General features: G+C 32.7%; 4 protein-coding genes and 2 pseudogenes across 5 annotated transcripts; 4 read left to right on the top strand and 2 right to left on the bottom strand.

Moving 5' to 3' along the window:
• The first annotated feature begins 5273 nt into the window (after nt 1–5273).
• On the top strand, nt 5274–6900 carry LOC144547699 (UDP-glycosyltransferase 72B3 pseudogene; annotated as a pseudogene).
• Nucleotides 6901–17455: 10555 nt separating this feature from the next.
• On the bottom strand, nt 17456–22324 carry LOC144548169 (uncharacterized). The gene is made up of 9 exons (XM_078296877.1): nt 22139–22324; nt 20619–20700; nt 19958–20516; nt 19476–19627; nt 19200–19274; nt 18656–18775; nt 18011–18086; nt 17834–17902; nt 17456–17732 (listed from the first exon to the last, which is right to left on the bottom strand). The coding sequence occupies exons 1-9, from the start codon at nt 22243–22245 to the stop codon at nt 17665–17667; spliced, it is 1308 nt and encodes a 435-aa protein (XP_078153003.1). The 5' UTR covers nt 22246–22324; the 3' UTR covers nt 17456–17664.
• Nucleotides 22325–22972: 648 nt separating this feature from the next.
• CRS1 (maize chloroplast splicing factor-like protein) lies at nt 22973–28204 on the bottom strand. 2 transcript variants are annotated; one of them, XM_078296651.1, is made up of 9 exons: nt 27589–28204; nt 26801–26942; nt 26008–26365; nt 25278–25405; nt 24636–24986; nt 24108–24264; nt 23526–23818; nt 23355–23414; nt 22973–23245 (listed from the first exon to the last, which is right to left on the bottom strand). In XM_078296651.1, the coding sequence occupies exons 1-9, from the start codon at nt 28116–28118 to the stop codon at nt 23207–23209; spliced, it is 2058 nt and encodes a 685-aa protein (XP_078152777.1). In that variant the 5' UTR covers nt 28119–28204; the 3' UTR covers nt 22973–23206. The 2 variants fall into 2 exon arrangements, with proteins under 2 accessions (XP_078152777.1, XP_078152778.1); XM_078296652.1 differs by lacking the exon at nt 24636–24986 and having other exon boundaries at nt 27589–28193.
• Nucleotides 28205–35721: 7517 nt separating this feature from the next.
• Nucleotides 35722–37018, top strand: LOC144547965 (uncharacterized protein At4g06744 pseudogene; annotated as a pseudogene).
• An 11682-nt stretch (nt 37019–48700) lies between these two features.
• LOC144547776 (calcium-dependent protein kinase 32-like) lies at nt 48701–50056 on the top strand. Its single transcript, XM_078296470.1, has 6 exons — nt 48701–48886; nt 48976–49099; nt 49284–49427; nt 49552–49704; nt 49798–49861; nt 49984–50056. The coding sequence occupies exons 1-6, from the start codon at nt 48701–48703 to the stop codon at nt 50054–50056; spliced, it is 744 nt and encodes a 247-aa protein (XP_078152596.1).
• A 10131-nt stretch (nt 50057–60187) lies between these two features.
• Nucleotides 60188–64269, top strand: LOC144547777 (inorganic phosphate transporter 1-2-like). The gene is made up of 4 exons (XM_078296471.1): nt 60188–60743; nt 60827–61884; nt 64092–64149; nt 64264–64269. The coding sequence occupies exons 1-4, from the start codon at nt 60228–60230 to the stop codon at nt 64267–64269; spliced, it is 1638 nt and encodes a 545-aa protein (XP_078152597.1). The 5' UTR covers nt 60188–60227.
• The last annotated feature ends 7820 nt before the right edge of the window (nt 64270–72089 follow it).

Below are 72089 nucleotides of genomic sequence, written 5' to 3' on the forward strand. Positions count from 1 at the left end.
GACCTTAAAAAAGAAAAATCAAGGATTCTCATATTGTTTTAAAACTTAATCAATTTATTATGTCATAATTAAATTTCAGATTGCAAATTTTTAATTTTTATCCCCAAATTTAAGCCACAGTGAGTTGCATGAGATTCCTTAAATTATTTTAAAGACTTAGCCCAAAGAGGATTCGGGCCCTATTTAAATTCTTACATTTTTCAGCCCAACCCGAAAAGCCCATCAAGTTGTAAGCCCAATTTCCAGTTTCAACTTTTCTTTCAGCAGCCCGATAAGTTGTAGTTTATTTCACAAACACCCAAGATAGCAACATATAACAATGTTTTGTTTGTAGTTAAACTGATTAATGGTATTAACAACCGAATACGGCTTCCAATCAAGCAAATGTTGAAAACTATTCTAAAAAAGATGTTCAAAACTAAGAGATAATTAAGCAATCAATTAAGAAATCAAGCAATCAATTATCACAACAAATATTAATGCATTTCAACTAATCAATTTCATAAATTAAACTTCAATTTTTCAGCAAATTTCAAAGTGAAGAAAAAAAACGTAAATGAACATGTTTCTATAATAGAAAAAATAAAATATACTAACTAACATACCTAGTATGACCGCTAATAACCCCAAACAATTAATCTTAAATTTGACATACAGATGAAATTTTGAGATAAGACCATGATTTAACGCATTATTCATTATTTGTATTCCATCTGAGGAAGGCCAACAATTACATGCAAGTACGCGACCCTTTGATATATCATGTCTGATTGTGCAACGATACAAATAATTTTTTTCGGTGCTTCGCTTAATAAAAACAATGATATCATTTTTGTTAGATATACTAGAGCAAGTTTGCATTAGGTTTACCAGAAAAACATTTATTTTAATTAATCTAATCATATTTGTAATATATTTATTGATTTTCTCTAATCTCTTTTATAAAGTTATAAAATATATTCAAAATCTATAATATACTGCACATATTTTCTTACTAAATGTTCTAATTAGAAAAGACAAGTAAACTTATTTCATAAAATAATTTTAGTTTTTTATTTCTTATATAACAATTTATAGCTAGCAGCATTCACAAAGTATGATATGCTAAAAGTAATGAACTAATATTCTGCATGATAGCATGCAAAAGTCTTCTTTCTTCTCCCTCTCAATAACTCACGCAAAACCACTCTTTTTAATAAAGATTTATTTAGTATTTATATTATATTTATAACGATTATATGTTAGGTCATGTCATAAAAGAAAAAGAAATCATATGCTTTTGAAGATAATTTTTTTTTTACGATAATTAATAAAGAATTTGAGGATTAATTTTTTTTTAATAAATGATAGTTATAGAACATTAATTTAGTTACTTTATTTTTATATTATTTATCCATTTTTATATACAAATGAAAACGATATATATTCCAATCTCTCCTTATTGCAGCGGTCTACATTTAATTGTCCTTGCTGGAATATCAAATGTTACTAAAATTGCGTGAAATTTTTATAGACAACCAATCTATATATAAGTCCAACACCATATTCATATTTTTTATTTTTAAAATACATAGTTTAAAAGTATATTGTTAAGATTGTCAAAAATATTCATTATCAAGAAATTCCAATATTAAGATCTCTAAAAAAAAGTACTGACCGCCCCGCAGCTGGGCAGTTTGGTAAAAAACAAGAAAAAAAAGAAGCCGACCGTTCAAACACGGAGTAGTTTGGTAAGAAAAGCTGACTGTCCCACATTTCGGCGGTCAGGGCATTTTTAAAATTAATTTCAATGTGAAGGAAAATTTGATAATTATTTTTTAAGGTATTAATAAAAAAAATCGGATCTCCAATTACATAAAGGAGACAATTCCACGAAGCTGATATTTTTTAACAATTTTCTTTTTAATATGAAAAGAGGGGTCAATATTATATGTTTATCTTATTCTTGTGTAGACATTAAATTTCGAATTTACAATTTTTTATCTTATTCTTGTGCAGCGGGGTTCGCTCCTTTATTCAGCATTTTTTTTTTCCTTTTAAATTGAATAGTTTAGAGCTTATAATGCTTATAAAGTCAATCGAATAGTTTAGAGCTTTTAATAGTACGGCTCAAATTATTCTTATAAAGTCAATCGAGAATAGTTTAGAGCTTATAATGCTGAGTTAGGCTAATATGACACTAGTGTTATATCAAACTAAATAACACAACATCTTAAACCCTTAGATCTGCTTTAAGATTCGTACTATCCGTTTTTACTGTTCAAGCACTTCATTTTGTACGAATCTTAAAACAGATTTAAGGATTTAAGATGTGGTGTTATTTAGTTTGATATAACACTAGTGTCATATTAGCCTGACTCTATAATGCTGGTACCGCCGCATATATGCCCCGCATTTCCCTTAGATTGAGGTATATATTATATTATCTGCTTTAAAAATATATTAATTTTGAACAGTTGGGTGTGTTGAAAAAGTGATTTCTTTACGACTTTTGGCACTTCTTTTAATTGAAAAATAAATATGCTTTCATTATAAATTATTAATGGAAGACATGACTCATGAGTCATGAGCATTGACTTAAGCCAAGTCGCACGCAGACGAGAACAACTATATTATATATTATCTGCGCTTCAAAAGCTGGAATAGTAGCTTTTTATATGTAGAAATTAAAATAAACTACGAGAGAGAAACAGAAAGAGAATATTATATTTTTAATTTGTAGAAATATCGGTAAGATTTCTACCGATTCTAAAAATAAACAAGTTTGAATAAGTAGGAATTCTACCGATATAAAATCAGTTTGTATTTTTTTCTTTAAATTTTTTCTAGTAAAATATAAAAAGTTTTTAAAAATAGATAGAGTATCTTAAAATCTATATATAACAGAAATATTTTATCTATTTTTTGAAAAACTTTTTACATTTTACTAATGATATAATATAAGAATTCCCACTATCCATGCATCAGATTAAATAAAAAACAAACTAAATTTAGATCGGTATAATTCGTTCCAGACTTTTTAATTTTTAAGTTTGATAAAAGTCCTACCAATCTGTCTACCAATTAAAATTATAATATACTCTTTCTATTAATCTCTCCTCCTTTTTCTTAATTTTTAGAGATAAAAAATTTCTCCAAACGAAAAATAGTTGAAATAATTAGAGGTGGCAAAAAAGCTCGTAGCTCGATCGTGACTCTCTCGCTAACAACTCGCTCATTACTTAACCGAGCTGTTAACGAGCCAGCTTGCCACTAGTTCGATCCAGAATTAACGAGTTTAAGTTGGGGCCTAGCTTGATCGCAAGCTAGCTCGGCTGGCATTAATTTGTTAATTTGTATGAATTTGTGTATATATTATATTGTCTAGCTCAATTCAGCTCGATCCAAAAAAATTTGTAGAATTTTTTTTTTTCTTAAAACAAGATCCAGCCAGATCCTACTTGCGAGCTAGCTCAAACTAGCTTGTCACGATTTCAAACTAAGATTTTAGTTCAGATGTCATAGTTCCAACTCACTCGGCTGTAATTCAATTTACAATTAACAAGCTGAGTTAGGGCTTTGTTGGTTGACACCTTCAAATAATGGTATCTTTTTTAAATAATTTATAACTAACTAAAATATTCTTTAATCAGACCTTTCGGTGGGACCCACTAGCTTTTGACTTTGTAACTAAAATATTATATATTTTCTGCGCTTTTGATCGTAGATTTTGACAAGTATCCGACAAGCTATTGTAAAATGTAGGGGTTACTTTTAAGATTCGTGCCAGAATACAAGAACGGACCGGATCCACTATCAGTACAATCCGAATTCCAAGTTGAGAATTGGGATTATAGTTTTTCTTTAATTTACTATTATATATTATGTTTGTTAGGACCCACTATTATATAAAAATATTTTGTTACCATCAGATTCCAATTATAAACTACCACCCCATTTCCCATTTTGCAAAAGAAATCAGAAACGTTACGCGTCCATTAATTATTGAGAATTCGCAATATTTATGCGGAGAGCATTAATTATTGGAGTTGCCATGATCGGATGCGCAACTTCAGAAGCTCTAAGCAAGTTATAAAGTGAAAAATAAATTATTCATATTAGGCTCAGTAAGGTTAAAAATTCATGATTCAGAAATAATTTGGATAAAATTTGGGAATGATTTAGAATTATTCGGACCAGAGATCTCAGTCCTGCAAGTGAAAAAAAAATTGTTATGGGAAATTCGGAAAAAATTTGTGAATAATTTGTAAAATTCAGAACAAATTAATAAAATTCACGAATTATTTGGATTCAATTCAGTCAAAATTTGGTCAACCGAATAATTCAACGTTCATTTCGGCATCATCAAAAAAAGAATTATAATTCGTGAATCTTGTGACCATGCTAGGTTATACGTAAATTGGAGCTGTCTAGACCGAAATTTTTATTTCTAACATAATTAAAAAAAAAAACCAAAACATCCATGTTTATGAGAAATTCGAGAATTACCCAAGCTGCTGAACTATTCTGCAGCCCTAAATACTAAAGTCTGCACAGGCATACTGCGGTCCCAGTCTGAGGTCTGAAAAATGCCCCTGCGGCCCCAACTTTTTCCTTTTTTTGTCTAAAGAAAAAAGAAACTAAATATCTCAAAATTTGGTTCAACATTTCATCAACGTTTGGTTGGACTTCACATCCTATGGGATACAACATAATTTCATAAATGTGGGTGGGCTCCCCAATATTTAGTTCAACATTTCATAAACATGGATGGGTCCGCACAATAATTACAATCAAATATTTTTTGTTTGGAATTCACATCCTCTAAGATATATCAAAGTTTGAGAAATCGAAACTGTTAAAATACGTTGTGCATGAATCTCGAGACATATATAGACATTTCGGAATTTGTCTTTAGACAAAAAGAAAAAAAAGTTGGGTCCATACTGGTATTCTGCGGACCACAGAATGGCTCTGCGGTCTGGATAGTTTTTGAAATTTCATGTGACTTAAGTATTTTGATTTTTTTTTATTTTTTATTTTTAGATTATGGTAGAAATAAAAATTTCGGCTGTCTAAATGGTATGATATCAATTTCAAAGGAATCAAATAATCAATGGTAAAGATACAAGGTCATAATTTTGAAATACTAGATGGTAACTAAAAAAATTAATGCTTAGTGCTAATGAATTTAAAGGCTGTCTTTTCGTTGCTAAAATGCAGCTTAATTAAACGACGGATCGCTATATATACAACCAAATAAATCGGATCGTTATAGAAGAAATTCAGCACTGCTTTCTCTGTCTCTCTCAATTCTCTTGCCATGGAGAATGGTACAAAACCAACAACACCACACATTGCCATGCTGGCTACACCTGGCATGGGCCACCTCATCCCCTTGACCGAGCTCGCCAAGCTCCTAGTCACAAAACATGGTTTCACGGCCACGCTCATGACCATCCCAAGCACCGCAATCAAGAACCAACAGCAACAAGCTCATTTTTTTTCTCTTCCTTCCTCCATTTCCTCCCTCTCTCTACCAGCTGTGTCACTCTCTGACATCCCAACTGACTCAGCTCCAGAAACCATCATGTCGGTCAGAGCCGTCCGATTAATCCCGGCCATTACTGCAGCACTTAACGAGTTAAAGACTCGTCATACTGTCGTGGGTTTCGTTGCCGAGTTGTTTAGTTCCGACACTTTTTAAGCGGCACGTGATGCCAGTTTGCGCGCATATTTGTTCTTCCCTTCTAATCTGTTAACTCTCTCTCTATTGTTACACTTGCCTGAAATTGATGTCAATCTCACATGCAACTTTAAAGAGCTAGCAGAACCAGTCCAATTACCTGGCTGTGTCCCGATACCTGGTACGGAAATTCTTGCACCGCTCCAGGACCGATCAAAGGTGGCCTACAAATGGATGGTGCATCATGGTCACAAGTACCGGGAGGCAGAGGCGATCTTGGTGAATTCATTTGATGAGATTGAACCAGATGCAGCTAAGATTTTAAGGCAGCATGAGCCTGGTCGGCCACTTATTTACCCAATTGGGCCATCGATTCAAACTGGCTCGACAGTAGACATGGCAAGCGGGTCGGAGTGTCTTGATTGGCTCGACAAACAACAGGCCAATTCAGTTGTCTTTGTTTCATTTGGAAGTGGTGGTACTCTAAAAAAGGAACAAATGGATGAGCTGGCGTACGGCCTCGAATCGAGCGGCCAGAGGTTTCTCTGGGTGGTACGAAGACCGAGCGATGCCGGTGATGTTAGCAGAAACATGGATCCTTTCGAGTTCCTGCCAGAAGGTTTCCGTGAGAGAACAAAAGAAAGAGGCATGGTGGTGTCAACATGGGCCCCACAGATAAAGGTGCTTGCCCACGAGGCAACCGGTGGCTACGTGTGCCATTGCGGGTGGAACTCGTCCTTGGAAACGGCGGTGCATGGTGTGCCAATCATTGCATGGCCGTTGTACGCTGAACAGAAACAGAATGCGGTGATGCTGTCGGAGGGACTGGGAATTGCGCTACGGCTGGAGAGGAGAGGGGATGGGGTGGTGGAGAGGAAAGAGATAGAGAGAAAGGTGAGAACGCTCATGGAAGGAGAGGAGGGGAAGAGGGTCAGGAGGAAGGTGGCTGAGCTGAAGGAGGCAGCGTCTGGGAGAATGAAAGAAGGTGGGGCCGCATGTCAGGCACTGGCGGAGGTGGTGGCCATGTGGAACAAAGGCGGTGGTTAATTGCTGTTAATTTATCATGTATTGATTTTCTCGTGTTGATTATCTGTATTATTATAGTAGGTTATGATTCAAGCACAGCAGAGAACAATTGATTGATGTCTAATACTCTTTTTAAATTAATTCCCTGCATTTGCAGATAAGAAATGCGGAGAATATTCGTAATCTGTCGGAACGGATATATATAATTAACAATATCTTATTTCCTCTGGTCTTAAAAACTCTCTTTCCACGTTTCGTGCTTGTATGTTTTTTTTTTTCTTATTAATCGTCCAATATCTATGTAAAACAACTGGCGTGTAAACGGAACGGATTCTTAGCGGATAATACTAATACCAATCTCTGTCTTTTAATGAGTGGATACGTTTACGGATATCAAAATTTAAAATTCAATCCGTTTTAAATGGATACGGATATAGAACGAATAATCTATGAATACAAATTCGAATATGAATACGAAACGAATAATTGTCGGATAATTGAGTTATATACTTTAAGATACAAAAGAGTGTCTTGTTGTTATATTAAAACAATGAATAAAATCAATTTAATGGAAACTAAAAACGTACTACATTTACGGACTAAAGTCTTGAATACAAAAGAATAAAGAGTGACGTAAAATGAAAATAAAATAACACTATTGTAGCACTATTACCAGCAAAAAAGATATTAAATTGAAAATCAAATTTTATTATCATTTATTCCACAACTAAGATTGAAATAAATATTGGATAATTATATAACAACTTCTATCCGGATCAGTAAAGTTGGAGTTAGTTGGAAGCAATTTCGGATCCGGATAATTGATGATAAGAATACGGATATTCATTTTCATTAAATTATCTTTATTCGTATTCACCATTATTTTACCATATGCAAAAAATATATGTATCCGTATCCGCAATTATCCGTATCTGTTTAATCCGAATTCGGATAATCTCCGAATACGGAGCGGATTATCCTTATCTATTTACACCCCTAAAAACAACCGTTTTAATCATTAAAATTTTTATTCACAAAAAACAAAGATATTCAGATAATATCTCTCATATTGCATATTATACATATACGTACCTGCAACGGTAAAGTTTCAAAAGAATTAAGGTGAATTACTTAAATAAGAATGCTCCCCTTTGCTCTGCACCAAAATATATATAGCTAGTGAAATCTAAGCTGGAACAGATTTGAAATTTTTACATTATAGTCCTTGAAAACTACATTATTTATCTCAAACCTGATGGACCAAAGAACTGATCGAACTATTACATTTTAATCCAAAATGTAACGTCTTACATTGAGAAATTATATTTTCCTCCGACCTTTGAGTTCAGATCCAGTGAAGTAACTCAAAGATTGGGTTTTAAATCAGAACCATCCGATTCAAAATCGAGATAATCTATCTGAAGTGGAGCGCGTATATCCCGAAAGATGAATTCGAATCGCAAAGCAATATCGAGTAACGGATTCGAATCAGACGGTCCTGATTCAAAACCGAAAGATTGGGTTACTTCAAGGGATCCGGACCCCCGACCTTCAGTTCTTTCATTTGAAAATTCATTCATTCCATCTCTTTCTCATCTTGTTTTGAAGAGGAGGGTTCCAATGCCTCATTTTTTTCATACCTCATCATACCTCATATTTTATATTTTCATTTTCAAAGTTCAAATTGTCGATCCGAACCGTTCAACAAAATATTTATACTAAATATGGATGGAGATGAAATTTTAAATTTTTTGGAATTTTTTTACTATTTTTAAAGATAGGTACAAAATCGCTGTTTTTGAATCGTGAAAAAAGCAGTGATTTTCTACCCATCTTAAAAAATAGTAAAAAATTCCAAAAAATATAAAATTTCATCCCTAATCATATTTTAGTATGGATGTCATATTGAACGGTTCGGATCGACAATTTAGACTTTGAATATGAAAAAAATGAAGATGTAAAATATAAGATATGATAAGGTATAAAAAAAAAAAAATGAGGTATTGAAACCCTCCTCTTTTTTGAAAGACTTGAGAGGGCTGTCAAGTGAGATTACAGATATCCTTTCATTTGAACATTCATTCATTTCATCTGGACCATCTCTTTCTCGTCTTTTTGTTGTTGTTGCGTCTCTTTCTCGTCTCTTCTCTCCCTTTGTACATGTTTCTGTATGATGAATCGTGTTCGTCACCGAAATTTATTTTGTTGCTTTGTTCGATTCAGTAACTTTCCTTTTCCACAATCAAATCTAATTAAAGCATTTGTCACTTCTGTTTCATTTTCCCCACTGCCTAGTGCCTACTATTCAATTTCTTATACTTGCTTTCTCGTCCTTCATATTTAAAAATAGATTAAGATTGAATTTGCTATTTGATTGAATTGATTAATTACTTGTGAAAGAGTTGGTGCGAAGGGCTTAATCTAGAGGTGCAGCAAACGGGTCATATGATATCTGAATATCCGTACTGATACGGATATGAATATCTTTGAAATTTTAATTATCTGTATTTAAATAGTACATATACATCATATAATTTAATATATATTATGAAAATATTATGTAATTCATCATTATAAAAATCATATATCAAAATATCCGTGTTGATACCAAACTGGTCGTATGATATCCAAATATTCGTGTTGATACGGAAACAAATATAGTTTTAAATTTTAATTATCTGTATTCCAATATTGGATATATACCATATAATTTAATATATATTATGAAAATATTATGTAATTCACTATTATAAAAAGCAGATATTCTTATTCGAAAAATAAAAACGAATACGGATATAATTTGAAGTTGAAAATAGTCCACAAATTAGATTTTTTTTTTTTTAACTAATCTATTGATTAAGTCTTTCAGAATTTCTCGTTTCCTTTTTTTTTCTTTAGTGTAATTATTGACATCTGATGTCATGATTAATGAAATATAGAGGCTTAAATAAGAATTGACATTTGATCTAATTGCACTTGCAGAGGTACATGTTTTCTGATGTGGGACGTTATAAATTTGAATTTCGGATGGAGAAAATTTCTTGTTATAATAACAAGTGTTTGAAAAAGATGATGGATAGTCTGACTTCCGGCCATTTTTTTTAATACCCCAAAAAAAAAGAAAAATATGAAAAATAACCTCTGTTTTGAATTTTTTTCATATATGCCCTGACCGCCTGAAAACGGGGCGGGCCAAAATTTTAGCAAACCGCCCATTGTGTGGGCGCTTCATGCCATTACCAAACCGCCCATATAATGGGCGGTCCACTTTTTTTTTTTTTTTTTTTTTTCTTTTTTAAGTTTTGTTTTTTTTAAACAGAAATTTTTTTATTTTTTATTTTTTTTTGTATTGAAATATTAGAAATATTGAATATATTTCTTTAAAAATAGATGAAATACAATATAATTTAATTTATTAGAAATACTACAACAAATAACCCGGATCAATATTTTTCAGGCCGGATTTTTCGCGGCTGTAAGAAAAATTAATATATTTATTTATGTGTTATTGGACAAAAATAAAAATGCTTAGATTCCGAGTAATTGATCCCGGTTCAAAAGTTACTTCTATGTAATCTAGAAAATATTATAATCCTTCTAGGACATTTAATTTATAAAAAGTTGTATCTATTTTTGAAAAAAAATAAAAACTTTAAGTTATTTAATAATTGTTATTCAAAAAGAATTCTCAAAATAGATACAACTTTTTATAAATTAAATCTACTAGAAGGATTATAATATTTTTTAGATTACATAGAAGTGACTTTTGAACCGGGATCAATAACTCGGAATCTAAGCATTTTTATTTTTGTCCAATAACACATAAAGAAATATATTAATTTTTCTTACAGCCGCGAAAAATCCGGCCTGAAAAATATTGATCCGGGTTATTTGTTGCAGTCTTTCTAATAAATCAAATTATATTGTATTTCATCTACTTTTAAAGAAATATATTCATGAATTCTAATATTTCAATACCAAAAATAAAAAAATAAAGAAATTTCTGTATAAAAAAAAAACTTTAAAAAAAAAAAAATTAGAACCCCAAACCGCCCAAGCCTGGGGCGGTTCATTTTTTTATTTTTTTGAAAGTTTTTTTTTAAACAGAAATTTTTTTATTTTTTGTATTGAAATATTAGAAATGTTGAATATATTTTTTTAAAAATAGATGAAATACAATATAATTTGATTTATTAGAAAGACTGCAACAAATAACCCGGATCAATATTTTTCAGGCCGGATTTTTCGCGGCTGTAAGAAAAATTAATATATTTCTTTATGTGTTATTGGACAAAAATAAAAATACTTAGATTCCGAGTTATTGATCCCGGTTCAAAAGTCACTTCTATGTAATCTAAAAAATATTATAATCCTTCTAGTAGATTTAATTTATAAAAAGTTGTATCTATTTTGAGAATTCTTTTTGAATAACAATTATTAAATAACTTAAAGTTTTTATTTTTTTTCAAAAATAGATACAACTTTTTATAAATTAAATGTCCTAGAAGGATTATAATATTTTCTAGATTACATAGAAGTAACTTTTGAACCGGGATCAATTACTCGGAATCTAAGCATTTTTATTTTTGTCCAATAACACATAAATAAATATATTAATTTTTCTTACAGCCGCGAAAAATCCGGCCTGAAAAATATTGATCCGAGTTATTTGTTTTAGTCTTTCTAATAAATTAAATTATATTGTATTTCATCTATTTTTAAAGAAATATATTCAATATTTCAATACAAAAAATAAAAAAAATTTCTGTTTAAAAAAAAACAAAACTTAAAAAAAAAAAAAAAGGTGGACCGCCCATTATATGGGCGGTTTGGTAATGGCATGAAGCGCCCACACAATGGGCGGTTTGCTAAAATTTTGGCCCGCTCCGTTTTCAGGCGGTCAGGGCATATATGAAAAAAATCCAAAACAGAGGTTATTTTTCATATTTTTCTTTTTTTTTGGGGTATTAAAAAAAATGGCCGCAGCCGACTCATTAAAAAGAAATAGAGACTTAAAAATCAACTTCTTTTTTCAAAAATACAAAAATAACACAAAGAAATAGAGACTTAAAAATCAACTTTTTTTTTTCAAAAATACAAAAATAACAAATTAAACTTTCTCATAAATATCGATATGAAAACAAGATGACATCTAGAGCTAAGGGTCGCAAAAAAGCTCGTAGCTTGTGACTCGATCATGACTCGCATCTAATTCGTTCGCTAACAGCTTGCTCATTACTGGACCAGGCTGTTAATGAGCCAGCTCGCTACTAGTTTGGTCTAGAATTAGCGAGTTCAAGCTGGGGCCTAGCTTGCTCGCCAACTCAACTAGGTATCAATTTGTGAATTTGTATGAATTTGTGTTCATTTTATACTGTCTAGCTCAATTCAGCTTGATTCAAAAAGTTTGTAGAATTTATTTCCTTCTTAAAACAAGATCCAGTACATTAGATCCAGCGAGCCAACTCGTCAACTCGCGAGCTAACTCGAGCTGACTTGTCACAAGTTCAAGCTGAGATTTTAGCTCGGATGTCCTAAATTCAGCTCGTTCGGCTGTAGTTCAGTCCAAAATTAACAAGCTGAGTTAGAACCTAACTAGAACCGAACCAACTCGTTAACAACCCAATCTACAGCTATACTTACACTATAAAGATAGATGAAATTTTGGCCTGATTAGGCCTACACATAAAATTGCACTGTGTCGACTTTTCTATTCAAATTTCAAACTCAACTTTTATAGGGTTGCATACCTCCAAAATTTCAAACTCAACTTTTATAGGGTTGAATCAACAACACTGTATCTAGAAAAGATTTGTTTGGACTGGATTTGTTTGAAAGTTGCATTGTAATTAGCCAAATTTAATTTGCCTATTTTATTTAATTTTACTTTTTAATTTAGTTTATTGTAGTGGCCAGCAAATATAAAGATTTGGGTCCAATTAACGAATTTTACTATAGAAAACAAATGAAGGTAAATAATTTTGACAGTTTAAAAATATACCAATTGTACATAAAATGTAAAAAGGATATTCATTCTATTAGATATTTTTCTTTTTGTTTAATTAAATGTTCATCGTTTTTATATTTATCATAATTTTCAGATATATGCCGTATTGCTTATTCATCACCTTTACTCGTGATTACGAATATTATAGTATATTGTATGTAGGGGTGAAAACGGAGCGGATAATGCTGATACCATATTCACATCAGTCGGATAATGAGCGGATACGAATACAGATATAGATAGTAAACGGATATCAAAAATCAAAATCAAATTCGCCTTAAACGGATACGGATAGTCTACGGATACGGATTCGAATACGGATAAAAAATAAATAATGGTTAGATAATTAAGATATATGAACTTCTAAGATACAAATATTAATTAAAAAATTAAATATTAATATTATTGATAACTATAAGTTAAAGGAGATGGAAAAATAATGTATTGATATAATATATAGACAAAATAAAAGAATCATGACAGAAGATTGATGTGGTGTAGTGGTTCAACCATTAATCTTTAAAGCTCTCTACATAGAGGGAGAGGGTTATGTGCAAATTTATTTTAAATAGTTTACATATTTGATCCGTAGACTGGGCTTGGCCCAATATTACTTTAATAGTTAAATATAAATATTGATTCGTAGACTGGGCTTGGCCCCATTGTCCGGTATATCAAGTAGTATCGAATAGTCTCACAAATAGTATTGTTGAAAGCAACATATCATATATAAACAAAGGCATGCACAGCTGTTTCATGGGAGTGCAAAGAGAGAAAAATTAAAATTGGATTTGATTTTGGATAGTGCGGATATCCGATCCATTTAGCCAATACGGATATTATCTGAATCTAGGGAATTTGTCCATCTTAATAAATTATCCAGATCCGTATTTGGAACTATCCGCTCCGTTTAAATTCGGATACGGATTCCGAGCGGATATCCGTCGGATAATCTAGCTCCGTTTTCACCCCTAATTGTATGTCATATGTAATAGAAACTATATAGTCACAAGATTCGCGAATTATTTACAAATTAAATCCGAATAATTCATTTTTTTGGTGATGCCGAATCGAACGCCGAATTATTTGGTTGACCAAACTTTGACCAAATTGAACCAGAATAATTTGCAAATTTTACGAATTTTTTTTCCGAATTTTCCGAATTATTCATGAATTTTTACAATAACATTTTTTTTGTTCTTTTGCAGGACTGAGATATCTAGTCTGAATAATTTCGAATCATTCTCGAATTATATCAGAATTATTTCCAAATCACGAATTTTTGACCTCGCTGAACCAAACCCAAATAATTCATTTGCCACTATGATAGCAACTACAACTTTTATGTGAATTAACCATATTATATTTATCATTATTATTATATTTATCATTATATAGATATGTCGAGACAGCCTAATGTATTGCCTCTGTTGGATATCCAAATAATAAATTAAAAGGAATTATTTTAACATCTTTTAAATTTTATTTTTAAAATTGAACTTGCATCTTTTTGAAGATTAATCAAAAGATATTAAAATAACAGTGACGAATCCTCGTCTCTCTTCAAAAAGACGCAAGTTCAATTTTTAAAAATAACATTTAAAAGATGTCAAAATATACATGACCCTAAACCCTAAATCGGTAAATCCTAAACTCTAAATTCTAAATGTACATGACCATTTTAAATAGAAAACTAACATATATGTGCTGCGTATTTTGCTACGAACAGTCAATTACAACATACTAAACAAAAAAATACCTCTTAGCACGGTCTAATGTAGTGTTGTAAAAGACACTCATTTAGACTGATTAATAGGCTTATTAATCGCCGTCACGGATTTTTTCTAATTAAACGGTCAATTATTTTCAATTATAGCTGATTATTTTCAATTATTTCCAATTAATCGTTTAGCAGTACCCTGTTCATTCGATAATTGCATACTGTTATTTACAACACTGGTCTAATTACTAGAAAAGATAAATAGTTCTACTATTGAAAGAAGGATTTTACCGGTCTCTGTTTAAACTCCATAATTGTGAGCAAAATAATTCAGAGACTGCAACAAACAACATTGAAGATTAATCAAAAGATATTCATAAAAGATCGAGGCTATGGTAGTATGGTACAATGCATAGCACATTAATATCTTTATTTAGTTTAGAATTATTTAGATTGGTACAAAATTACTAGTTTTGAATTGATAGAATTTTTAAATCAACCGATTTTCTACTTCTTTTTTTTAAAAAAAAGTAAGAAAATTATAAAAAATGTAAAATTTGATATATATATATATATATATATAGAGTTAGGCTGGGGTGCTATGGATAACATAGTGGTCTCTATGCTACGGCTCAATATTCGAGTTTTCAAAATCCAAACGGTCGATCCGAACCGTTCATCTTATTCTCCATATTAATATCTGCTTGGAGACCAAATTTTACATTTTTATGAATTTTTTTACTATTTATTAAGTATTTTACAAAATTGTTGATCCAACGGTGGCTGCACAAAACAGTAAAACCGTTGGATTAGCGATTTTCAAAGTGGCTTAATAAATAGTAAAAAAATTCAGAAAATTATAAAATTTGGTCTCCAAACAGATATTAATATGGAGAATAAGATGAACGGTTCGGATCGACCGTTTGAATTTTGAAAACTTGAATATTGAGCCGTAGCATAGAGGCCACTATGCTATCCATAGCACCCCAGCCTAACTCATTATATATATATATATGAGTAAAGCTAGCGTGTGACATGCTCACCAAGAAAGTTTGGTGAGCATAACTCCAAAAGTATATCGGATCGACGTCAAATGCCAAATCCAAACCGTTGAAATCCATGTGCTTCATGAGTGATGCATATATATGCAAAATTTTGAAAGTTTCGAGTTTATTTGCTACACGGTCAAGTGGTCAAAGAAATGAACATTTTATTATAAGTTATTTTATATATTCAATTTTTATTATTTCTTTGACCACTTGACCGTGTAGCAAATAAACTCGAAACTTTCAAAATTTTGCATGTATATGCATCACTCATGAAGTACATGGATTTCAACGGTTTGGATTTGGCATTTGACGTCGATCCGATATACTTTTGGAGTTATGCTCACCAAACTTTCTTGGTGAGCATGTCACACGCTAGCTTTACTCTATATATATATATATAGGCTGTGGCTAATTTGTTGCCGGCAGCATTTCTGCCGGCGGTGCTGCCACTGTTTTTTCTATTTTTTGATATTCAAACGACAAATCTAAACCGTTAGATGTTTAATCTATATTATAATCTACTTGGAGACCAAATTTTACATTTTTTGGAATTTTTTTACTATATATTAAGCTGGTTTGAAAACCGCTGATTTCAATGCTGCAGAAATTTACTGAAATCAGCGGTTTTCAAACCAGCTTAATATATAGTAAAAAAATTCCAAAAAATGTAAAATTTGGTCTCCAAGTAGATTATAATATAGATTAAACATCTAACGGTTTGGATTTGTTGTTTGGACATCACACAGCTAAATATAGCCCCGGCAGCACCTCTGCCGAAATGCTGCCAGCAGCAATTTAGACAGACCATATATATATATATATATATATATATATATATATATGAGATGGGCTACGGTGAGTTGCGAAGTAAAACGCGTTTCTACTTCATGCCGTATTTTTATTTTGAAAGTCCAAATTACCGATCCAAACCGTTAGATATTTAATCCATATTGAAATGTGCTTGGAGACCAAATTTTACATTTTTTGCAATTTTTTTACTATTTATTAAGCATTTTTTAAAATTGCTGTTTTGCTGTGAACAGTAAAAACAGTAAAATTTTCTGAACCATCAGATCAGCGACTTTCAAAATTGCTTAAGAAATAGTAAAAAAATTCCAAAAAATGTAAAATTTGGTCTCCAATCACATTTCAATATGAAGAACAAGATGAACGGTTCGGATCGACGTTTTGAACTTTAAAATCGCAAAATATGAGCGTGAAATAAAATAGTCGCTTTACTTCGCAACTCACCGTAGCCTAGCTCTATATATATATATATATATATATATATATATAAAAGTATATTTTTATATGGAGATCATGTTCAACACTTCAGACCGATTTTGTTTGAACGAAAATATTAATATGTAGTGCGGATCAATCTTAATTTTGCTCGGTTGCTACTTTCTCTGATCCGTGGGCCCTGCTATCAATGTAGTTGGGGATCATTTTAAGCGGTGTGTTGTGTGTTCAAGCAAATGGGTTATGTTAATGCCAGATATGGGACGACCTCTGATCAGTGCAGTAATATTCTGTTTATTCGGTCGAATATTTATATTCGGTTGCAACTCAAATAGAAAATCTATATTCAGTCCGAATATGCAGTTTATAGCATATTATCAGTTTAGAGTATATTAACAGTGATAAAAATACCGCTTTAGAGTATATTAACAGTGGTTTATACCACATATTACCGATTTATAGTATATTATCGGTTTAAAGTATATTAACAGTGATTTATACCACATATTACTGTATACTTGTTTATATATATATATAAATTCTCATTTAAAATCCGCATATATAAGTCCGTATCAAAATCCGCAAATGCAGTCTGCAATATGCAGTGATTTTCCGCATACCGCATATAAATAAAATATTAAAACACTTCCTCTGAATCAAGGTTTTGTTTCCTTCTTTTTTCTCTCTCATTTGTGAAACATTAAAACAAGAAAAAGGTGAAAAAAAAAAAAAACAATTCTTTACACTAAGTTTTACATTAAAATCAAACAATGTATACACAATTTTAAGTACTAACAAGTGTTTTGCTATGAAAAAATAAAATAAAACAATCATTAAAGTGGATGCAGCAACTAATATGTACAAGTTTAGAAAAATTCTTGTCTTAAGAAAGAGAATAAAAACACTCATAAACCTTTCTTTTTTCTTTTCTTTTCCCCATTGGAATCCAAATTTTTTATGAAAAATTCCAAAGTGGTTGATCGTCATTAGGAGGGCTTTCAGCATAGAAATATGGATAATTCCCTAGAGACAAAAAAGAAACAACAATTAGCCTGCGATGCAGAAATTAAGAAGAATACTTCAAATAAAGCCCACAAAAAATTAGAAATTAGAAATTGCATTACATTGATTACTACTTTCTAGCCGGGCGAAATTTGATATCAGTCCTTGATTCAAATTTGAACCAGTCATCCCTGAAAAAGCACAAACACAGAGAACAAATGATAAAGAGAAATAATGAGAATAAATGAATAATATAAAAAAAACCCACAAAACCATACAAATTTGATTGCATTAATTACCTTGACTAGTTGAAGCTTGTTCAGGCATTTCCCCAAAAACCTCACCTTCAAAAAAATCTCTTTGTTGCCCCATGACCTTCAAATGCAAAAATCAAAGTGAGGATTACACCTCAGTGTTTAAGTATAATAAATTTTCATAGCCTGCCCAAAGTATCAGATGTTAAATGGTAATAGAATGAACCATAATATTATTCATATGTTAAATTGTAATAGAATGAACAACCTCTAGGATCTTTTTGTGCTGACTTAGAGCCTCAATTAAGCAATTCAATTCATAAATTAAACAAAACTGAAAGACAATAATGAAATGAAGAGAATTCATTGCCAGTAGCAGATGGATATGATTCCACAACTGAAAACTCTAAAACTAGAAACACTATTATAAACAAATCACAGTAAATAACTCCATGGTTTAAACTTTAAAGTACTACTCTGTTTAATGAATAATACTATTTTTTTTTTCCATTTCCCCCTTCATGTAACCTATATATATGTGTGTGTGTGTGTGATTCTTTTTCTTTGTTTAATGAAATTAACAATAGTATTTTGCCTAATTCCTTTAAAAAAAAGGTACTACATCTATAGCCTGTTTAAATCCTCACACTCAAAATTAGAGTTTATCATGCCAATTGAAATAGGTCTAACCTTATATTGTGCCTGAATTTCTGGTGTATGCGGCAAATCAGTTATGTTTGGTTCCTGTTGAACATTGATATCCTGACCAGGTGCAAATGTTTCTTCATTTGTCTCAGTCATGCTCGGTTCCTGTTTTTTATTAACAAACTATCAATTCTCAATTCGGAATTGCAAAATGAGGCTTTTGTGTTAAACCATCCAACTTAAAAACTAACCGGCTTTGGTCGTTTTGACAAGAAAATTATTTAATAACCGAGACAATCATCTAAACAGTTATTAAAATAGTAGGATTTGTTTTCTATGATTTAGATACGTCATGTATGAACTTTGGTATGCTTTGAAAACTGATTGGTCATTCATCAAGCAATCAAAAACTTAGAAGTTGAGTTTTTATTATTTGATCGGTGGCCAAATGATTTCCAAATTGCATCAAAATTGATTTATAACATACAAATCATAACAAAATATATCGACAATTTTTTGTTTGTTTGTGGATAACCGTTGAGTCAGTTTTAGTTAGTGGCAGATCCAGAGTGTTGAAGGGGGCGTTTACCTGTTCCGGGCTGACTTTACATTGTCTTGCATGGTCTACAGTTGATTCCCATTTCGTATTTTGCATGCCTAATTTCTGATTTTGCATCAAAACATTGAATTTTAGTACAGGAAAAAAAAATATTCCTAAAAAAGGAAATTATTAAGGCTTTGGTAGTTTTCTACTAAACCACCCTGGTATAATATAATCTTCTTTGGTTTGTCAGTACAAAAAATCAGATTGAGAGATGGATTATAATAAGAAAAGGGAAAGCTAAATTATCTTATTAAAACTTACCGCCTTTAATCCCTCAGGGTCAGACTCTAACTTGTTCAGGAAATCATGCACAGTGTTGATTCCCATATCTTGCAATATTTTACAATACTTCTTTCCCACATTATTTAGCTTCGATGTTGGATCTGTAGGAGACGGGACATCAGCCTTCTTACCTGTCAAAAGCGCACGAGGAAACAAAAAAGTAAGGGATTATTCTATCCTTATAAAATAGTTGTTCTTTTGGAAAAAAGAAATTGATTGAATAATAAATTATCACAAAGGGATATTTAATCAGAGGATTAAGAATAGTAAGTTTCACTAAAAAGCACACCAAATAAATTAAGCCTAGTTTAACATCAACTGAGCAATTTGATTCATGAACTTAAATTGTTGAAAGTTCTTTAATTACATACGTATCATCACAATATTTGTACTCCACATAAATGTGAAATTAAGATTAAAACTAAGATTTCTTACAAAAGATTAAGTATCATCTCAAGTACCTTTTAGTTTAGCTTCTTTGACAGCAAAGGCTTCTGACAAAGCTTCCTTGATCCTCCTCCCTTGGTAACTCCCCTTCACGACACGTGCTACCAACTTAAACATCTTACTCCTGACCCAGCTTGAGTTGTCAGTTATTTTGACTTTGACAACAGCTCTTCCATTGCGCAGCTCAGAAACAGATTTGTTTTTGAAGCTGCAACCTCTCCTTGCAGTTTTTGTGCCGGTGACTTGAACCAACAATGGCATTGTTGCTTTGTTCCTTGGACACAACGGTTTACACTTTCTGAGCTTCCGATCTTTTGAGGGGAAACTGCCTGTAGTGATGAATATTTCCACTTTCAAAGGTGAGGCAGGTTCTCCAGTGCTGCATATTAAGCCAGATTCGATGTTTACCAGTTCGATTTTGAGATCAATAGTGTCATTTGTGAATATTTCAGCTGGGATTTCTTTAGTGAATCTAAGCTTCTGTGCTGGTGGTGGCTCAACGAGTTGTTGTCTTGGCACAACGAGTTGTTGTCTTGGCACAACTAATTGCATGTGTGTTGATAAATGCGCAGCCTACAAAAACAAAGATGACTTCATTCAGCACCTGCCGTATATACCTTTTAACTGGTACAGGTATGGATTTTAGTTTTCATTAACAAAATGAAAATATTTTACCAATTCAGTAATTGATTGAACAGTACCACAGGGAGCAAGTATCTTCTCTGCTTGATGATAAACATAGGCAAAATTAATCACGCTGCAAAAGGATAATTTAATTAAGATGCATGTGATACAATAATTTGCAGACTAATTAATTTCAATGCAACCATTCAATAATTAAATCTGTTGAAGTAGAATAGTACAACAAAATTACCAATTGGGGGCGCAAAGCTGGTTTAGTCGGGCCTTAATATGAATAGTCAGTATAAATTTTGGTCTAATTGTACACAATTGGGTGTTCATTGCAGAATTGATTGTTGAAGTAGGGTTTAACATGACTAATTTTATTAAGGCAACCAAAATTTCATAAAAAGAATTAGATGAATGAATACTTGAATGAATTGCAATCCTTAATAGCAGGATGAATGAATACTTGAATGGGACTAATTTCCTCAGTTATTTGTGTTTCCATTCTAAGTAGAGGTGCTACTTTTACCCGATGACCCGGACTCGATCCGGAACCAAACCGGATCCGACCCGGAACCGATCCGGATCCGATTAATTTGGATAGGGTATGGTTTAAAAAATATAACCGGTTAAATTATGGGTATGGTTACAAAATTAATAATTTAATATCCGACCCGGATCCGAACCGGAACCGATACTATAATGGGTAGGATATGGGTTTCATTTAATTATCCGACCCATAACCGAACCCAACCCGATACCCGTATAAATATCCGATAAAACATATATTAATAACTATTAATATATAAAAATACAACTTTGCATATTAATTTTTGCATAAGCCGTGGTGAGTCCAGTACTTTTTTTAATATGAGAAAATAGAATGCAGTGACATATTCATTCACTATGTTTATACACATAGATGGATACCAAATTTATTCCTTCTATAACAGCCGCATTAATTTTTTAAATAAAATTTATTACTATGGATACATCCTTCAATATTTGCCTTGATATCCTCTGCATAATAATGAAAATTTATTGCTCTCATTGATATGTCATTTCTACAAATTATTAGTATTTCATTCATAAATTTTTTGAACCATAGAAAATTAAATCATCATCTCTAATATTTTACTTTTTAAAAATTATATCTCTTCTTCAATATTTTTTTTCAAAAGTTATTTTCTCTCCATCCTCTTGATTTTTTTGTGACATATATCCGCTCCGGATCCGGAACCGTCCCGTATCCGAACCGAACCCTACAATCTACAAACAAGTTATGAGTATATATCTACCTGGAACCAAAAGACTGGACCCGAAATATCTACGGATAGATAGATACCCGGATCCGGACCCGACCCGAATTGAAACAAATAAGTGTATGGATCGAAATTTGGACCCGAACACTTTTAGGGTACGGGTCCAAATATAATAGTATCCGGACCCGACCCAACCCGATAGCACCTATAATTCTAAGTTTAGTACATCTTTTACCCAAAGAAAAAAAAAAAACACTTCAGCAATTATGTAGTGTTTGAAATACTGTTTGTTTGGTAGGAACTTACTAATTTAAAGAGCGTTTGGGCACAACCCTCTGCTGGGCCGCGGCCCCAGTCCCGGGCACGGCAATGTTGGCTTCAGCATCATTTCCTGACTCCTCAATTAGCACCATCTTTCTAAATTCTATATATGCTGGTTGCAGTTGGAAGGCTAAGGGAAGAGAGGAGAGAGAACTATACCAGAGCAGTTGGAAGGCTAAGGGAAGAGGAGAGAGAACTATACCAGAGAGAGATGGAGGTTGACTTGACTTGGCACTTGGGTTCTGTAGTTACATATAGTAGTAACTGGACAAGCAAAACAAGAAACAATTACGCGGTTTATTTTTTTATTAATATTATTTTTGTATTAAAGACGCGGTTTGGGAATTCCAGTAACAATTCCTGGGGAACTCCCTGAATTCAGATTAAATGTGGCATATTCACCATGGTCCATGGTAAATTGTAAAAATGCTACCTGTCTGTGAACTGTGATTGCCTTGGAGCAGTGTTAAATTGGACTCCAGTATGACTTCAAATTTAGATCATTGCAGGATACGCTATAATATTTTGAAACAGATACTGATGATTTTGGTGAATATATTGGAAGCATGGTCATTCTATTAATATCAGATCAAATTCGATTTGAACCGTTCCATATGCGTCGAAATTCATGCGGAAAATTAAAAAAATTAGAAATCGTTCGTGCAAGAAAATTTTAATAGAAATCGGGATGACATTTTGAACTAAGAGATTATAACTGGGCCGGGTAGCAGATGCGTCAAAAATTTATATGAAATAAAGTAATGTCAATAATGAAATAATGAAACAAGAACAGACTACTAAAATAAAATAAAAATCAAGTAAAGAAAAAAACTATAAAGCAAAATTCTGAATTAAGGTTTGGTTTTTTGGAAATGGGTCTTCATACTATTCACAAACCAGCATATACAGATTACAAAATGCCAAGGAATGAAATTACAATTGCTTTTGCAGATCAAATTGAAAAAGGATATCTCCATGTGCATATCCAAGAAATAAATGAATTGCTTTCACTCTATACAGATGATCATGCACTGCTTGATTTGTTCCTCAATTTTATTGAATATATGTTTTCAGTTCTTCTTCCAAATCTCCCTACAAAAATAACATACATGTTTTTTATTTACTAAAAAAAATATCTCTTTTAGCAAGGTCTAATGACTTAAAAAGTTCAATAATTCTACTATTGAGGAAGCATTTTTACCAGTCTCTGTTTCAACTCCTCAACTGATTTTTCTCTCTGACGAGCAAAATATTTCAGGGACTGCAACAAGCAACATTGAAGATAAATATTAATCAAAAGATATTCATAAAAAAAAAAACTATATATATGGGGGCTTAATGCAAAAAACATCACAAGAAAGAAATCACTAACCCCTCGTCTTTGTGCCTCGATCGATCTCCTCAAGGCCTCCTTTTTATTCAACAAATTATCAGGTAGCAGTTTCATTGGCCGACGGTAATTCTTCCCACGGTAAATTATAATAACATGATGACTCCTCACGTTCTCTACTGCCACAAGGGCCCCACCTGTCATTAGTTCTAGAAGCTTCGCAGTGTATGTGATCTGACTTATCCCGGTTTGTTTTGTAATTACTTTCACCACCTCTTTGTGTTTCCAGTGCTGGTGTACACTTCCAATTACTCCATCATAAACTCCTCTCCTCCCTGCCCAAAATTATATAAAAAATATAAGTGAGGCTATGGTAATATGCATATTATGGATTGTTGAACTGTTCAATGTGATTTTCAAGTATATTTTCATATGGAGATCATGTTGAATATGGTTCAGATCGATTATTGAACTTTGGAAATGAAGACATTGATCTATAGTACAGACCAATATACACTATGCATAGTACCATAGTCTCACTCAAACCAACCCAAATTACTTAAAAGAAAGAAATGCTTTGCCAATACAGCAATATTTTGTCATAAATAGTGTGATTTTTCATACCAAGTAATAAATGCTTCTCCATTTTAAGACCAATGGATCTGAGAGTGGATCTTTCTTCTTCGGTAAGAAGTTCTATATCTGAATTTGGCATCAAAGGCCCTGACAAAGCTTTTAATTTTGTCATCTCTCTCTCTGATCTCTCTATCTTTTTCCTAAGCTGTTATTGAAATTAAAGAAAATATTAAATACAGATCATAGATTCATCAATAAATTTGTCTTGAATGAAGTTGATACTTTTGAGAGGTGTTTCCACAATTATTTCAAATTAAGTTGATATCTCACTACTACTACAAAAAAAATAAATAAATAAGGTTAATAAAAATAAGTGAATACACTTAATTAATAAGAACAAGGAAAATAGTACAAAACAATATCAATCTTTGTTAAAAAATTGTATAAAATAAAATCAGAAGGAAACAAACAGACAACTTATTTAGTATTTTTTTTGTAAGATTAAAAAGGTCTACAAGTTTAAGATTAAGTCAGAAAAATTCAAATTCTAAGATTAAAAGGATAGAGAAAACATACAATGAAAAGCTTTCTTTCTTGGTCTTTAAGTTCCTTCTCTAATCTCAACTTTTCAGCTTCCAACTTAATTTTATCCTCGCATTTTTCATTTTCAGCCTCTAAATAGTTCATTTTTATATCCTGGAACTCCTTAAATGACCCAATACAATCCGAATTATCTACTGATCGATCCATCATCTGAAAGTATCTTAACGCCTTTAATCGTGCCTCCTCTTCTATATTTTGCTCATCAAATAATTTGTTTTCTCTGTCAGTAATTTGATTCACAACCTTTTCTGTGACAAAATCTTTCCCTCTGTACAAAATTATGAAATCTTTATTTCTCAATATAACCACCCCACCTGTCAGTCTCTGTAAAAAGGCATGAGAAAAGCTTTATGGAATATGAAATTATGGTCTACTGAAGGGGGATTTTCATGTATACCCATCCAAAACCTCGAAATTATGTATTCCCCCTCTAAAAGTCATAATATCATAATTACCTCTCTAAATTTCAAAAACTCACAAATTTACCCAATGTGTTGCCTTTTCAATTAAAACTTAAAAGTCATTTTAAATTTTTGAGGGGCATACATGAAATTCCTTAATGTAAAACAGCAAATTCATAGAAACAGACAAGACAAAAAAAAAAAATTGAAGTACCTTGAGTTCAGATGCCATTTGTGCATGGTCGGTATACATACCGACTTTTATTGCTATTTTCGCTACTAAACTCTTCTCCCATAATTTTATAATTGCCTCGGCCAAACCTTGAAGCTTTCTATTCCTCCCTTTTGTAAATATAAAAAAATAACATCAAAAATGAAAAAAAGGGCCTACAAAAATAGAAAAAAAGAAACAAGGATTGTATAGGACAAAATCTCGTAAAAATATTTTGTATGTACCAACCTATACCATTAATGTCCCTTGCCGGTACATGCTGTTATAAACTTATAATAATAATAACACATTGTTTTCTTATCGGGTACAAGGGTAAAGTTTTTCCATTAACATAACGGGCAAGGATACGGGTAAAGACTATTTTGGACCCGTTACCCTATACGGTAATCATTGAAAAGAAAATTATAGATATAGATATAATTTATACAGGGATGATGCATCATATGATATAGTTTTTAGTTTTATTCATGGCCCATATATATCTATTCTATGGCACCTATTTATCCATTTACCCAACCCGTACCGTATTCAATAAGACATGTATGGGTAAGGTCTTTTCATTAGCTTAACGGGTACATGTATGAAAATGCTTCCACCCAACCTGTATTGTACCCGTTGACACCCTTAATTGTATAGAACAAATCTGGTAAGACTGCTTTGTATGTACCAACCTGTACCATTAATAATGTCTCTTACTGGTTCATCAACTTACCTAGTGCAAAATGTGTAGGAAGGGGTCGTGAAATGAACCGAAGCCACGTCAGCTCATCATCAGACAGAGTCGGTCTGACATATGGTGGCAACCGCCTAAATGGGGTCTTAAAACCAGGTACTACCTCTGGTAACAGGTCTGCATCCACTGGCTCTGGACCCCGCCACCACCAGTCTATGAACCGAGGGCCCAGGCTGTTTAACAACCTGTCAGCTTCTCTCTCATATAGTGATTTTGTAATGGGTTTCTCTTCCTTTAATTCATCGGTCTTGGATAAAAGATGATAATTCCTTTTATTTACTCGGTATATTATAAGAGAATCTTTCTTTGTTAGAACTACCAGCCCCCCTGTTTTTGCCTACATATGGAAAATAATAAAAATAAAGCAAATTAATTTTGTGAAAAGAAAAATAAAAATTTTGGACAATAACTTCCTTTTCTCCTATAACTACTACAATTCATTACACCCTTTTTGTTTACCTGACTATTTTATGATACCCTAGCGACACTTTCTTTCATTAATTTTTCTCAAGGCCATATGCATATTCTCTCTATAATGACAAAGTATGAGAAAAATACACATGCGGAAGTAAATAAAAGGGTGATAAATTAAAACTTTTCAGTTATGTCAAAGTTATGTTTTGTTTATAAAAAATATACTATTGCCCCCCCCCCCCCCCCCCCCACACACACACACACACACAAAAAATTACATGACACTTATTTATTCAGGCCCCTTATCTCAATTTTCTGGTTTCGCTCCTGGAAAAATATGTAAAAATATATTACCAACCTCAGCAATTTCGCGAGCCCGATCCATGTTTCTCTTTAGAGGGTCTACAATCTTGACCATTGCAAGCTCCTGAAATCTCCAAGTTCGTTTTATTTCCTCTACAACTTCAGCTGTTATCCCGGCTTTCCATGCCTTTATCCACCTATTCAACGTAATTAAATCTAGGTTTACTTGGTAAAAGGAAATGTTTTAATGTAATTTATTATTTGTACAAGGCCTGGATTTCTATATCTGAATTTGGCATTATAGGTGGTATATATACTGTATGTATTAAATCTAGGTTTACATGAAACTTATTTATCCACCTATTCTATGACACTTATTTATTATCTGTACTGTACAGGACCTGAGACTTCAAATAGAATATATACTGAACTTTTTACATATATAAATTATATAAAAATAATATATTACCTTGAGATTGTGATATCATAGAAAGAACCGAAATATTTTTTCACTTCCTTCAAATCAGAAATTCTATTTTGGTGGGTGGTACGCTGAATCTTAAAGGAACCAAACAAAAATGTTTCAGTTCCTTCTATGGATCAAAATTTTCATACAATCCATCCATTGACCTATATTATTTTTATATTATTTCTATAAATAAAAAATTCTGGAATATATCACATATACCCTTGAAAAATGAAAGGCCTTCATATGTTATCGACTCCAGATTTCTATGTAAGTATCAGAATTACTGTAATTTTTGTGTTTTTTAGGGGATTACAATTAATCGAATTGCTACAGCTATTGATAAATTGGTAGAATTTTTGCTAATACAAACCAACCTCTTTATCTGGCTCCCCTCGATTCTCAACCTCCGCAATTCCGCTGGTGCAATTCTCTTATCAGCCTCAGTAATCTCTCTCTTCTTCTTCTCTCTCCTAAAAACTAAAATTTCACCATCTCTCTCACTCTTCCCACCAATCCACGGCAGATTAGGCCTCTCCTCCTCCTCCTCCTCCTCCTCCTCCTCCACCTCCTCATCCCATTCCCCAATTCCTTCAAACTTCTCTTCAATTTGGTCTGATTTTTGCAACGATTTGACTGATTTGATGATTTCAAAAACAACTTTTCTGGTACGGCCATTGCGAATCCTCTTTGAGAGAGAGCGGCGCAAGGAGGGGTCGTCAGAGGAAGTATCAGAGAGATGGTCATCGGAAGGGAGGAGAGGAGGAGGAGGAGTGGTCATCCATGGGGCGTTTGGGATTCTGACACGTGGCGGAGGGTCAGTGGTTGATGGAGATTGAGTTTGGTTGAGGTGGGGTTTGGGTAGGAAAGGGGAAGGAGAGGCGAGAGAAGAGGAGAAGAGAGGCATACGCTATGCGCCTTTGCAGTTGTCGTCTCTAATCTTTTGCCTGAGAAGAGAAGAGGAGAGGAGAAGAGAAGCTCTTAGCTGACTGGAATTCGGATTACCCCAGGTACCTGACGCAAATAAATTACAAACGGACGGTTCCGATTAGTTATTTTAATTTACACGAATCTCAAAGCATAGGCCCAATAGTTTCTTTAGGCCCCGGATTGACTTTGGCCAGGCTGAGATTAATTTGGACCGTCCCTTTGTAATTTGTTTGACTCAGGTACCTGAGAGGATAAGGATTCGACTGACTTGTCACTTGTGTGGTAGTGAAGTGAGAATTGAGGTGCCCGATTTTTTCGTGAGTCCTCATTCTCTGAGGTAACAAAATATATGGGTTTAGATCTGGATCGTCCGATCAGAATCTAATCGTGCGGATTCTGATCGGACGGTCTGTCTCTAAACTCAAATTTCTGTTACCCTAGGTTATTTGAAATCGATTTTTCCTTAACATGTAAAGCGCTTTTTTTTTTCTTTTTTTTTGAGAAATTTCATGTATATATCATGCGTAATTATTTCAAAATTTACAAATTAATTTGGTATAAAATTTTCATGTAAAAGTTTCGATTTTAAAAATGCAGCCACATATCGATTCTTGTAACTTCTCATTTACTGAATCATTAGTTGATTATATTTGTCATTTTTTTTTAAAGTATGATAATGCTAAAAAGTTGGCCAATATCTAGTTTTTGAACTTTGCTAGAATAAAAACTTTGCATTGTTGAACTCCATATCCAATGCTTATAACTTCAAGTCCATGATGAGTATTATATCAATTTTGATTGTTCATGAAATACATTTTTTTCTGTAAAAAATAAAGTACACAAAGCGAAGTATTGTAAAGAAAAATAAATCAAGCATTTGACGTTTTTTTATACAAAAATTGTGAAATTATCTCGGACGAAAAAAAACTTTTCCTAAAAAATGATTTAACAGAACATAAATGTTCAAAATTTTAAAATCGGTAAATTAGTCAAATTCTAATTAGGTTAAAAAATATATATAAGAGTAAAGTTAGGTGTTCTGGATAGTATAAAGTTTTTCGTGTTGCGGTCTCAAAAATCAATCGTATAAATGTTAAACTATTGGAATCAGGTGAGTTGAGTTGACAAGCAAGAGATTGCCTCTCCTCTTTTTATTGACCCGAGAGATGACAAGCAAGAGATCCATATTCTTTCTTTCTCCTTTTTTCTAACTTTGGCCGATTGCCTCTCCTCTGCCAGTAAAACAAAGATCAACTCTGAAGAATCAGGTGAGTTGAGTTGTTAATCTGATCGTTGTTGCCAATAGATAGATTAGATTAGATTAGATTTTCCAAACCACATGATTGTAGTATAATTTGGGGAAACTTTTATTTTTTATGTGGTTCAAGTCTCTGTAGCTTCGAATCACAAAATTTGACCTTTTTAATTTTCTTTTCTGTTTTTTGGCAAAATGATCAGATAAAATCAGTTGATCAAATCATGGAAAGTTCAAAATTCAGCAAAAAGGAGTACTGAAACTTGACACACCATGTTTGCAACCCCAGAATACCCGAAAATTATTGACAATGCCATGCTGTACCACATATATATCAACAGACAGCACAGCAACCGACCTCAATGGAACCCACATGTCAGTTGACATGATAAGCATTGTTGGGTCAAATGCATCAGGTACCCAAATGCTCACAGCGCTGGAAGAACATATTCAGCTGCCACAATTAGAAGGAAAAATAATTATAATATGAGGAAGGAGATATGGAATAAAATTAAAAGTACTTTCAACTCCGCTGCCTACTGAATTGAGGAGACAATTCTGCAATTGAGCAGTCGATCAACCGAACTCCCAAGAATTTCAACAGTAAAAGGAAAAGATGTAAATGTTGCACCTTCGAATGCTCGATTACACAGAGTCCGTAGCCCCCCAGGTACCGGAGGTGTAATTGAAAACAACGGACGACTCAGATCAATTTCATTCATATCAAACTCAATCCAGTGCATGTTGAGGCTGTAGGGGGTCTGCTTTGTGATTCGTGTCAAGTGAAATGAACGGTCCAGATTCACCTCTTGCACCTCAGGTATGTGGATTCTGAGTACACAACAGTCACTAGTCTTCTCTAGAATTAATAAATTCACATTTAATTTCTTTTTATTAAGCAAAACTGCAAATTTTAACTAGCAAATAGCAAGTACTTGAGATATTTTGCAGCTAATACAGAACCTTTGCATTATGGTGGAGGAAAAGGTACTTGATTTGGTATCTTTCACTAAATATTGTGAAAGCTGCCTCTAAAATTAACAAACTTTTGTTCATTTTTCCTATCATAAAATCAAACTAAAATCAAGAAAGCTGATTATATATGATGAATCCATTATTATTAGCAAATAATCAATTTGATTCAGTTGATATGGAAAATGCATGAGACCATCATTTTTACATTAATGCAAAGGGGTATAACTGACTAATTTTGTTGAGATAAGGGGCTGGATAGACAAGTGTTCTGCAATTTTACTTTATGAGGGAGGGGCAAATAGTACAATTTTTTTTATAAAAATAAAACTTTTAAGGACAAAACTGAAAAAATTCCAATTTAAAACTTTTCGGGGTCAACGTTCCTCTAACAAAATTAGTTAACCTCATAGGTATAAATACTTCAGTGCATAAGTATAAATACGTTCAATACTTAAATATTAATACTTTCGATATCATATGTAAAAAATACTTGTATAGCGAGGTATAAAAACTTGTGTGACGACGAGTCTGAAAGTACGTCATAATGGATCTCATTTGAAAGAGGAAATTGTGTAGGTATTAATACTTTAGAAAATAATTCAAATTGTGGAGTTTTTGCGATCCCTGCAGGAAGTTATATTTCTGCATTTAATTTTTGATGGCCCCCCTGCGAGTACTGTACTATAGTACTTTTGTCTCTGTGCTACAGTACCTACGAAATAAATAATTTTTCACCACATAACTATAAATATTTTCATGCATAGGTATTAATAATTTAGGAAAAAAATTCAAATTTTAGAGTTTTTGCGATTCCTACATAAAAATATTTTTTCACATTTAATTTTTGGTGATCCCTCCTGCAGATACAGTACGGATACTATAACGCAGGTACTGTTATCAACTCCTCTTAGAAATATTACTGTACATAATTATTTGGACTGAGGAATTAATTCGGAGCCGAAAAGCAACGTATGAACTTCAGACAATGCAAAACTGTAATATATAGCGGTGTATATTTAACAAAGTGTGGAGTAAGAAAATCTGAATTAGAAAGCTAATTAACTAAGAAAAACCAGCACCGACAGATTTCAGTTTACAAAGGCGTCCCCATTACACTTTACAAAAAAAAAAGGACTTCAACATTATGTTAGAATAACTTTTAAGCCGGCCCAGATTGCATAAAACTAATGAAATATATGTGGGTTACAGTAGAATTCACATCCCCTCAGGTTACCGGACTGAGTACAATTGAATCAAACGGTCCAAAATTATTCTATTTAACTTGGCACGAATCTCAAAGCACAAATAATACTGCCTCCTCTGTCATTCCGAGCAAGGACTGGTTGAGAGTAAATCTGGTCCGTCTGTTTCAATTGTGTTGAGTCAGGTACGTGAGAGGATACAGATTCTACACAATACTATTCCTCTCAAAATTTCTTAATGTTTGAAAAATATCTTCAAAAATAAATTCCTTTTTAAATCTAGACCCCAAATTTTAAAAATATATATAATAGTCTATATATGTATTTTAGTAAAATGGAACTATATTAATCAAAAGAGGACATAATAACAAGTCCCAAACAAAAACCAAAAAATACTAATTATTAGAAGCGGACGTAAAATAGGTCCCACCACCACATTATAAAATTGGGATTCGATGAAATCCTTAGTTGCATCCGGAACGCAAAAATCTCTTGTTTGTATCTATATGATAGAAGAATCACCCGATGAAATCCTTAGGTGCATGCATTCGGAACGTAGAACCTCTCATTTGTATTTATGCGATAGAATGGTAAAGCCAATTAAAATGTAGTGTATTGACTTTTTGCATTTTTTTATTTAAGGTTGCATTTTTACTATTTGCATGCATGAGCTACAAATTCTTATATTTGGGATCGAAATTTAGAGGGCATGGAAGATTTGAGTATAATTAGATTTTGAGATTTCTTTTACCATAATGATTTTAAGATTAGTCGTCTTCAAGATTATTTCAATTGAGATTGAAATATTGGTAATGGAAAGGTTTCCATTGTCTATAAATTCATCAAGTACAAATATTAGAAATTGTGTAGATATTTTTGTATATAGCTAATGTTTAGGAATTTTTCAATTATTTTCTAACTCATGTTGTGTAAGGATGTTTTTAGTAATCTTAAACCCTAGTTTTTACTTAGTTTGTTCGAGAATGAATAAAGGTTTAAGCTTGGGGTGTGATAACACCAATTTATATAGCGAAAATCACTATTTTTAAGTACAGAAAAAGATGGAAAAGCGTATGTAAAGTATCCATTTTTCCGAATTATTCACCGCAAAAGTGTTTGTAGGCTATTTTGGCAGGTTTTTGAGAAAGTTGTGAATTTAGGCCGAAAACAGAGCAAAAATGTCATATTTATGTCAATTCTGAAGGAAGCGTCAAAATAGGACATCACATGGAGTATGCAAACACCTCAAAGTTCACAACATGCAACATGGTGAAATTCACTGAAATTCGGCTAAGTACAGTGCCGTACGGTATAAAGCTATACTGCATGCGGGTTCAGGTCAGTACCGCATAGGCACACTGATCCAATCCGTGGACTGTCTAGTTTGGATGAAATCTCGACCGTTGAGCAACAACCTTTTAGAAGGACAAATCTACAGATATTGCAGGACTTGCTATGATTGGAAGTCTACTTTTAGCGCTCCATTTTGGGAATTTCACCCTGTGGATCGACACCCGACACTACTACACGGTAGGATTATGCGCTTGTAATCCGACATAGTAGAATTAGGGTAACTAAGTATATATATGTATTTATATATACTAAAAGTTAGTAGTACTCATTTAGAGTCATCAGTACGGTACTATAGTACTTTTGTCTCCGCATTACGATACCCACGCAATAAATAATTGTTCACCACATAACTATAAATACATCCATTCCGTACATAGGTATAACTACTTCCATGCATAAGTATTAATAATTTAGGGAAAAAAATTGAATTGTGAAGTTTTTGCGATCCTCACAAAAAAATATATTTTCACATTTAATTTTTGATGATTCCTCCTGTAAATACGTACTGTAACGCAGATACTGTGATTAACTCCCCCTTAGAAATATTACTGTACAGAATTATTTGGACTGAGGAATTAATTCGGAGCCGCCGAAAAACAACGTATGAACTTCAGACAATGCAAAACTGTAATATATAGCGATGTATATTTAACAAAGTGTGGACTGTGGAGTAAGAAAATCTGAATTAGAAATTAGCTAACTAAGAAAAATCAGCACCGACATATTTCAGTTTACAAAGACGGCCCCATTACACTTTACAAAAAAAAAAAAAAAAGGCTTTCACATTATGTTAGAATAACTTAGCCGTCCCAGATTGTATGAAACTAATGAAAGATATGTAGGTTACACAGAAGAATTCACATCCCCTCAGGTTACCGGACTGAGTACAATTGAATCAAACGGTCCAAAATTATTCTATTTAACTTGGCACGAATCTCAAAGCACAAATAATACTGTCCCCTCTGTCATTCCGAGCAAGGACCGGCTGCAGAGAGTAATCTGGGCCGTGTGTTTCAATTGTTTTGAGTCAGGTACAGTCAGGTACCTGGGAGGATAAGGATTCTATACACAGTACTATATATTCCTCTCAAAACATGTTAAAGCAAAGCAAAAAAAAAAGGAGTGTAAAGAGGAATTGGGCTGCTTTATTCTTTTGTAAGATGGCGTATTGTTGCGCCATGATTGTTAAAACTGGTCCACTAGAGATTCTAAACAATCTTCAAAATATATTAGATATGTTTCAACAACAAAATCAACCTGTTGAAACTGATTTATTTCGCCATTATCAAGCAATTTAGAAAAAAAAAAAAACTGATTTACTTCATGAGTGACGTGCTTACATGTAAAATTTATAAATTTTCAAGTTCATATAATATAAAGTCAACTGGTATAATGAAAAAAATATCAGTTAATTATCAATAATGCCATCATATTTATTTATATTGTTAATTATATATTATTATTATTATTATTATTATTATTATTATTATTATTATTATTATTATTATTATTATTATTATTATAGAGGTTGGCTAAGCTCAAAACGTTTGTTTTTAGCCTTCGGAGCAAACGATTCAATTTTCTGATTTTCAAAGTCCAAAAAATCGATCCAAACCGTTAGATGTTCAATCTATATCAAAATGTACTTGGAGACCAAAAATTTACATTTTTTTTTTCAATTTTTTACTAGTTATTAAGATGGTTTGAAATCGCTGTTTTTCAATAATGCAGAATTTTAATAAAATCAGCGATTTTCAAACCATCCTAATAAATAGTAAAAAAATTCCAAAAAATATAAAATTTGGTCACCAAGAACATTTTAATATAGATTGAATATCCAACGGTTTGGATCGATTGTTTGAACTTTGAAAATTAGAAAACCAAATCGTTTGTTCCGGAAACTAGAAACAAACGTTTTACATTTTGAACTTAGCCAACCTCTTAAAAATATATCATTCTATTGTTATAACCAATATAAAAATAACATTATTCAGTCACAAAACAATGTTATTACTCCATATATATATATATAGCCTGTGCTTCCTGCATGTGCTACATTATTTCCAACATGATAAAAAAGTAATAATGTGCTTTAATTAACATATATATATATATGGAGCAAGGCTTGGGTGCTATGGATAGCATAGAGAGCTACGGTGCTACGGCTCAATATTTGAGTTTTCAAAATTCTAACGGTCGATCCGAACCGTTTATCTTGTTCTCCATATTAATATGTGTTTGGAGACCAAATTTTATATTTTTTGGAAATTGTTTACTATTTTTTTAGCTTGGTAGAAAATCACTTGATCTAAAAAATTCTGCACCATTCAGATATTTAATTTTCTACCTACCTAAAAAAATAGCAAAAAATTTCCAAAAAATATAAAATTTGGTCTCCAAACAAATATTAATATGGAGAACAAGATGAACGGTTCAGATCGACCGTTAAAATTTTGAAAACTCAAATATTGAGCCGTAGCCCTCTATGCTATCCATAGCACCCAAGGCTTGGGTGCTATGGATAGCATAGAGAGCTACGGTGCTACGGCTCAATATTTGAGTTTTCAAAATTCTAACGGTCGATCCGAACCGTTTATACTTTAACAAAGATGCCTCCACTCGGAAATTAATAAAGTGCTTAATTTGCTTTAAAAGATATCTTCTTTGATTCGATCAGGCTGTCTAACTAACATATCCACTACTTGAATTCATCGCTGTTCATGTGCATGCATGCATGCATTGCCATTATAAGGTCACCCTTCCTCACTACATCCTCACTACATATCCCTAAATTCATTTGCCTTATTAGGATAGAACTATCACCTTTACTTAAGCACCAAAATAATAATAATGTCACCAAAGCTCCTTGCCATCACTCTCTTCATTTTCACCATCATCGCCGGACTGAAAGCTCAATCCAATGGCCCGTCTCCACCGAAGCCAACCGACTTCCCAAACATCAAACAGTACCGAGCATACCTTGTCATCCAAGCCTTCAAGCGCACTATAACATCTGACCCCCGAAACATCACCGGCACATGGGTCGGTACTAAAATTTGCGATAATGATGACATCAACACGTATAGGGGATTCTTTTGCGACACCCCGCCAGGTACCAATGACCTCACAGTTGCTTCCATTGACTTCAACGGCTTTCACCTCGGCGCACCGACACTTGATGGTTTTATAAATAGATTCCCTGACCTTGCGCTTTTCCATGCCAACTCAAACAACTTCTTCGGCACAGTCCCGAACCTTTCGGGATTGCGGTATCTTTATGAGCTTGATTTTAGTAACAATAAGTTGCACGGCGCATTTCCAATCAATGTAGTCCCGTTAAGTGGCCTTGCATTCCTCGACCTTCGTTTTAACTTCTTCGAAGGACCCGTTCCTTCTCCCATTTTCCTAATTGGTTACGAGGCGCTATTTCTCAACAATAACTTCTTCGACATGAGCATTCCCTCAAACCTCGGTAGTTCACCGGTTGAGTACCTCACATTTGCCAACAATCGCTTCACGGGCCCCATTCCGGTGTCAATATGCAACACATCAAGCACACTTCTTGAAGTACTCTTTTTAAATAATCAACTATCAGGTTGTTTACCTTATGAGATAGGATACTTGAGAGATATCGATGTGTTTGATGCCGGATCGAATAGGTTAACCGGCCCCATCCCATTATCTTTCGGTTGCCTAAGTGATATTCAGCAGCTAAACCTCGCACAAAATTATTTATATGGAACTGTACCAGAGGTAGTATGCCAGTTGGCCAAAACAGGAAATCTGGTAAACTTATCGCTCTCCGACAACTACTTCACAGCAATTGGAGCCAATTGCCGGGATCTATTGCGCAACAATGTGCTTGATGTACGTAGGAATTGCATACCGGGATTGCCGAATCAAAGGCCATCCAATGAATGTGCCAAGTTCTCAACTCTTCCCAAGTTATGCCCATCGGTGCCATACATGCCATGCGAAGCACATCCGGGTCGACAAAACATAACTTGTTACAATGATCGGTTTTCGCATTTTGATCATAACCCTCCAATGCCTTTCCTGCCTCACTATGAAAAGGGGAAAGGAAACTGATAGAAACCTGCCAGTAGAACTGCTAAGAATATTTGTAAGCTGTTTGTATCGATCAAGGCTTTTAGGCCGGGTCTGATATATCCAGACTTTTTATTTTATTATATGATGTAAGCTGTTTGTAAGCTGTTTGTATCCAGACTTTTAAAATTTGTAAGCTGTTTGTATCGTTTGAGTTTGCCATAATAATATATGCAAGCACAATATGTGTGAAATGTACTACTCATAAATTGCATAATATGTGTAAAATGCATGTGTTGTCAATAAATTTAAACCAAGTATATACAATCACAAAGTGAAATTTTAACCACTAAACTACAAGCTATCTTATTATAAAAAATAAATTATTATCTTAATGAGGTAGAGGAATTTTAATTAACTCAAAAAAATTCTCTATATATATACCTCTGTACTGGTTGATTGTATATAAAATACCAGCCAAGTAAGACAACAAACAGATAAATAATTAAGAAAGAAGTTTTTATAGTACGCTGAAAATTTATGTAAGGAAAAAAGAAACGAGCTTTCTATATTTGAAACTTTTAATGCGCATTTTCGAATTTTTTAATACACGTTTTCCAATATTTAAAAAAAAAAAAAATACACAAGCTCTTACCACTAGACTACAAGTGAATATGTCACTTTTCAATATTCAATGAGAGAATTCGAAGGGGTGGAGAAAATACTTACTGGGTTAATGGATATCCGTTAGATTAATTTGCGGATATAGATAACTCATATCCGAATTCGTTTCTGCTTTCCAAAACAAAACCGTATTTGCATCTCTATCTATATAAATTATATTCGTATTTGTATCCGTATCTACAAATTATATGTATCTGAATATCTAAATTTATAAAATTTCAAATACATCCGGATCCGGACGGATAATATCTAATGTGTTTGCACCCCTATTAAAAATTGTCGTCAAAGTGATGCTCTAAGCCGCATATATAACAAAATTTAGGCGTGGATAATTCACGACACCTCAAAAAAAAAAAAAAAAAAAAATCTTATAACAAGTTCAATCCTCTCATAATGGACAGCAACATAAATAGAGAAAGTGTTCAGAAGAGCTCCATCTTTTTCATACAACGTTCCGGCCAATTTTAGCCCGAAACGATCCAAGTTAAATGTATACTACTCGTTAATTATAAGCCAAGTCAGAATAAAGTGAATTAATTATGAGTTATATTTTGAGTTGATTTCGAACGAGTTATTAGAAAAACATAATTATTATTGATGATTAAAACTTATTAATAAAAGAATCAATTAATAATTCTTTGCTCTATCATAATACCAGGTGACTGAAACAGATTAATTAGTTATTAATTATTCAAACCCATCTTATATTAATATTAATTTTGAACCTAGTCCATTGAGAAATGCAAATTCTTAAGTAATATGCATTTAATGAATTACTTAAGTTCTGTATAATTAAGTTTTTCAATTTTTTATTTTTTATCAGCTTATAATAGTATTAAATTTTGAGTCGGTTAAATATATTTAAAACTAACGGACTTATATAAAATTTGCGCTTCTCTTGAAAGCCTCTATCTCTATCTCTTAATCTTTGTCTTTATAGTTTCTCTCGTTTCATCTTTATTTTTGATAAAAATTCTAGAAAAAAGTGAAATCTTCAAAACTGTCTCTGTTATAATATCTGTCCATGAGATAAGTCTTAGAAAAAACTTCAAAATCAGTACCACTATAATATCACGTAAAAAAATTAGGCTCCAATCACCTATCTGTCCAAACAAAATCTCAGCTGTTCATTCAATAGATCTCAGCCTCTCATCAAGAGTATATTTCAATCTCAGCCATAAATCATTAATTGTGATTTTATACATCAGTTTTATATTGTCAAATGTGTACAAGTTTAAATTTAGTTAAACACGCAATCGCCACATAAAAAGACACATGAAAATTGTTTCATTTAAACAAACAAAAAGACACTTTTTGTGTACACGGAATGCATTTCTTCTTGTCTTCGCTTCTTCCCAACGCAAATATGCGTTCCTTTTTTTTTCTTTTCCTTTCTCCGCGCAGAAGCACCGACGGCGAGAGAGAGAGAGCCATGAGAGAGAGAGAGAGAGATGCTCACCTCCCCATCAGAGACTCAAGAGAAGAAGAGAAACAGTGAAGCTGCGATCGGCAGCGATGAAGGCGAAGAGCGTCGCCTCTACTCCCAAGAGGAGCTTCTCCTCAAAGTTTCACGACGATGCTTGTTCGTATCTGATCATTACCTATCTTTCCTTTTCCAGATCTAGGGTTTCGATTTTCATAGTAATTTTTCTGAATTTTTATTTTTTTTAATGATAGATGAAACCGCTAAATGGGAGAAGATAACCTATGTTGGGATTGTGGGTTTCACGATTTTTACAGCCTATTGTCACAACTTCTGTTTTTTCTACTTTCATTCTTAACTTCTACCAGCTCTATCCCAGCCAAGAAGATGATAAAGGAAGAAAGAAGAAAAACTATTCTCAGAGGGAGTACCCAAATCACATAGAAGATAAGATAAATAAGTTAGTTGATGAAGTGGATGGAACTGCTGGGCTCTCAAGGCTTACTCTTTTCTCACCTTGCATGGTATGAGGATATATATATATTTTTTTTTTATAAGAGAAGCAAGTAATTTTAGCATAATTTGGCAATTGATACCCATAGGTTTGACTTTTAAGAGTAGTAGGGAATGTTTTGTTGAGGCTTCATTTTCAATGCTCAGGAGTTATAATTATTGAAGAGAAATAGTTGATGTTATTTACTGGTACGACCAAAAGCTCAGTACCATATCAATATTCCTTTGTATTAATAAGGGACAAATCATCATCTCTTTACTAAACATTATATATAGTCGGACACAAGTGTCATTTTAGTTTCAATAAATCATTTTTCTTGTATTATGTATATTTTTTAATCATTTTTCATCTGACTTTGTAAATACATATCATCAGATTATGCTAGAGATAAAACAAATTTCCATCTAATCTTTAAAATACATATCTTTGTATAATTGACTACAAAAATTCAAATAATTGCATTTACATTCATTTCATAAAAGTGAGCAAAGTTTAAAACGGATTGAATTAATTGTATAATTGATTTTTCAATCTCCATGGAAAATGAAGAAAACATAATGAAGAAATTAATTAAAAATTAATCACATTTAAAAAAAGTAATCAAAATAATATTTTACTCCCCGTTGCAACGCACGGACACTTGACTAGTAATTTAAAAAACATATTGATCTTAGAAAATCAATTAAGAATTGTGCAGCTTGAGAAGGCTAGTAAGATGGAGCATATGTTTAATTGTAGTAACATATCTCAATTTTTTATTATCACTGAATCTTACGATATTCGGTGGAGTTTAAGTGGTTGGATTTGGTGGTTTTGATTTTCTCTAATTTCTAATTTAAGATTCAGAAATATGTTCAAAATCAATAATACAATTAATTCACTAATAATTTTTATCAAATATCTTATTAGAAAATAAAAGTAAACTTATTTGATAAAAACATTTCAACTTTTTGTTCTTATATATAGCAAGTTAGAAATTACGATACTTTGTAAAAATTTAGAGTAACATTTGCATGATAGCATGCAAAAAGTTTTCTTTTTCATGGATGTGTCATTCTCAATTAATGCTTATTAATTACATATGTACATGTAGGCATCCTTGTTGTTATCATGCTATGTTAAAATAAATACACGTTGGCTCTCCTATTTTTACTCATTTCTACATTTTTTTTTTTTACATATGATTAGGACTGTCTTATATATGATCATTCTTTTTTCGCATAAGAGAATAATTCTAATATTGTTGTCTAAATTTCGTATATTGTATTTTTTTTTTCCTCATGGTGTCTAATACGATATTTTGGTGTTAACATGTCTATGTGCTGCTGACCATATATAAAAGAGTCCTTATGCAAAAAAAAAAAAAAAAAAAAAAAAACATGGGAGGGTTGGGTATATATTATGAATCTGTTTGAGATGAACATTGTTTTGTTATATAAAAGTAGCCGTATTTGAAGTACTGTTGTAAATAACAGTATGTAGTTATCGGACGGGTACCACTAAATAATTAATCGCGAATAATTGATTATAATTGAAAATTATCAGCCAATTAATCAAAAAAAATCTGTGACGGTTTGAATTGGTTACCGCCAATGACTAATCGGCCAATTAATCGGTCTAAATGAACGTTTTTTACAACACTGATTGGAGGTACACCAACGTAGATTATTTTTATTTTTTATTTTTTTTTTGGTAGGGGTGCATTAATTGATACCTGAACTGGGGACACCATTTTACCGGTTCAAGTCATTTGAATTGTATCTTGCATTTTTCATAACTAGCACACTAGGTGTGGGGTTTTGACAAATTAATGGGCTGAATTGCATCATATGATTTGTCAGAATCAGTTGCATGCATGGGTGAGAAAATTTTGAAATGATGTAGGGAGGTTCAACTATCTCTCCTCCTTATTAAGGAGCTTAATGTCTAGATCTTGCAAGGGTTCTGATTTACTTTTTTTTTTTGAATGATGCTCAGCCGTTGAATTTTCCAAATCATGAGCTTCAACACTTAAGTATGCACTGGTTGCGCCGCATATGATTCCAATTCCCGTAGACCGCGCGCCACACCCGTGGAACGCGCCTCTGAACCACGCACGGCACCTGCGGACCGAGCCTGTGCACCGCGCACCCTTTTTCTTTTTTTCTGCTGAAGGCGGGATTCGAACCCAGTTGGGTTCTGTTGGTGCCAAAATTCTTACCACTACACTAGAGTTCACATCTGTTATTTCGTAGATAAATATAGTATTTAACTATTTTTCTCTACAAATTTAATTTAAATTATCTCTCCTCCTTATTAAGGAGCTTAATGATTTTTACTACATAATTTGCTCCCGTGCACGGGCACGATTACTAGTAAATCTTTATGGTCCTATTATAAAACTTACTGTTTGATTTGCTTTAAGATTCGTACCAACATATTTAAACTTAATAACTTTAAATGGTTCTTTAAATCTAAACCATCCATGTAAATTTTAACACAGATCAGACGATTTACAACTGACTTTGGATGAGATTTTGTCCAAAGCCCTTTGAACAAAAACTCCCCACCCTCTAAAAAATTGAGCAAATTGAGATAGTAACTACCCCAATTAGCAAATGCTTCAAAATATTAACTACCTACAACAACCGTGAATGCGAAACTAAAAAAATAAAGAAATGATCAAATGGAAATGGGAATGTACTTGTACCTTTTTTTGGTATAATTAAGATATGTAAATTAAATGGTCATTTACCCAATAAAAAATGAGGAAAGGGACAGCAAGTTATATGCTTTTCATTTTGTCAAAATGGGTGATCATCAATGAGTTAAGATCAGAATAAAATAAGAGAAAACAAATATAAGAGAAAAAAATTGTCACTTTGTCGATGCATATAAAAAAAATTGGAACTTTGTACTAGGTCAAACTATAAGAGAAAATAATATATATATATATAGAGGTGGGCTACGGTGAGTTGCGAAGTAAAACGCGTTTCTACTTCACGCCGTATTTTTATTTTGAAAGTCCAAACGATCGATCCGAACCGTTAGATGTTTAATCCATATTGAAATGTGTTTGGAGACCAAATTTTACATTTTTTGGAATTTTTTTTACTATTTATTAAGCATTTTTGAAAATTGTTGTTTTGCTGTGAACAGTAAAAAACAGTAAAATTTTCTGGACCATCAGATCAGCGACTTTCAAAATTGTTTAATAAATAGTAAAAAAAATCCAAAAAATTTAAAATTTGGTCTCCAAGCACATTTCAATATGGAGAACAAGATGAACGGTTCGGATCGACGTTTTGAACTTAAAAATCGCAAAATATGAGTGTGAAATAAAATAGTCGCTTTACTTCGCAACTCACCGTAGCCCACCTCTATATATATATATATATAGAGTCCGGCTAAATTGCTGCAGGCAGCAGTTCTGTTCAAGTGCTGCCGGGGCTATATTTAGCCGTGTGATGTCCAAACAACAAATCCAAACCGTTAGATGTTTAATCTATATTATAATCTACTTGGAGACCAAATTTTACATTTTTTGGAATTTTTTTACTATTGATTAAGCTGGTTTGAAAACCGCTGATTTCAATGCTGCAGAAATTTACTGAAATCAGCAGTTTTCAAACCAGCTTTAATAACGACTCACGTTAATTCAACAGTAGTCATATTACTCTCTTTAACTATCTTGAAGAACTTAATTTATAGCTTGGTTTTAAAAGTGGGATTGGAAGCGTAATTTGCATTAACTATTGTGATCATAATCGTCTGACTCAGAGATACAACTTGTATTTTCCAAAAAGGAGAATATATGTCAAAACAGAGAAAAGTAGAGAGTAAATTGGATAAACTGCCAATGCATGTAAATAGCTTATATTCTTTAATACAAATGTTAGTGGGCACAATGCCATGCCATCCCTGTTATCTTCCACGTACAGTCCCACGATTTCACACTAAAGTAATCAAAGCCAAATAAAATTAACACACAGAAAGCCAAATCATCACCAAAATTGATAAAAACACAACCCTCAAAGTGATAATAGTAATCTATATCACACTTACACTAATTGCGCTTGCCGGAGTGGTACTTATTATAGACAGCATGATCAGGAACTGCTGTCTTGCCTACCCAACCCAACCCATCCCAATAATAAGGCCAGTAGGCCCAGTACATACTGTACTTGTATCTGATGAAAGCCATTTCTAACGTCATATGACTCAGATCCCATACATCCTGTTCTTTGCTAATTTCGTTACTTTTCTTTTATTGAGAGAGGAAGAGCCGAAATTTTTATAAATACCCAAAAAATAATATAAAATTACGGAATCTACCCATTGTTTGAATGAAATTCGAAAAATACCCAATCCGGTTATCCAATAACCGGATTTGTGACAAATTTCCAGTCAATGGATTCCCGGATTCAAAACAATATATCCGGTTAACCATTCACCGGAAAGTTGTATTTTTTTTTTAACAACATCCGGTTGAAAGTTGTATTTTTTTTTTTAAAAACAGAATTTTTTTTATATTGAAATATTAGAAATGTTGAATATATTTCTTTAAAAATAGATGGAATACAATATAATTTGATTTATTAGAAAGACTGCAACAAATAACCCGGATCAATATTTTTCAAGTCGGATTTTTCGCGGCTGTCAAAAAAATTAATATATTTCTTTATGTGCTATTGGAAAAAATAAAAATGCTTAGATTCTAAGTTATTGATCCCGGTTCAAAAGTCACTTCTATGTAATCTAGAAAATATTGTGATCCTTCTAGGACATTTAATTTATAAAAAGTTGTATCTATTTTGAGAATTCTTTTTGAATAACAATTATTAAATAACTTAAAATTTTTGTTTTTTTTTTCAAAAATAGATACAATTTTTCATAAATTAAATGTCCTAGAAGGATCACAATATTTTTGTTACAAAATGGATCTCATTTGAAAATGCCACAGCGGAGCCAATTCCATTACAAAATGGCATGGTACGCATGTTGATTACGTGCCGTGACTCGCGTGTCCCGTACCGTAACTATTCGCGTGTCGTGACAATCTTTAGAAAATTTGGCACAGCACGACACGGTACGTGAAAGATCTAGTCACAGCACGACACGATACGTGAAAGATCCAGTCACAGCACGGTACGTGGTCACGCGAGTCACGTATAATTAAGTCTGTTAGATCTTGATCAAATGGTGAATCTTGAATAAACTAACCTAAATTATGATCAAATGGTTATGTGAATCATATTCAATCACGACATGTTTGAATACGACGTGATTCACGTGGAGTGACTATTCATGTGCCGTGACTACGCCTTGATATTTTGATCACGGCACAGTACGAGACTAAAGTCACGACGTGTTAATCACGGTACGATACTTTTTTTCCGCTCTAATGATAAAAGGTTGAATAGGGAGAGAAGTAATAAAAGAAAAGTAACTGAGCTACTTAACGGAGGCTAAAGTCACGAATTAAAAAATAAATAATAAATAAACGGACGCTCCTTATCTAAAAATAGAAAAATCTTAAATGGGTGGTGTTTTGACAATTTAGAAAACAAAAGCAATTAATGGCTTCTATATTTATAGTTCTATACTCTACTAACTTGTCAACTCTCAGAATAATCATTTTTGCAATATTATCAGATCAATTCTTTCATTTTAATTAATCAAATAATCATTTTTGTAATATAATATATTTATTGATTTTCTCTGATTTCTCGATCAAAAATTCAAAAATATGTTCAACATCAGTAATACAATTACTCGACTTATAATATTTATCAAATATTCTGTTAGAAAATAAAAGTAGACTTATTTTATAAAATATTTCAACTTTTTTTCTTATATATATAGGTTAAGATACGTTAAAAGATATTTGAATAACATTTGCATGATAACATGCAAAATTATTTCCTCTTCATGGACTTGTCATTCTCCATTGCTTTCTAGATCAATACAGTGTAATAAAATGCGGCCGCATGTCATTCTCCATTGCTTTCTAGATCAATTATCAATATGTAAGCATCCTTTCTAGATCAATGATGAGGTATTTTGGTACACAGCTAATTTCGTTACTTGTCTTTTACTGAGAGAGGAAGAGAGATTTATTTTGATTGTATTGCTTATTCACCTTCGCTCGTGATTATGAATATTAAAATACATTGTATTGAGTCATATATAGCAACTACAATTTTTATACGAATTAATAGTCAAACTACTTAAATATATGGATCAGCTCTTCCGATGTCTCACAAAATTACTGATCCGTCGAGACTTGATCCAACCTTTTTTTTTTAATTTTTTTTTTTTTTTGTGTTGACATGTTGTAATGCTTATTCACATTTATCCACTCTATTTTTTATTTTTCTCTAATCATTCTTGTCAATTTTTCCGACGATTCATGATAAATTTTACGAATCTAAAAATATGAACATTTTCTATTTGATTTTATCTTTAAAATAAGATTCGTGAAAAAATATTTTTTAGTTATTTTCAAGTCATTTGTTTTTTAAAGTAAACCTTATGAGCACTTTAAATTTTAAAACTTTTAAAGTCCAGTCTACAACCATTTAATTTTTAAGACTTTGTACATGAAGTTTATACACTTTGTACAGTAATTATAGACTAAAGATACAGTAATCAATAAACTAATTAAAAAATATTTAAATTAAAAGAAAATTACCTGTAGCAATCGCATGAAAATTGCCAAAAATCACCAAAATTATCGCTGATTATTATAGACAGCTTCTATCTACGGGTTGGAATGTTTAGAATGGTTTGGAGTGGGCAGGAGAGAGAAAAAAAACGGAATTTATAGGGATCCATAGCGAACCGCCCGTGAGCCAGGCGGTCTGCTATGGAGATTGGGCCACCCGTGGGCCTGACAGTCAGGACATTTAAAAAAAAAAAAAAAAGAATGCAGAGGCAATTTTAAAATTATCTTTGTTTTTAGGGTATTAATAAAAATAGCCGCTCTTCCGATGTCTCACAAAATTACTGATCCGTCAGACTTGATCCAACCTCTTTTTTTTTTGTGTTGACATGTTGTATTGCTTATTCACATTTATCACAAAATAGATATTTTGGCTTTATGAAAGTAGAGAGACTTTGATTTCTCCTGATTTCGCTTCCACACAAAATTCATGGTTGCTCCAACACAACAGAAATGATCTGACTTGATTTCTCAAAAAACAAATCTGACTTGGCACTTCTAATTTCTTCAACAAAAATACAGGGGTTTGTACTTTGTACTGTTTATATTCACAATTTTTCTTTTTTTTTTTCTTTTTTTTCCTTCCCACATTTGTACTGTTTCTGTGCACAATTGTTTTTTAATATTTTTTAGATTTAAACATGATCAATGTCTAAATGTTTCTTTCTTTTTATTAGAAAATAATCTTTTTCACTAACTGTACGTATACAGTCCAAATGTTTTTTAATTGTAGATCATCCTATCTTTTGAGCTTCCCTTTGCTTGTACCTCTACTCAAATTCAGTAGCAGCAACTCCAAAATGGGATCCCACAAAAAATCTCTCTGTAAGTTTAAATTATAAGTGGATCTGTTTCAGGGATCGTAAAAGACCGAGAATGTAATTAGTATTGTGGAAGATTTTAGTGTTTGTAGAATTAGCTCATGTAATTAGTATTGTGAAAATGTGATATTTAGATAATTGGTATTATTATTGTGTTATTTAGTAAAATTTGAATTATGTAAATGTGATATGAATTAATGTGGAAGTAATATGTTATTTGTTGTCTTATTTATGTTTTTTGATGTAATGTTGTATGTTGAAATGTCATGGAGAAATGTAAATAACAAAATATACAAAAAAAAAATGCTGATAGAAGCATCAGCGACCGGTTTTTAAGTATTAGTGACTGTTTTTTGGTCGCAGATGCCTTTTTTCTGACGTCAGCAAAAAAACAGCGACAAAAAAAATTGGTTGCAGAAAACTTATCAGCGACCGGCTGACGTCATCAGAAGAGTATCTACGACCATGCTTACAGCGACCGGCGTATCAGCGATCGAAATCGACTTTCAGTGACCGGAATGGGTATCAGCGACTGGCGCTTTTATTTTCTGCAACCGGAATTTTGGTCGCTAATACCCAGATTTGCTTAGTGGGTACGAGATTAAAGTCACGACGTGTTAATCACAGTACGGCACTTTTTTTTTCACTATAATGATAGAAGGTTGAATAGGGAGAGAAGCAATAAAAGGAAAGTAACGGAGCTTACTTTCTATATCAGGCATTTTTTTTCCACTCTAATGAGAGCGCAACCATAAGATTCTATATCAGACACGAATTAAAAAAAAAAAAGGGGACGCTCCTGATCTAAAAATAGAAAATTCTTAAATGTAGTGTTTTGACAATATAGGAAACAAGACTACAAGAGCAAGACCGATATTTGTTAAATACTCTATAGTTCTACAAGAGCAAGACCGATCTTTGTCTATAGTTCTACAAGAGCAAACCGATATTTGTTAAAAAATAAAAAATTCTTAAACGCTCCTGATCTATAGTTCTATACTCTACTAAATATCAATTGCAAGAAAATTAAATAAAATCAATTGCTTCAAGGATCTAATCATGCTTACGATGTATAGCAAGACCGATAGCAAGCCAAACCGAAAAAGGATCAGGGAAGCTCTAAGCTTCAATAATGAGGTACTTTGTTGAATAAGATTAACTTCGGATATTTGTTAAGCTTATTATAACGGTCTAACAACGCGTTGATATCTCGATAGGTACCCAAACTCAAGAAACCGAAGGATGCAAATGACTCAGGTCATTGTTCCAATGTGGTACCAGACCTCGAAATAACTTATCCCCAGGTCTTGCGGTACCCGACCGGGATAAGTATCTTTAAATGGTATGACCTCCGCGAAGTGATTGGGTCTGGCGGTTTTGGTACGTACATTATCACCTCTTCACCAACTTTTCATTCAATGTTCTTTTTTTTCTTACAAGTAAAATTTGGATATATTTTCTAGCTACGACACATCTTTGCATCGAAAAAGCGACTGGATTAAAGTATGCTTGCAAAGTTATTCAAAAGGAGAGATTGATCTCAGAAACACAACGAAGAAATTTGCGGCTTGAGGTATGTATGATGGAGCATCTGCCAGAACACAACCACATCATCCAATTGCTAGGCGCATACGAAGATCATCATAAGGTTTATCTAGTCATGGAACTATGTGAAGGTGGCGAGTTATACGACCGAATAGTAAATATGAATTTTTGCAGTGAGAGCGATGTAGCTACCGCATTTAAGGATATTATCCAGGCAGTGAAGGTCAGGGAACCTCTACCTCTTTGTTTTATTATCTATCTTCGTTACGTGTGATGATTTTATTTTTTTATGTAATTGTTTATGTGAAACAGGTATGCCATGAGAATGGCATAATGCATCGAGACATTAAGCCTGAAAATCTGTTATATACCAGCAAAGAGAAAACAGCACGACTCAAGGTTATAGATTTTGGTTTGTCGACATTCTTTACTCCAGGTACTTTATTATTTTTATAATGTGCTTAAGATTGAGGCTAATTCAGGAACCAAATATGCGTCTGTACCTCAAGATATGGCAACATTGCTACATATAAAAAGGATGAATAAAGCATGCGCCTAGTACCTTTTTAGAATTGGTAATTAATCATTGCTCTCTTTTCTTTTCTTTTGTTTACAATTAGGTCAGCGATTTGGTGAAGTCGTTGGGACATACTGCTACATGGCACCCGAGGTTCTAATGGGAGACTATGGCAAAGAGGTTGACATCTGGAGTGCGGGGGTCATCCTTTATATTCTTTTCTGTGGTGAAACTCCATTTTCTGGCGGTAAAAATAATTCCATGCCTTGTTTTTCCATCCTTAATTTTTTTTTTTTTTTTGGAAAAGCAGAACTTTACTGAATTTATATACTGAGATGTTCTCTGATAATGTTCTTTTGTATATAATGTAGAAACTGACGAGGAAATTAAATTAGCCGTAAGAAAGGGTGAAATTGATGAGAGGAAATTAAATTCGCATGAAATTTCTGAGGATGCCAAGGACCTTGTGAGAGGAATGCTAAATCTTGACCCTAAGAAACGATTAACGGTACAGCAAATACTTGGTAAGTAATGGTTTATAGTCCTAATTTTACGGTTTGTAACTGAACAAGTTAAAGTTTGAAACCATCCAACAGGACACATGCTTTTTTGGTCAGGTTTCGGTTACCCGTTAGACAAGCTGGTAGGGTTAATTCGGGTTGGTTGTTTGTATAACACAAAGTAAGATGATGTTATGTAACATATTCTACCAAAATCAGTTATTTATGTAATGTATTCTTTTATATACATAATTACATACACATATATAGGAAATCTTTTTTCTTACGAAAATCCAATTGCAGAGCATCCTTGGCTGGTAAAAATGGAGAGACGCAACTTAGACCGAGGAAAGAAGGTCAAATCAAGGAGGAATAGACTCCAATCAGTGATAGTCTCCAATTAGGTCTGATTGCTCTGTTTGATGTGAATCAGAAGCTATTGTTGAGTAGAACTTGTGAAGAAATTTATATTGCATGTTTACACATTATGGTTTTATATGATTTTCTGTCTGTGGGTTGCCTTAGATTTATGTAATTAGAATTTGTTTTTTTTGCTTTATGAAGTTGACAGTATAATCTAATATCTATGTAAGATTTTAGGGATTTAAAGGTATTAAGAGAAACTTGAGGGGTATTATCTGCACCTCTGCTTATTTATTTATTTATCCATCTGTTATTGTTTCTTAAGTTGAGGATGATCTAATATATACAGCAATGTATTAATGTAAATATTATTCTTATTTTTCTCCAGTGAACTCCTCCATTATTTCCTTTTTTCTGTTTCAGATATGCATTTGGTTGTTAGGGAACATTTTGTGTTAACATGACCATCAGGCAGTCTGTCTACCTAAGAATTTCATCCAATAGTACTCTTATTGTCAGGGAATATATTATATATGCCTGGATGATTTTCATATACTGTTAACAAAAACTTATCCAATGATGTTATTGAATTATATAGTCAAGTCTATCTAAAAAATGCATGGGAGGGTTGGGTGTTATGGATCTGTTAGAGATGAACATTGTTTTGTTTATTGATACCTGAACTGGGGACACCATTTTACCAGTACAGGTCATTTGAAATTTATCTTGCATTTTCCATGACTAGTACACTGGGGTGTAGGGGTTTTGAGAACTTAATGGGCTGAATTGCATAATATACTTTTTCAGAATCTCTCTTCGTGAAACAGGCCTGGTTCAGACATTTTGAGTTTAATTTGGTTTGGACATGGTCCGGACTTCTCCTGCCATTCAATTTGGACTGGATCCTGATTATCCTTCCATTCAATTTGAACAGGTTATGGTTCGGCTAATAGGTTGGCCCATTAGCAGCCCTAAATCTACCCTTGGTTACTACATAATTCCTTTGGGTGCTACTAGTGGATTGAAAAAGGGCTGGTCCGGGTCAAACCCGTGCGGGCGGGGGGTGGCACGGGCACGGGTTACTCGGGTCTGTGGGTTGCTCGGGTAGGGTAGCACGGGTTTATTTTCAAAAACCCTACCCTTATCCGGCTCACCCCCCGGGTAGCACGGGTTCGCGGGTTGCTCGGTCCGGGTCCACGGGTTGGTTCCGGTGGGTACGGATCCGGTCTGGTCCGGACCGTTTTTTTTTTTCTTTTTTTTTCCTTTTTCTATTTTTTTTTCTTTTCAAACCAATAAAATATAAATCAAACTTCATTTAAACTAAAATTCATTTGACTTGATTGCATATTTGAACTCAATAATTTTTGTTATAATAAAATATAAATCAAAATTATGAATTATTTTAAAATAATGTTGCTTAAATCAATTACTTAAATCAATTACTTTAAAACAATAAAAATATAAATCAAAAATTTCCTAAATCAATTACTTTAAAAATAATTATGAATTATTTTAAGACAATAGATTTAAAAAACCGAAATGCCAACTGTATGTAATAAATTTTAGTTAGAAAAATAGGTTAGGAGAAAAAATTCTAGCATATGGTTAAGAGTTAAAGTTCCTCTCACGACTTCGTAGCTTCTGCAAAATTTTTATATAAAAAAAATAGTTTAGATTAACTAATAATTGTTTACTACAATAATTATGTATAAGTATATAAATTGCTTTAATACACAACATATTTATACTCAATTGAACCATGCATAAGATTAGCAAAGACAATGATGGACTTCTTAATTCTTTCTACTATGAAAAGATGCATTTTCAAATTTCATAAAAAAAAACAGCTAAAAAATATATAAGACAAACAAAAACTCTTATTTCAAAAGAAAACAATGTTTGAACCAGCAGTTCTTTTTGTGTTTTTACATCAACTAATTGTCTTCAAGATACAATACTTGATGACTAGATGGTAAACCAAAGCAGCAAAGAATTATAATTTTCACGTTTTAACATCATGAGCTAATCGTCTTCAAGATATATAGTGTTAGATGACTGGATGGTAGACCAAATCAGCAACGAATTGTAATTTTTTATGAACATTAATTGTTCAGTGATTTTATCCACAAATAATTGATATAAATCTGGCTTTGAATAGAGCACCGGTTCTGTAACCTACTTGAACTTTCTTCATGTAAATTCTTAAAATTATATATGATATATATGAAATTCTTAAAATTGTTTGGGGGAAAATAAAATTTAAATTTTTTGGGGGTCTGGGCGGGTATGGGTAGGCCGGGCAGGTTCGGTCCGGGCGGGTTCGGGCAGGCGGGTAGGCGGGTTCACGGTCCGGTCCCGGCGGATCCGGGTTTGGCACGGTCCGGATTATCACGGATTTTTTTCTAAAAAACCGGTCCTGGTCCGTTTTAACCATTACCCGGATTACTCACCTACCCGTTCCAAACCCGGCTCCGAATACGGTCCGGTCGGATAAGGACCACGGGCGGTTCGATCCGAATCCGACCCGGACGGGTATTTTCAATACACTAGATGCTACTACGGTGGCAGTGATAAGGAGAGGAGCTGGGTAAAATTCAATTCTTTCTGTGCACATAACGAAATAACATATCAAAAATTTAATTATTTCATTTGATAACAAGAGAGCAACAGCTGAATTCTCAATTTCTATGCACAACAACATTATGAATTGATCCAGCCAATCAAAAATCATAAAAAAAAAAGAACGATATTTTTTTTTTCTTTTGGACATTCACACCACGACTAGGGGTAGTGCAAACGGATCGGATGAGAACTCAAGTTTTTCTAATTATCAGTTTGCTATAAAAGGATCGGTTTATTTTTTAGAATAATTAAATTTTTTTGAAGGACAGTGGTGGCACAGTCAATTCCATTGATATAAAAAAGTTATTGGTAAATAAAATAATTAAAAAGGATAAAAAAAAAAAGAATGCAAAATTTTAATGGGAATATTAGATTATTAGAGTGTTTTTATAGAGAAATTGGTTATTTCAAAAATTTGCATGAGTATGCTTGAAATTTTGTCTGTCTTTAATTTCTAGTTGAAATGTTGATTCTAAAAAAATGTAAGGTTATTTGCGACAATACATTAATTGCAGTATTTAACTCGTGAGAAAGCCTTGCAACTACATTGCATTACCTCCGGAAATTAATATTTTTTAGTGACAGCCTAATATATTAAATATTGCTCACTTTAGATATGTTGATTGGTTCATTGTAAAATAGGAACTACGAACCATTCTACATTTATAAGTTGAATATCCTTCTTTTACTGACAACAGGCGAATGGATATGTATTATGTTTACAAACGTATTTTATTTTATTTTTATTTTACAAATGTCAAATTAATGCCCCCTGGTTCCCTGACAACTGTAAACGGCGAATGATTTTATTCCTTGGGATATTCCCCGTTCCATTTAATTTCATGGAAAATTGTAATATAATAACTTTATTTTCACTTGTTTCGGTGTGCCAGCAGCACACCACATCCTATGTATCGGTAAGAGCAAGAAAAGATAGTGCGGTAGACAAATCAGATACAGCATATCAGCATATGCTATGTGATTTTTTGTTAACTCGGCACTAGAGTATTAATAATACCCGGGTCGGGTATACCCGACCATACCCGTCCGTGCCCGCCGCCCGGGGTACCCGTGTCCGAGCCCAGGTATGGGTCGGGTACTCGGGTACACGGGTACGGGCAAAAATCGGACCGGATCCGTTTTTTTGGACCAATACCCGACCATACCCTACCCGACCATATCCGTACCTGACTATACCCGTACCCTAATACCCGAGTACCCGTACCTGATACCCGACCACTGTTCATCCGAATTCAAAATTCAAAATTTCGGTTTTTCCCTCCCACAAAAAAACCAGAAAAAAAACAGCAAAAAAAAAACCCGTACCCGCCCTACCCGTCAAGGGTACACGGGTACGGGTATAGGACGGGTAGGGTATGGTTTTTGAAAAATATACCCGACCATACCCGTACCCGTATACCCTTGTACCCGTCCTACCCGTACCCGCCCGCCCATTAAACCCCTACTCGGCACGAATAAACACAGATGGCGTGTTATTTACCCACATGACACTCTCCACTATTACAACAACAACTAAATTTTTAGTTCCAAATAAATTGAGGCAGGTTGGAAATGAAACTCAAGTACAATCATAAAATAAAGATAGGTAGTCATAAAGAATTAATAAAAATAAAAGTGAAAGTGAAAATGATAGTGATATTAATAAGAGTAAGGTTACTATATATTGCAATGCATAGCTCTTTTTGTTCATTGGACTATAAATTATCGGATTTAAAGTCCAAATAACTGATTCAAACTGTTCATCTTGTTCTCCATATTAATATGTGTTTGGAGACCAAATTTTATATTTTTTGGAATTTTTTTACTATGTATTAAGCTATTTTGAAAATCGTTGATCCAACGGTGCCTTTTGATTTTACTGTTACCGTTGGATCAATAATTTTTAAAGTGGCTTAATAAATAGTAAAAAAGTTTCAAAAAACATAAATTTGGTCTCCAAGCACATATTAATATGGAGAACAAGATAGACGGTTTGGATCGGTTATTTGGACTTTGAATACGGTGATTTATAGTCTAATGCACAAAAGGGCTATGCATTGCAATGTAAGGTAGCCTTACTCTATTAATAATACTAATACTAGTATTAACTATATTATACCTAAACTATCAATCGTAGGGTCAAAGTCCTAAACTTACATCATTGACTCCAAATTTCTAGTCCTATAACCTAAGACCTTTAATACTACCCCTAAATAATCTCTAACTACTACTAGGTCATGGTTCTGGTACGTGGAATTTCCCTAAATAATCATATCGATTTAAATTTTAATAGAGCCTCTTAATTATGGTTCAAGGTTTAGGGTTTAGCCCAAATTTCCCTCCAGCGCCAAACTTCTGATTTTAAACTTCATCATTTTTATAAAGTAACACTAATGGAAATGTGGTGTACTTAGTTTATATCATTAGCCCCTTGTTGTGTGGCTTAGTTATTGCTACCTTAGTATATGTACTTTTGGAGTTTAGACTCACAGAAACTTAGTTTATAAAATTACACTGATAAAATTGAATTTTGTTTTCAAACTCTATTTTCAGTCTCCACAGCAAGTATCCAACTGGGAGTGCGGATACTATGTGATGAAAAATATGTATTTCATCATCCATCACTACGCAAGACGATTTCCACATCAAGTATGTCAATTTGTTTCTATCATGCACTGATTTTTAAGTTCTTAAATAATCATACATGCACTGATTTTTAAATTCTTAAATAATCATACATGCACTGATTTTTAAGTTCTTAAATATATGCAGTCTCACCTACCACAGCATCTATATCTCTCGCAGAACTGGCTTCAATTTGTGATCAGTGGTGCTAGTACATGTTGGAGTATATTCTACCACTACAACTTTCTAAAAGGGAAAATTAAAAACTTTAGGTAATTGTAATGTACATTGTGTAAGCACTAAATTAATAGTTGTGTTTTGCTATTAGCTCATATAAGTACAATGCTGGTGGTTTTTTGGTGTGAGTACAACCAGTGGGGGTGTCATTTTTGAAAGATCCATTGCTGGCTTTAGTTTAGTCATACGGGTGGAAGGGACTGGTGTGTGATTGATCTGGTATGTCTTAGGGGTGGTTCTAATTTATTGCAACAGAACATATAAGTTAATTAATGATGGTACTTGGATTAATTTAGTGCTACAGATTAATTATGTTGGTTAATTTAGTGTTGCATACATTGTTCTATATATATGTGTGTTGGTCTTCTATATTATATTGCTTAATTTGATGCATGTTAAATGTATTTGATTTGGTGCTATATATATATATATATCTATATCTATATATATTTGTATATATATATATATATAACAAGAGATGGGCTACGGTGAGTTGTGAAGTAAAGCGATTATTTTACTTCACACTCGTACTTTGCGATTTGAAAATCCAAATAAACGATCCAAACCGTTCAACATGATCTCCATATTGAAATGTGCTTGGAGACCAAATTTTATATTTTTTGGAATTTTTTTACCATTTATTAAGTCATTTTGAAAATCGCTGATCCGATGGTCAAGAAATTTTTACTGTTTTTGACTGTTCATAGCAAAATAGCAATTTTCAAAATTGCTTAATAAATAGTAAAAAAATTCCAAAAAATATAAAATTTGGTCTCCAAACACATTTCAATATGGAGATCACAACGATTCGGATCGATCGTTTGGACTTTCAAAATGAAAATACGGCATGAAGTAGAAACACGTTTTACTTCACAACTCACCGTAGCTCATCTCATATTGCAATATATATATATATATATATATATATATATATATAGAGAGAGAGAGAGAGAGAGAGAGACTAATGTGCATTCATATGCATATGGCCCGATATGCATACAGTCCAAATTTGAAATTTCAAAATCCAAAACGTCGATCTGAACCATTCATCTTGTTCTCCATATTAATATGTGCTTGGAGACCAAATTTTATATTTTTCTAATTTTTTTTACTATTTATTAAGCCACTTTAAAAAATTGTTGATCCAACGGTGGCTCCTGATTTTACTGTTTTGTTAAGCCACCATTGGATCAACAATTTTCAAAGTGGCTTAATAAATAGTAAAAAAAATTCCGAAAAATATAAAATTTGGTCTCCAAGCACATATTAATATGGAGAACAAGATGAATGGTTCGGATCGACGTTTTGGATTTTTAAATTTTAAATTTGGACCGTATGCATATCGGGTCATATGCATACGAATGCACATTAGTCACTCTCTTGCTATATATATATATAAATAGAGGCTAGCCCCTAATACAAGCATATATAATGAAATATACAAAAAGAAATCACCAACGGTCCAAAGTAATAATAAATGGCAAACTACAACATGCAAACGCCAACTCAAATACATCCGATGGTGTAATACACTTTTGCTAATGGCTATTAACACCCATAGACGATGGTGTTTTCATTTTAACGGCATAATTAACGGTCGAAAAACTAATATTTCCGTCGGTCCCTAATTTCTAACCGATCACATTGGAGCTTAACGCCATCGATTCATACCAATGGCGTACGAGTAAACATTTCCTATCGGGGCGATATGCATCGGATCGGACTCCGATGGCGAAACACGATTTCAACCGATATAAAAGGATTTTTTTATAGTAGTGTGTTTAATTGTACATAGTTTCTTAGTAAAAAATAAATAAAACGTGCGTGTATCTAGGTGCCTTTCGTACATAGGTTTGTTTTAAAATGTTATTGGTTTCAGGTTATTAAGATTTCTGGATAATTTTTTAGTTTTTTTATTGTGTGTATATTTGAGTGCATTTTTTCGCATGTACGTACTTTTTCCCTTTACACACTAATATGTTGAAAATTTGTTGTTTCCGTACGTGTGTATATATATGATATGTCGTGTATAATTAGCGCTTTTTTTTTATTAGTGCCGGCTGTTTGGAATAAGTAATTAGGAAGTTACGATATTTCAATATTACTTGTGAATATGTAAGTAATAAATTGCTCTGCCGCCTCTAACTAAATGGAAGGAGAGAAAATTAAAGTCCGAACAAAAGCGCATAATGAAATATGTAGAGAGTTGACCTGGAGTAAAATAGCATTATGAGGCACAGAATCCGGCGCCTCTGTGAGATTTAAATTAATACTCTGTATATATATATATATATATATAGGAATATGCTAGCATGATATACATAGCATAGAGCTCCTCCATGCAACGTTTTGGATTTTGATTTTTCAAAATTCTAATGGTCGATCCGAACCGTTCATCTTGTTCTCCATATTAATATGTGTTTGGGGACCAAATTTTACATTTTTTGAAATTTTTTTACTATTTCTTTAGATTTATTGAAAATCGCTGTTTTCAGCAAATCTGGACCATAAAAAAACAGCGATTTTCAATAAATCTAAAGAAATAGTAAAAAAATTCCAAAAAATGTAAAATTTGGTCCCCAAATACATATTAATATGGAGAACAAGATGAACGGTTCGGATCGAACATTAGAATTTTGAAAAGTCGAAATCCAAGACGTTGCATGGAGAGGCTCTATGCTATGCATAGCATGCTAGCATATTCCTGTATATATATATATATATATAGCATACGGGGGATGGGCTGCAAGGTCAAGCGAAATGTCCTGTTCTCCTCTTCAATCGCTTTTGAAGGTATGTATATAGTTCCTGTTGATTTAATAATCCTTGCATTTTCAATTACTTTACATTCAAGGTTTGAAGCATGGATTGGAAAATAGGCCGAGTTCAAATTAACTCGGCCGAGTTAGGACGGTATCGGTCGTGTTCGAGCGATTTTTCCACCAAAAATCGGTTGAACCGGGTTGACTCGGCCAAATTAGTCATTTTTTATCTGAGTCATCCGAATTTTGGTCCGAGTCATCGGAGTTCAGCCGTATCAAAAAGTTCCAAGCCGTGTTTTCTTTTTCCGGAGAAGTTCACGCCATTTTCGTTTTTTTTTTTATGAAGAATATCGTTTGAGCTTTGAAGGAGGAAGATTAATCGACAAATATTAGAAATAGACATGGTGTATAAATTTCTTATTTCTAGATATCAATGTATTAATAGATTTACATAGACCGAGATTATATAGAGAACCAAAAATTATGACATTTATTAATTAGTTTCAACTTCCAAGATTACAGCGTGTAAAGGTTCACAAGTTTTTCTTCACTAAGAGCCACCGGTCATTTATTCAAGCTAGCTAGATCAACGGCTAAGATTACGTACAAGAAACATCTAGGCCTCTATCCGTGCCTTCATATAATACCCATTAAGAGAGTTCCACGTGGACTTCTTTAAGTGGCCGACTTTTTGAATCATTCATTTGACTTGCGTCAATTAAATACGTGTGCAAAATACCAAATTTTAATTTACATTTTTCAATTATGAATTTGTCGGTCTATATATATTTTTATCAAAAGTCCCAATATAATGCTAGAAGTTTGATTGTTATAAAAATGTAGAATAGAAATTATATATTTTATTTCTCTTTTGTGAATATTATTTTTTTATTATCCTATTGAATAGTCTATTTTTTTTTTAATTATATATATATTCTAATTTATAAGTGATTACATACAAATTTACTTATCATCCGTCTGAATTTGATTATTATATGTTCTTAATATTTAAATAATTAAGTACCATAGATTGAAAATTTTGGAGAATGATTATAATAGTGAATTATTAGTGTAACTTTCGTTTTAACATAATTTTTTAGCAAATTATTTTTTTAATTACAAAACAAGCTTCTCTAAAAAAAAATCCGAGTTTCTGAACTGATTCAGCCGATTCTTATTTCACAGTTAAGTGATCGATTCCGATTCCGATTCTAATTTTCAGAACCATGGTTTGAAGTACTATAATGGCAGTACCTGTTTGGTAAGGTTAAGCATGTATGTCTACCTTACTTTTATTTTAAACCCACAGTTATATAATTAGTTGGGAATGTGAAATAAAAAAATTTAGTGTGATTTCTGTTAAATTGACAAATCAACGAAATGGTATTATCTAGATTAATTCATGAAATAAATCATATTTGTGGAATCTTAATTTATCTTAAAGATGTTTTCAAAATACTGCATATTAATTGATTACATAGAAAAAGCAATAATAAGCGAGATACAGAAACTTAAAAACATTAAAAAGTTTACCGAGTTCCAAGCAGCTGTAAACTTATAAAAATTACCTCTAGGAGTATAAAAGACCAATTCTTGGTTGGTTAGACAAATATAATAAATTAAAGTCAATATTATTAGAAGCGCGAGGTGCATGCAATTGGCGTAAGACATACATTAAAATTGCTAGCCATTCACAATAGCAATATATAAGAAAGGTTAGCTAGGTCAATATAAGTTCAGCTATTGCATGCATGCACATACATATGCTGAGAAACCCCGTGAAAATTAGCAAGGTATATACCTCTAAGAGCAACAAAATAATATTTGTTCATTACAGTGCATATATATATATATAACTTGCGTTTTTTCATTACAGTAAGATATATAATAGCTAGAAAACAAGAAGAGGAGGAAGGAAGTTGACAATAATTAGAGAAAATGCCGCGCCAACAGCTAGCAGTTTTGGACAAGCTTGATAAGGCAAAGACACAAGGATATCATTTTCTGGCAATTGTGATTGCTGGCATGGGATTTTTCACCGACGCATACGATCTGTTTGTAATTTCAATTGTGTCGAAGCTTATTGGGCGCCTCTATTATACGGATCCGACCTACAAAAATCCGGGAACCCTGCCACCAAATGTGTCTGCTGCAGTAACCGGTGTGGCCCTTTGTGGGACCCTTGTGGGCCAGCTATTCTTCGGATGGCTCGGTGATAAGATGGGTAGGAAAAGCGTGTACGGTTTTACGCTGATTATGATGATCATTTGCTCCATTTGCTCAGGCCTTTCTTTGAGCCACCAGCCGAAAGGCGTCATTACGACTCTATGTTTCTTCCGCTTCTGGTTAGGATTTGGTGTTGGGGGTGACTATCCTCTCTCTGCTACCATTATGTCTGAGTATTCCAATAAGAAAACTCGTGGCTCCTTCATTGCTGCTGTCTTTGCTATGCAGGTAATTAATCAATTATATATATTTTCTTGTCATTTTTAAAAATGGAGTCACTGAAGAACTAACTACGTACAAACACCATGTAGGGTTTTGGCATCTTATTTGCGGCCCTCATTTCACTTATTATGGCAGCTGGGTTCAATAGTAAGTACCCCGCCCCATCCTACAACGAGGATCCTGTCCGATCTACTGTGCCGGAGTCTGATTATTTATGGAGATTCATCCTTATGTTCGGTTCTGTGCCGGCGGCGTTGACTTACTACTGGAGAATGCAAATGCCTGAAACTGCACGTTACACGGCTCTCGTTGCCCGTAACACCAAGCAAGCAACTAGCGATATGTCGAAGGTCCTACAAGAGGAAATTATAGAGGATCTTGATAAAGTGAAGGATGATTTTGTGGGTGCAGCTCAATGGGGACTTTTCTCTCACCAATTCACAAAGCGCCATGGGGTTCACTTGCTAGCCACTACAACTACTTGGTTCTTCTTGGATGTTGCTTTCTACAGTCAAAATCTTTTTCAAAAGGACATCTTTAGCAAGGTTGGGTGGATTCCAAAGGAAGGTGCCATGAATGCCATCGAGGAGGTATTTTGTATCGCCCGTGCACAAACCTACATTGCACTTTGTGGCACCGTACCCGGATACTGGTTCACTGTGGCCTTCATCGATATTATTGGTCGGTTCTGGATTCAGCTAATGGGATTCTTTATGATGACTGTGTTCATGCTGGGTCTTGCTTTTCCATACAACCACTGGATCCAACCAGGCCACCATACTGGTTTTGTGATCATGTACGGGTTGACCTTCTTTTTTGCAAATTTTGGTCCCAACTCAACCACCTTCATTGTCCCAGCAGAGATCTTCCCAGCTAGGCTTAGGTCAACCTGCCATGGTATCTCAGCTGCTGCTGGGAAGGCTGGGGCCATAATTGGTGCATTTGGTTTCTTGTACTCATCTCAGGGGAAATCTCCTGAAAACAGGGACCGTGGCTACCCGAAGGGTATTGGAATGCGTAATTCACTTTTTGTGCTTGCCTTGTCGAATGCATTGGGTCTGATTATGTCCTTGTTTGTGCCTGAGGCCATGGGTAAGTCGCTTGAGGAGGTGTCCAAGGAGAATTTGGAGGACGGTGAAGAGCAAACGCCTGTTTAGATAAACACCTCGTCGATTTCCACACTTAAATTTTTGTGCATGGTTTGAACTTTGAATGGCATATATTCTTAATTTGCAAAAACTTTAATTCTTTTTTTTAATGCTAAAATTTTGTGGCATGGACAATTTTTTTTTCTTTATATGCATGGTGTGTACATTCAAATATATCTTGTAATATTTATTTAATACAATGCTTAAAGTTTTTGAAAAAAAACAAGTGGTAACAATTAATGTAACGCTTACGGATTCCTTTGGAGGAAATAAATTTGCTGTGATCCATAGGAATTGCAGTCCTTTATTATAAATCTAACATTTTATTTGGAGAAGTGCTCTGGTACCCCGAGCTATCATATCCGAGCGCGTTCCACCAAATAATTTAACAGAAAAAATCTTTCAATATTGCCTAATTAACTTTCATTTCCAACGCTAATATGCGAATATTTAAAGCTATATTTATAACATTTTAAAATAGAAAAATTAACAAGCATTATCATATTCTGATAACAAATATCACGTTGAAGTTCTCAATATTAGATGTTAACAAATAGAAAAATTAACAAGCATTATCATATTCTGTTATAATTTAGCATACATTTCGTGTGTCACATTCATAGAGGAGATGTAGGTTTCAAATAGTATCAGATCTCTCCTTGATAGATGAAATATAGAAGAGTTCTGATACTATCAGAAAACCTAAATCACCACCCAAGGGTTGAAACTATAAATGAACAAAAGAAATTGGCTCAAATCGAAAATCTTAAGTTCTAAACAAAATGCAAAATCCTAACTCATAAACCCATTTGATTTCTAAACCCTAACAAAAGACATTGGCTCAAAAAATAATATAACCCCTAAGAGAACCATAAAATTAACCTAAACCTAAATCTAAAGACCTAATTAAGCTCAGCAAAAATAAAAAATTTGTACTAAAAATTAGAAAATATCAAAATGTTCGTAAAGCCAGTACTAGAAAACCACTAGAAAAACTGCATTTAACTAAGAAACTTTAAGTTAAAAAAAAAAAAACAATAAGATATTAACCTAGGTATTTAATCTAGGTAAAAACCACTAGAAACACTACATAAAACCCTAGATAAAAAAATCTAAACAGAGAGTGATAGCGAGAAACCTTGGGAGGAGAGAGAGCACAGATGGCTTAAAGGTTGCTCCAAGTGAGAGAGAGAGAAGATGAGACGATGACACACATAAGTGATCCAATATTTATAAAATAATGAACCTGCTTTAGCCATCGGTTGAAAATTTGCTATTGTTCTAAAGGAATCACAGTACCCTGTTATTTCTATCAAAATCGTTCAAAGTTTCTCATGAGCGAATCTCAAGGAAAAATATCTTTCGTGATCAAATCTCAACAAAGGTCAACAGCTAGGATCAGAATAACAAGGTCCTTTGATCCCTTTGGAATAATAGCAGATTTATTTCGGATCCGATTAAGCACAAATATTAAATAACAAAATTGCAGATTAGACGGTTCAATTTTAGAAACAAAATTTGCGTTGAGAAAAGAATATTGGAAAGACGAAACGACAACACAATGATCGCCATCGGTTTAACTGATAATGTAGGTACTAACACTATCAGTGTCAATCCTAAGCCGATGGCATTAATTCCAACAAAAATATTAAGGAAACGGAGCACAACTTTTGATAAAATATACCAAAGGTATTTGAAATTTTGAGTTTGCATCTTGTCCGTTTGATCTGTAATTGTGTGATTTAATATTCGTACTAGCTCACATGCAACGATTGGATCTAAATTCAAACCATGTGTTACATTAAAAAGTTTTAACTTTTGAAATGGCTGTCTAATCAACTTAAATTTTTCTGCACTCTTCGTCTACCTCATTTACTCTGCTCAGTACATTTCTCACTACTTACTCTTTATGTGATCTGATCTTTCCTACTAAGCTAGGTTTCTCTGATCTCTCTCTATATCATCTTTGTGGGATAACCACTTTCTTCCTCTCTTTTCATTAGTTCCCCTTCAACTTGCGCAATCTTGAGAACATTGTCATCCATTCAACAAGAAACACAGTTGGTATTGATCAAATTAATGACGACGGCTCATCTACATCACGGATGGTAAAGATCACCACATATACACCATCGGTACAATAGCCTAACCAATCTCGCAAAGTCACTCAAAACCAATGGTTGGATATAAAAAACCGACGACAAAGGAGGGGGTCTATCAACGCCATCGGTTGTTTTTACCGAACAGATGGTAAAAAGTTTAAAGTAATTACAGCGCTGCCACTCGTTACATACACATCGGATGGTAAAAGAGCGGTGGTAAATATGTTTTTTGTAATAGTGATTATTAGCTTCTTTATTTTGTATTAATACCTATAGCTTTGACGCCGATTTCTGCTAAGCTGGAGTATTTTTTTTGTTTTTTTTTGTTAAGGCTGCTTCTCAAAATATAAAATCTTTTGGTCCAAATAAACCTGAAACTCTCATATATAGCCTAATTTGACAGAGGGATTTTCGTTTGGAGGCTATATATTATCAGAACCTATAAGTTATGAGTAAAGCTAGCGTGTGACATGCTCACCAAGAAAGTTTGGTGAGCATAACTCCAAAAGCATATCGGATCGACGTCAAATGTCAAATCCAAACCGTTGAAATCCATGTACTTCATGAGTGATGCATATACATGCAAAATTTTGAAAGTTTCGAGTTTATTTGTTACACGGTCAAGTGGTTAAAGAAATGAACATTTTATTATAAGTTATTTTATATTTTCAATTTTTATTATTTCTTTGACCACTTGACCGTGTAGCAAATAAACTCGAAACTTTCAAAATTTTGCATGTATATGCATCACTCATGAAGTACATGGATTTCAACGGTTTGGATTTGACATTTAACGTCGATCCGATATACTTTTGGAGTTATGCTCACCAAACTTTCTTGGTGAGCATGTCACACACTAGCTTTACTCATAAGTTATATATGAAGACTACCTAATTCTAAGAACTATTTCTGCGTTATTGCTATGATGATTAGCTAATCGTGGTGCCCACAAATTATTCTGATCTACACATACATCTTGAGCTGTTAAACTATTATTAAGTCATGAGCCTCCTTATTAATTTAATGACTAGCAAAAGATTTATTCCTCGGATAATTCCATTGTTGAGAAGAGACGTACAATTTGTATATTTGAATATTGGAGCTGTCATGGAAGGTTGATTTTTGCTACCTATTACTAAAAGAAGTTACATATTATAATAGCTTAATTTTGAAAAAAAAAAAAATTGAACATATATCATTAATTAAATAAAATATTTTGACTTAATAAATGACATAAAAAGGCAATCCACCTAAATAATTACTCATCTAATTTGAATTTAAGGCATCTGAACTTATTAATATATTTTATCTTTTAATCGAGAACTGCATGCCTAGTGCAGTGATACGAGCTTTTGTAAAATAATAATAAATAAGTCCTTTAATCTCAACATTAAGCAATTTAAAATAAATTTGAAGAAATTAAAGTAAATTTTGAGTAAAAACATTTATAGGGGTTAATTTCTCACATACTCTAAAGTTTTGATGGTTAGAGAGTAAATTTTTAGTTTAATCATTTATTAAACATTTATAACCATCTAATGTTTTAACTCAAGTTAACTCTTAAACATTTCTTAAACATATTAACCATCAAATTCTAATTTGTTAACTCTTAAAATTCTTTCTTTTTTATCCACTGCACAATAATTCTGAAGTTAATCTTTAAATCTATAGTTAAAAACATAAAAGACAAAAATATATTTTCTTAAATTTAACATTAAAAAAATAAATAAATAAATAAAGGGAAACCATGCGAGTCTTTTAATTTCTTCAAAATATTCGAATTAACAATGTTAAATTATAAAATTGCGACTTTTACCGCTAGACCCCACCATGATTCCAGGACATGCACAATCAAAGCAACTGATCATGCCTTGGTATATGGAAGTTAAGAAGTGAAAAAGGAGAATATAAGACGAGGAAAAAACAGGAGGTTTTCGTTTAGAAATTCAGAAGGTAGCTAACAAAATGCACCAAAATAGCACAAAGTTGGATAATTAATATATAGAGAGAGAGTGTGTGATTAATGTGCATTCGAATGTATATGGGCTGAAAATATATACGGTTCAAATTTGACTTTTCAAAATCTAAACGGTCGATCCGAACTGTTCATCTTGTTTTCCATATTAATATGTGCTTGGAGACCAAATTTTATATTTTTCTGAATTTTTTTACTATTTATTAACTATTTTACAAATTTGTTGATCCAACGGTGGCTGCTGATTTTACTGTTTTGTTAAGCCACCGTTGGATCAACAAATTTGTAAAATACTTAATAAATAGTAAAAAATTCAGAAAAATATAAAATTTGGTATCCAAGCACATATTAATATGGAAAACAAGATGAACGGTTCGGATCGACCGTTTGGATTTTGAAAAGTCGAATTTGGACCGTATGTATTTCGGCCCATATACATTCGAATGCACATTAGTCACTCTGTGTGTGTGTGTGTGTGTGTGTGTGTGTGTGTGTGTGTGTAGATATTTATATATGTATATGTACATATACATATACATATAGAGTCCGGCTAAATTGCTGCCGGTAGCATTTCAGCCAAGTGCTGCCGGGGCTATATTTTATTATGTAATGTTCAAACAACAAATCCAACCCATTAGATGTTCAATCTATATTAAAATCTACTTGGAGACCAAATTTTACTTTTTTTGGAATTTGTTTACTATTTATTAAGCTGGTTTGAAAACCGCTGTTTTCAGTAAATTTCTACAGCATTGAAAACAGTAGTTTTCAAACTAGCAGTGCATCTAAACAATTAGATCTCTATATTGAAATGTGCTTGGAGACCAAATTTTACATTTTTCTTAATTTTTTTTTCTATTTATTAACTCATTTTGAATATCGCTGATCCAACGGTGGCTTTTGATTTTACTGTTTTATTAAGCCACCGTTGGATCAGCAATTTTCAAAGTGGCTTAATAAATAGTAAAAAAATTCAGAAAAATATAAAATTTGGTCTCCACACACATTAAAATATAGAAATCACATCTAACTGTTCAGAAACAACAATTAAAGTGTTCATCTGGAACACACGGTTTGATCGGTTGAACATCCAGTGCATATGTTTATGGATTTATGTATATACGTTTACCAGATCTGCTCAATTAGTTTACAGGATCAGTTAAAAATGTCTGGAGATTTTCCAAAGACTGAAATCCTAAAACTGTTAGCTGCTTCCTATATTTAAATATTCATAATCACGAGTAAAGGTGAAAAAGCAATGCGACATATCCATATTATGATAAATATAAAAACGATGAAAACATTTAATTAAACAAAACGAAAAATATCTAATAGAATGAATATCCTTTTCACATTTTATAAATAGTTTATTTTTAAACGGTCAAAATTATTTACCTTCATTTGTTTTCTATCACCAGTAAAATTTGTTGGACCCAAATCTTTATATTTGCTGGCCACTGATATAGAGATTCACTGTACAAGTTACAAACAGTAAATCTCACAACAATACACGCACAATAAACTAAAATAAAAGTAATATAAATAAGCAAATAAATTATATTTTGCAATAATTACAATGCAATTTTCAAACAAATTCAGTCGCACCAAATTTTTTTTTTTTTTGCTCTTTTACAGAACTGAGATCTCTGATCCGAATAATTCCGAATCATTCCTAAATTATACCCGAATTATACCAGAATTATTCCCGTATCATGAATTTTTGACCTTGCTGAAACTAACCCGAATAATTTATTCGTCACTATGATTGGTACCACTAGCTACCATCTCCTCCTTGTCAGTTTGGATTTGGCTTGGTAGTTCCTTAGTATCCAAAAACAAAATAAGAATAAGTTTGAAATAAGAATCATCATCTCTACTTTTGCATCAAAATAATACTAGATAGATAATTTAGAGTTTCTAAATTTCTAAATGATTTAGGTGCAATATTTCTAAAACAAACTGATTTTCTTTCTAACCATAAAACTTTCAATTCAGTGCTGTAAAAAATGGCCATTTAGGCAGATTAATAGGCTGATTAGTCGTTGGTGACGATCAAATCGTTACAGATTTTTCTAACTAATCGACCCATTATTTCTAATTATTCCCGATTAATCGCTTGGCAGAACCATGTCCTTCCGACAAGCATATACCGTTATTTGCAACACTGGTTCAATTAACAGATTTTGATGTCAAATTTGTTAGTTAAAAATGATATATAAACATACAGCATTGATACTAATTTTTATCATATTATTATATATAAAAATATAAATCTTAATAAAAATAAAATATGAATGTGTGTAATTCAGTAACATGGAATCCCAGGTGAGACATCTCATCCAGTGCAAAATAAAATAAAAAAACACAATTTGCACCACCCAAGCCCACAAGTCAGCCACTTTAATGACATGATTACTCATATTTTTTACACAAAGATTCTCTTAATTTGTGAAATATCCATCACAAATATCAAAATATGGCACCAAGAAGATATAATAGAAACAACTTGCAAACCAACCAACCCAGCAAAAGAAAAAAGTTTGACAAAATTTAGAGAAAAAATCAAAAGAAAAGAAGTTGCGGACTTGAGCTAAATTTGATCAAAATTTGGAAGCTAATTTGGCCCATGACATTCTCAAAAGGAAAAGAATCCGCTGATTGTTTCATTCCTGGCCTAAAATAAAAATTTTATACCAAGAGACTTTTTGGGCCGCTAAATGTTGAAAAAATATTAACTAACCAACTAGTTTTAAATCTGAATTTTGATCATTAAATAAATAACAATTACATTAAAAAGTATAATCAAGAATATAATTAAAACTTTATTACCCGGAGCTACAAAATGCGGACCTAAGGCAACTTCCTGTCCTAAGCGCAGAAATAATCGGTTAAGCTTGCCTCAAGTTACGCCGGTATTCCTCTACCTTCGGGCGCAACCGTGGTAGAGGTTGATGTAGCTTCTTTCAACAATGATAGCATAATAATATGTTTTCTATAAAGAAAATATTTGTTTGTGGGAGAATAGAAATTAAGTTTTATGAATTATAGAGCTAAGAGGAAGAGCTAAAGAATGTGTGCTATTTATAGGCAAAACCATAGATATCAATTAATTTGTGCATTCATGACTATTAAAATAATATTCAATATATTACCGTTTCTTTTAAAATAAATTGAACAATGTAATGTGAATCAAAGAAACGGTCATATATATTTGAATAAATGGTAATTAATCACATCCTGCGAAAATGGAAATTGGATTTTATTTCCTGTGCAAGGTGGTGCAATTAATTCAATTGATTATGAGTAAATGCCAAGATTTAGAAATTGCATCACGCACAGCTAGCTTTCTACCATATCTATTTGATTTGATTTTCTGTGGCAGTGGATAGTAAGTTTCGTGTATAAATTGGATTAATCAAATAATTCACAATTAGCTCCATAATTCATAAAATTAAAACGTTAATATTAACATAAATATTTATTTAAATAAATTTTGTGTTTTCAAAATATATTTCTAACACTAAAAACTTTATAAAGCAAAATCAGATGCGAAAGTAGCCCAAATTTTCGGAATTATTTCAAAAAAAGGTGTTGGTTTTGAATTTTCTTCACATGTTAAATGATTGTAAATTCAAACATCTAACTCTTTTGAAGAATAGTTTAAATAGTTTAAACATGTTTAACTTTTTTTTTTCTTCACATAGTTATAAATAAAATCTTTCATACATTAAATGTGAGGATTCAACATCAATTGGAAGAGTTGGTCATCGTATTTACATGACAATGAATATACAAAAAAATTATAGTACCTTCGTATAAACCACAATTTCATGATATAGAGTTGGTGAAATTTACTCAACTATATATAATCTTGCTTTATGCAATAAGCAAATTGAAGAAACCTAAGTGTGTTAAGATTTTTTTTGTAGTTTGCAATCAACCCCTTCTACTAAAATAATATTAAATTAATTAATCCAGCATGGTGTAAAACTAACAAAATAAAATCACATTAATAAATAAATCTTTGTTAGTTTTCTTTTTTAATTCCAAAATATTAATTTCACTAAGTTGAAAGCTATTGGATATTGGAAGAAAATCAATTAAATTAACTCAAAAGATAAGCTATCTAGTTGAAACTTTTAGACAACCTTCTTCACATGCATATTTGAAGGAGGTGTGGACTATTCATAGCACTTTGTTGGAAGATTATACCAATCCCATTTTGCAAAGCTTATCAAAGGAGATGCTAAAGGAAATTCCACAAATATTGGAAAAAACCTAACGTGATACTAATATTAGCTTGTGTTTTTGATTCTCGACACAAGTTTGAATGGGTGAAATTTTATTTTGGTATTGCATATGGAGAAGCCACTGATGCGTACAAAGAAAAAATTGAATGTGTGGAGAAGTCGCTTAAAAGCACAACTTGTCAAGTGAAAACTAATATGTCACCGCAAGTGAAATGTCAAAACAAGAAACAAAAGAAGTGTGAGATTAATTTTCAGAAATTTCGTTATCAAAACCGCCGATCGCGACAAAAGAGATCCGAGTTGGATAACTATCTGTAAGATGTCGTGATGTTAGAGTCAGAAGAAGAATTTGATATTTTGCAATAGTGGAGAAAAAATTCGGAATTGTATCCGACTTTGGCAAAGATGGCAAGAGATTTCTTAGCGGTTTAAGTGTCAACCGTTGCATCTAATTCAACTTTTAGTGCAGCGGGTCAGTTGACAGATCATTTGCGGAGTTCTATGACACTGGAGACAATCGAGGCACTCCTTTGCTCAAAGGATTGGTTTGCCTCTATTGATGAGAACTTCAACTTGTACCAATTTCGTCAATTTATGCTGCATTTTTTATTAGTGTAAGAGATAAATACTTTATTTGTAATTTTCTATAAAATAAAAATAAAAATGGTGTGTGTCAATCAAAATAAAAATAAAAATTTGTTGTTTTGGTGATTTATATAGTAAATTAAAAAAAATTGGTGTATACTAATTTAAATTGGAAAATACAAATATTTTTATTTGGATTATTTAAGTAATGAATTTTGTTAAAATTAAACTCTATGCACATGATATTACTGTATTGACATTACAAAAAGGTAAAAGATAGCAGCTCAGTATCAAATTCAATTGTTTTAAAGCAGTTGAACCGATTGATTCACTTATCTGACCAATAAATCATTGATCTGAAGCTTTACCGAATCAAGTATGATAATATTGGTTTATATATGACTACCACATACTAATTCTGGTAAGATTTCATTTATTATTTTATTTTATTTTTGTTTAGATTTTAACTAAAACCAGAGCATATAAAAAAATTATTTCAAAAAAAGATAGAGATAAAATTTGATTTATCTATATTATAACAAATCGAAGCATTTATATATAAGTATATTGAGAATGTGTCTTTATCACTCAGTTTGATCAAGTTGGCAAAAACCACAGTACGATTTATGATTCTACCACACTAGCTTTGATATGATTTTATATTTTCATTTAATTTAATTTTGTTTTTAATTTTGCCTAAAACTAAATAGTATATAATAATATATTTATTATCTATATTATAATATGTTAAAAAAAAAATGAAGTTATGTCGTTGTCATCTGAGGCGGAAGATTATAAGATTGATAGTATCGTACTGAAGCAAGAAGGAGATCATGAGCAAGCTATCGGGCCGAGTTCGATCCCAACCTCTGAGATACCTCAAACTTTGAGTGTTTTGTTTGAAAATCCCAACCGTTAAAATACATTCTGCACAAATATCAAAGCACAAAGAATACTGGCCCCGCGCTATCCCCGAATAGGTACCGCACACATCGGTCACGCAAAAGTTGAGGTATTTGACACTCACCTGTCGAATTCACATCTCCTCAAATTACCGGATTGAGAGCATCTACATTTCTGAAACTCTTAGAGTTTTTAATCCAATGTGACAGTTTCTAAATCAGTTTCAGGGATGCAATTGGGTTTCTTATTTAGCAACTTTGCTTCAAAGTTTCTTAATAAGAAATCGTTTATAAACTCTGACATGGCCAAATAATTCGCTGAAATTATTTTCTCCTGTAATTTATTTGCTGATGTGGCAATTAAGAAACTCTAATTTTAGTTTCAGAGAT

Source organism: Carex rostrata, chromosome 32 (assembly GCF_964058835.1).
Source record: "Carex rostrata chromosome 32, lpCarRost1.2, whole genome shotgun sequence".
NCBI lineage: Eukaryota > Viridiplantae > Streptophyta > Magnoliopsida > Poales > Cyperaceae > Carex > Carex rostrata.

Excerpts from the sequence above, each read along its gene's own strand:
- LOC144547776 (XM_078296470.1), top strand. The coding sequence starts at position 48,701 with ATGGAGCATCTGCCAGAACACAACCACATCATCCAATTGCTAGGCGCA. Across the intron at positions 48,887-48,975 it reads ATATTATCCAGGCAGTGAAG|GTATGCCATGAGAATGGCAT; the intron begins GTCAGGGAACCT and ends TATGTGAAACAG. Across the intron at positions 49,428-49,551 it reads TGAAACTCCATTTTCTGGCG|AAACTGACGAGGAAATTAAA; the intron begins GTAAAAATAATT and ends TATATAATGTAG.
- CRS1 (XM_078296651.1), bottom strand. The coding sequence starts at position 28,118 with ATGCCTCTCTTCTCCTCTTCTCTCGCCTCTCCTTCCCCTTTCCTACCC. Across the intron at positions 26,943-27,588 it reads GAGGGGAGCCAGATAAAGAG|GTGGATAAAGGCATGGAAAG; the intron begins GTTGGTTTGTAT and ends TACGTTGAATAG. Across the intron at positions 24,987-25,277 it reads AAATGGCATCTGAACTCAAG|AGACTGACAGGTGGGGTGGT; the intron begins GTACTTCAATTT and ends GCCTTTTTACAG.
- LOC144548169 (XM_078296877.1), bottom strand. The coding sequence starts at position 22,245 with ATGGTGCTAATTGAGGAGTCAGGAAATGATGCTGAAGCCAACATTGCC. Across the intron at positions 20,701-22,138 it reads CCCAAACGCTCTTTAAATTA|CGTGATTAATTTTGCCTATG; the intron begins GTAAGTTCCTAC and ends ATCCTTTTGCAG. Across the intron at positions 17,903-18,010 it reads ACAAGCTTCAACTAGTCAAG|GGATGACTGGTTCAAATTTG; the intron begins GTAATTAATGCA and ends GTGCTTTTTCAG.
- LOC144547777 (XM_078296471.1), top strand. The coding sequence starts at position 60,228 with ATGCCGCGCCAACAGCTAGCAGTTTTGGACAAGCTTGATAAGGCAAAG. Across the intron at positions 60,744-60,826 it reads CTGCTGTCTTTGCTATGCAG|GGTTTTGGCATCTTATTTGC; the intron begins GTAATTAATCAA and ends AACACCATGTAG. Across the intron at positions 61,885-64,091 it reads GAGGACGGTGAAGAGCAAAC|GAGGGGGTCTATCAACGCCA; the intron begins GCCTGTTTAGAT and ends CCGACGACAAAG.